The following is a 60,948-nucleotide window of genomic DNA, read 5'->3' as shown; positions in this document are numbered from 1 at the left end:
ATCTATGCTCTAATTCCCATCCATAAAAATAACTAGTGTTTTAAATTCATCATATTTTATTGAAATCTGTACATTTGTTAGTTTAAAACATCAAGTACCGGTACCTTATCCCGGCCTCTTTAATATTAGTAAATAAACATATTTATACAATTGTTAGTTTTTGTTAGTATTATACCTACAATAATAATCAAGTATAACAAATGCACAGGTTTTGAAAATATATATATATATATATATATATTTTTATATTAAATTTTATATTTTTCTTATTTGCACATGAACATAATAAGTTATACACACTTGTATGCATAATAGTTATATACACTAAACAGAAGATATATAATATATTTGATAGACACAGCTGTTTGATACATTGCAGAAAATGATTTTAAAACATAGGCTGTTTGAATATGAAATATATATATACATTATATGTGGAGTCTATTTATTTTCTGTTTTTTGTTTTTATGAAAGTAAAGGAGTCCAGGGGTTCCAGCAGTTTTCTGCCCTACTGAGTAATTTATTTTTATAGAATATATTTTTTTCTATTAATAAGTTTTCTTTTAAATAATTTTTAGTGCTATTATAGTGGTTGTTCCATAGATAGTTTGCTTCTATAAATGTTGAATTTTGTTAACAGAAGTATTAAATTTCTTATATCATTTTTATATGTTTTTGTTAGAATACCAAATAAAACCAAATCAATATTTAAAGTTAGTTCTATTTCTGTCTTCTCAAATATCCAGGAGTTAAGGTCTTCCCACAGTTTTAATATATATGGACACGTCCAGAATATATGTTATATTGTTTCAACCCCGCCGCACCCAGAACTACAAATATTGGTATCTTTAATTTCTATTTTAAGGAGAAGTACATTCGTGCCTAAGATTCGATGTATTATTCTGTATTTAAACTACTGCAATTTTGAATTTTTTTGTTATATAAAAGGGCAATACATGCATATTTTTCCAATTGAAATTTGCATTGAGAATTAATGACCATTTTTGTTCACATTTTTGTTTAGAATTTGACTTTTTATCGTTCAAAATATTATACATATCTTTTGAACCTTTCTGAGATTTAAAAAAAACTTTTAACACTGAGGGCAAACTGGTCCGTTTTCTCTCTTTAAGTCATTTGGACATACTTGATATTCTTTTAAATACTTTTTTTATTGCCGAAATAAGACCTTGATATGTGAGAAAATTAGTTTTAATATTGTATACATTATTAAAGTGATCAAAAGTCATAAATTTCCACCTTCCTGTAACAAGTCATTGATCAGCCAAACCCCTTTTTTAGCCCAATCTTTATACAAAATTGAATGGTTATCAATCTTTATTCCATCATTCTTCCATAAAGGGCATGTATTAATTTGAGAGTTATTTTGTACATTTTTAAGATCCTGCCAAGCATCATATACTTCTTTCCAAAATGATTTTTTTTAACTTTTTATAAGGACCAAGAAACTGCATTTCCAAAAAATTCAAATTTTCTGAAAAGAGGAAAAGTTTCACTAGTTTTGAATTATTTCTATTAATTCTTCTTATCCAGGTTAACTTAAGACCTTTTATGTAGTTTTCAATATTTATCATTTTTAGTCCTCCTAAACAGTGTGGTTTGGTTAAGGTGTCTCTATTGACTTTATCTGGTTTGTTATCCCAGATAAAGGAAAATATTTTATCAGTAAAATTTTTAAGCTTTGTGCTATTTGGACTAAGTATGGACAGGAATAGATGGTTTAATTTTGATATTATAAGTGTTTTTATCACTGTTATTTTCCCAATTGGTGAGAGTATTTGATTAGTCCAAGTTTTTACAATGTTTTTGATTTCTTTCAACCTGGGGTTATAATTTAAATTTTCAATTTCAAGTCACTAATATCCACTGAGAAATTTATCCCAAGAAGTGTAAATCTGCTGGAACCCCACTCCAATCCCCACTTAACACACATAGTTTCTTGGCTAAACTTTTTCTTCCCAATCCAAACAACCTTGGTCTTGTCTAAGTTTATATTAAGACCTGATAAATCTGCATATTTATCTAGAGTACGAAGAGATGCATCCAAAGATTCAGGTGATCCATCAAGTATAAGAGAGGTATCATCTGCATATTGTGAGATGAGATACTCTGAGTCATCTATAGTAATTCCTTTAACTTTGTCATTATTTCGTATAAGTATACCAAGTCTTCTGCACATAGTTAAGATATATAAGGTGACAGGGGATCCCCTTGTCGGCAGCCTCTTTAAATCTCCAAAAAAAATCTAAGAGATGGTAATTTTGAGTTACTGCAGATTGAATTTTGGTATAAAAAGTAGTGATCAAATTTTTAATAGAGGTCCAAAATTAAAAAAGTCTAATACACTTTCAATAAAACTCCAAGAAATTGAATCAAACGCCTTTTCAAGATCAATAAGGAGGAGAATACCAGGTATATCATTTTCTTCTGTATACAATTAAATATATCATAAATTAGTCTAGTATTTTCACCAATATATCTTCCCGGAATGAACCCTGTTTGATCATTACTTAAAAGTGATAAAATAGACTTCAAACGTTCTGCGATACAGCTAGACCAAAGTTTATATATTGTGTTTAAAAGACTTATTGGTCGCCAGTTTTTCATATATTGTCTTGGTTTATCCCCCTTTAGTCTACAAGTTATTATCCCTCTTTTTTGGGATACTGACATTTCACCCATATTATACCCATAGTTGATTGATCTTAGAACAAATTTACCTAAATCTATCCAAAATTTTAAAAAAAACTCACTGATGTACCCATCGGATCCTGGGCTTTTATTACTTTTCATTCTTTAAATAGCAGCTGTTAATTCTGAATAGAAAATTTTCCCTCAAAGGAATCCCTTATTTCATTTGCTAACATGGGAACGTCTAAAAATGGAATTTCCTTATTTAGATTCACACTATCTATTGTATCTTTTTTTTACTATAAATCCTTATAGAAGTTTTTAGCTTCCAATAAAATATGTTCTTGTTTGTTTATTAAACAGCCTTCATTATTGACTAGTCTTGGAATTGTTTTATTAACAAAGTTCTTAGTTTCTAAGTTGAGAAAATATTTTGAGGATCTTTCTCCTTCTTCTACCCATTGCATTTTTGAGCGTACATAATGACCACGCATTTTCTCTTGTCTTAAAATTTGTAATTCAGATTTCTTTTGTTGGTTGAGATCTTCAAGAGCTTCTGTGGTTTGTATATTTTCTTCTAATTTTTGAATTTCATTTACTAAAGAATTTTCCAATTTTTTTTAATTTTTTTTTATATGATGCAAAGGAAATTGTTTTACCCCTAATTTCTGTCATTAATGTTTTTAAGAACAACTGATCATTAATTGTGAATTGAATATCTGAGCAATCAATCTGGTCTAGTGAATCGCTATTGTATACTAAAGTTGCATATTGATCTTTTACTTGTTTTATTTTTTCTTTAACAGATTTAACATATTCTATATCATACAATAAACTGTTATTAAATTTAGTGTTTTGTTGTAGTTCTCCAAATATTTAGAACAAGTTAACAAAAAGTCCATGCTGACTTATCATTTTTATATAAAAGAATGCCTGTAACATATTCAAAAAATTTCTGTTTTTTGACATCCCATGGCAACGTTTCCTCATATTACAATATATACTGTGTGTATTTAAAAATTGACATATGTTGAAAGACGTGAATAATGGTAACTCAAACAAATACGAAGTGTTTAGTCTTTAAGAAAACTTGTAAGATTTTTTCTGCTATTTTTGCTAAAAGGCTGCAATTTAGGTATCGGTGCAATTTGTGTACTGTGACGCCAAACACCGCTAAAAGAACATTTCCATCCAGAGCAAACAGTCTGTTTGTCGTGAATTTTAGTGAAACTGAACTAACCAAAATGAAAAATTACAAAAATTGATGTTAGTAAAATCCTTTTTCTACGTAGTTTCCTTGAGATAAATTATTAAAGGTTTAATATCTAAAAGGACCAGTAAGTATATACAGATTAATTTATATTATAAAATATTCTACAGGGTAATAATGTTTAAGTTTTATTAATATGTAACACAAGTTTTTCCAAAACGTTGAATGTTTAATATTTTTACTCTTATTCCTGAGTCAGCTTGCATTTTGATTACAAGTACATAATTGAGAAACTATATTCCTTATTTAATAATCAAATGAAATGTGTAATTTTACTTTTTTTAAGTGTTGTATTGTAAACAACTTTTTGTAACTTTTTGTGCATTTTTGTGTATAAATATATGTCTAATAAAATGAAAGGATTTTGTGTTGCAGGCGTCCACACCATTTTGGTAGTAATTGAAGGAAGCGAAGTAGGACTAATTGGCGAGAATGGAACAGAAATAGAGTGTTCATACCCATTGGGAAACTATTCACAATTTTCTGTTTCTTTTTGGGCTTTCAACAAAAGTAGCCAAATTTTTGAACAAATAGCAACATATATACCAAACGACACCCCACTGATAAACACAAAAGGAGAGTATTTAAAAGGTAGAGTGACACTGACACCTATAACAAAATTATCAACAAAAGCAGTTATGACATTTAACCAAATCATGTGCATAGATGATACATCCTATCAATGTCAAGCGAGATACATTGATTCAAATGGTGATCAAAATCCAATTTCGAATAATACAAGCATTTCGGTGGAAGGTATTTATTTTAAAGTTATAGTATTAAGATACAAGACTAGTATAGAACTTCAAATAGTTATATTTAACGCCTTAGTATTTATAAGAAAAACAGAACAATAGTCCATAAAACCAAGCCTGTCGAAAAAAGTAGCGTGTTGTCGAAAGTAGAAATCAAAGTGTATTTTGACTTTGCATAACTGCAAAAAATATTTCGTTCCCTTTTATATATATAGACGAGTTGTATATACATTATGTACACAGCCATGTATCACCATCATTGATGGCTATCCGATGGATACATCTGTTGTAGAGTTGTCACTGACTCAGACGTACTTATAAATATAATTATTTTCTGTGACTGTATATTACATTAATTTGTAGGATCCTTTACTATAGATAATTTAGCTGATCTGTAACAAAAACATCTTCATGCCTTATATATCATGTACTGTAGTACGCCGCTAGATTAAAACTGACGTGGAAAGGTAACACACGGCCAGCGAAAGCTCGTTTAATTGAGAGCCCAGGTGGTCGTGTGGTCTAGCGGGACGGCTGCAGTGCAGGCGATTTGGTGTCACGATTTCACAGTAGCATGGGTTCGAATCCCGGCGAGGGAAGAACCAAAAATTTGCGAAAGCAAATTTACAGATCTAACATTGTTGGGTTGATGTTTAGACGAGTTGTATATATATATATATATATAGATCCCAGGTGGTCGTGTGGTCTAGCGGGACGGCTGCAGTGCAGGCGATTTGGTGTCACGATATCACAGTAGCATGGGTTCGAATCCCGACGAGGGAAGAACCAAAAATTTGCGAAAGCAAATTTACAGATCTAAAATTGTTGGGTTGATGTGTAGACGAGTTGTATATATATATATATATACAACTCGTCTACACATCAACCCAACAATTTTAGATCTGTAAATTTGCTTTCGCAAATTTTTGGTTCTTCCCTCGTCGGGATTCGAACCCATGCTACTGTGATATCGTGACACCAAATCGCCTGCACTGCAGCCGTCCCGCTAGACCACACGACCACCTGGGCTCTAAAAAAAAGAGCTTTCGGTGGGCATGTGTTACCTTTCCACGTCAGTTTTAATCTAGCGGCGTACTACAGTACATGATATATAAGGCATGAAGATGTTATTGTTACAGATCAGCTAAATTATCTATAGTAAAGGATCCTACAAATTAATGTAATATACAGTCACAGAAAATAATTATATTCATAAGTACGTCTGAGTCAGTGACAACTCTACAACAGATGTATCCATCGGATCGCCATCAATGATGGTGATATATGGCTGTGTACATAATGTATATACAACTCGTCTAAACATCAACCCAACAATGTTTGATCTGTATATATATATATATATCACCGAAAATATAGATTTTAAAATTAATAAATTACATACAAATTGGACAAGTCGGCAATTCATGTCAGGTAGGCGGTAACGGTAGTCTTTCCCCGATTCCTCTGCTCCTATCTTAAACTTGGATAAGTACGATGATTTATTTCGAAGTCAGATGATTTTCTCTTAATTTAGCACAAATTGCTTTGTGATGCAGCTTCTCGAGGTAAAGTTCGTTTTATTTTACACAATTAGTTCTTTGAAAATCTAGTCATATATTTAATAACCCCATTTGTTTAACCTTTATTCCATGGTTCTAAACTTTTCAAATCAGCACATATGGTTGACCTCAGACACTTGTAAATTTGAGACATGTCCAAAATCACAGCACAAAGACTTGTTTGTTTATTTCAGTTCTTCAATTTAAGGCACATTAGGGATTATGACCCATATATTGAAACCATAGTTCGGATACTTCCAATAAGTTATGTATGTTCTTCTTGAATGTTTGAATAAATCTGTTTATTTTGGTCCATTTCGTAAAGATAATAAGTTTTTTGTTAGCACTTACGGGTAATGACCCTTATACAGCTACTTGCACTTGTAGTATATGTATTTTAATCCTTCTGATGAGATAAGCTTTTTTCAACTGATTTTTATAGTTCCTTCTTATGTTGTACTGTTACACTACTGTCCAAGATTAGGGTGAGGGTTAGGATCCTGTTCACATGTTTGACCCAGCCACATTCTCTGTGTATGTGCCTGTCCCAAGTCAGGAGCCTGTAATTCAGTCGCTTTCGTTTGTTTATATGTTACATATTTGTTTTTCGTTCATTTATTGTACATCAATTAGGCCGTTAGTTTTCTCGTTTGAATTATTTTACATTGTCTTATCGGGGCCTTTCATAGCTGAGTAAGCCGTATGGACTTTGTTCATTGTTGAAGGCCGTACGGTGATCTATATTTGTGAATTCCTGTGTCATTTTGGTCTCTTGTGGAGAATTTTCTCATTTGCAATCATACCACATCTTCTTTGTGGTATATTCATCAATTCTGAAAATAGCTCCACAGGCCACATTATGGATGAACTTTCAGTTACAACATACAGACTCTGTTAATTCATTTAATAAACTTTGCTGATGTCTTAAAGTAGATGTTTATAGAGAAATTATGCAAAAATATAGATTTGAAAGAAACCCCTCAGAAATACGTGATAATTGTTTAAAGGCTCTTTGTTCTATTTTTTTTTAAATGCTGGCATTAACAGTGTTTTTGGTTCCCTTTCTTCCATTTTTCTGTCAATTACAATACTAATGTCATTTAAAGTAGCTTCAATAATGATTATTTGAACTATTGTAGTTTTTGTAATACCATATGCCCCAAGCAATTACATACATTACATGGATATTAGTATAATAATTATTAATCATATTGATCCTAAAAAAACTGTGATAATATCAGCAAAAACTGAACGTATGTCTGGCATTAGTTCAAGTTCCTAATACAAACCTAATGATCAATTAATACTGAGATATAACCAACAAAATATCTCTTTTACATATGTAAATGAATACATAAATGCTTACTTGCAGCAACTTTTAGAAGACATAAAATCATATCAACTGAAACCAATACCTACTTTTTGCAGCTTAAAAATGTTTCACCTAGAATTTGTTTAATCGAAGATGTATCGTAATTAAAATTATACTGATTTTTATTATCGATTGAGTTAAAATTGTATAATACGTACTTTCCATAGTGCCACCTTCAAAACCGGATGGCGTTGTAGTAGTTAATTTACCAGGAGATTCAGCAGTGTTCACAACTAAACAGATGGATTATAGATCACCATCGCCATCTACGTATACTGACGTAACATCAACAGAAAACGAAACTGTATCTGCCTCAGCTACCACGGAAGAAAACGCTTCAACTGCATTTAATCATTCTACGATACAAACATCTGGCCATAATACTACAACAGCTACCCCTCTTCCTGATAGTGTTTCTTCCAACAAAAGCTACAAAACTACTACATATTCTACCAAACAACCAACTATAGATACAGTTTTAGCTGAAGGTGATACCATAACAGTTGTCTGTACAGGAGATGTTGGAAAACCTCCAGCAAAACTTGTCTTTCAAAAGTATGTTGATGGACACAGAAGACCTCTTAACTATACAGCCAATAAAACATCAATTGTAAAAGATTCTGAGAATTGTTCTGATTATCGGACAAGTAATCTCACATTCAAAGTTACAGCCCAAGACAACAAAGCAATAATAAAATGTTGTGTTTATTCAACAATGGCAGGTTCTGATATGTTATACGTAGAAACGGCACCAATAAAAGTGTACTGTAAGTATATATTTTTACTATTAATCATATATATATGCATATCATAGTTATAGGTTTCCCTTATAGATGTATACTTTGTTTCATTAATACCGACGATTTTTCTAAAGATCACTTTCATCAAACGTTATCTACATAACTTTATTTTACCTCTGCTTTCAAAAAAAAAAAAAAAAAACTGTCATGAAAGCTAAAAGAAGTTTTACGAAATTAAGAACTACTTGAAAGGAAAATCAATCAGGGCTTGAAATGCACAAACCTTATATCGCCGTGTATATTACATCCATTTTCGTTCGTTATATTGAGAAGTTGAAGCTTGCTACATATACTTATTTATTTTGTAAACGAATTTCTCCAGTAAAAATGAGATGGAAGATAATAAAGGGAAATTCCAATGTTTAATCAAAGACTTTTAAATATCTTTAATGTGTGCATGTCTAGCAGATGATTTGATGTTAAAAAGACAGGTCAGTTTCTGTAAATGATATAAGAATGAAAAGACAGCTAAATAAACAAAATTAGAGAAAAAAAGACGTAATGGAAAATAGGAATACGTAAAACACTGCATAGATTACTAAACACTAACAAAAACCAACCAAAACCAGGGGTATTACTAAGTGCTTCTAACAATGAGCAGGGTTTGCTCTATTTTAACAATTCTTTATTTATTAATCTTATTACAATGTCAGTAAAAGATTTCATTTTTTACGAAAAGTACTTTTAAGAGGTTATGTTACTATTTGACTTCGAAACCCAAAGAGTGTCAAATACCTATACACATAACACCTACTTTACAATCAAGCAATTGAAAAATTATTTTGTAAGTTATTAGATCTTTTGTATCTGATTGCCCTAAAATTAATTTATACACAATCACATGTACTGAGGGTTTTATTATTATATTCCTGAATAGGTTCAGGAATATTTAAAAAAAAAATATTTATGTTATGTTACATTGTGCGTGCTGATGGTTCTCTCATAGGTATAGTAATGGGATTCTCATATTTTTTTTTGATTGGTCAACAATATGTGATTCGAAGACTCATTATAATTTTTTCAAGTTATTTTTGTTCTTTTTTTCGCATTGTTCGTATTTCATTGACAATTCAGTTCTGATGTTTTACCAGACACCTAATTACTTTAAGTAGCAGATCAAGTTCTGTTTTTCTTTTAGATAATTGTTGAGGCGTCTAACATTGTTATTCGACCATGATAAATTGAAGTCGTAGCTAGGTGGTCAGTTGATTTTATCAGGCGTTAGTGTTAGCAAACGGGAAGGGAGGAAACCACTGAATTTGTTTAACCCCGCCTAATTTTTGCGCCTGTTCCTATTCAGGAGCCTCTGACCTTTGTCTGTCTTAAATTGCTTTTTAATTTTAGTTCATGTATATGTTCAGGAGTTTAATATGACGTCCGTTTCCACTAAATAGGTACATATTTTTAATCAGGGGTCAACTGAAGTTCACCTCCGGGTTTGGGTATAGTATAAGTATAGGTATAGTATATTATAGTATAAGTATAAGTATAGGTAAAGTGAAGTTAAGGTATAGTATAGTAAAGTAATAGTAATAGTAATAGTATAGTATAGTATAGTATAGTATAGTATAGTATAGTATAGTATAGTATAGTATAGTATAGTATAGTATAGTATAGTATAGTATAGTATAGTATAGCATAGTATAGTATAGTATAGTATAGTAATAGCAATAGTATAGTATAGTATAGTATTGTAATAGTAATAGTATAGTAAAATAAAGTATAGTATAGTATAGTATAGTATAGTATAGTATAGTATAGTATAGTATAGTATAGTATAGTATAGTATAGTATAGTATAGTATAGTTTGAATTAGACTTTGAGCGGTCCTGATACAAGTATTACGTGTCGTTTTCATGTTTTGCTGGACCATTTAAACAATTGCTTAATTTGATGTGTTTCAACAAATTTAACGAATTGGCAGGCAGCTGAATGTTTTGCAAGCATGTATGCACGCCTATATAGTCACTATTATTTTTTCAGATCAAGTGAGCATGCCAACTATAATACTAAATCGGAATAAAACAGATTATGTGGTAGGAGAAGATTCTCGTATTGATTTATTTTGTAAAAGCGATGGAAATCCTAAACCAAATTTCCACTGGTATAAAGAAAACATTTACGAGACAATAAGTGAATCTGAAAATTTTACTATTACGGATATGAATAAAACGGACAGTGGAATATACACCTGTAATGTTAGCAACACTTTCAATGGCGTTACGTACACAAATGCTGTAAATGTTCGAATTAATGTAATGGATAAAGGTAAATTACGTTTATTAAAATTGTTACATGTATATGAAGCTTATGCTTGTATTTTTCTTATTTACATGATATGAAGCATTTTGAATTCGGTACTGATATTTCTGATACAGTTATAAACAGCTCAACAGAGGTATACATATACCGTGTATGAAAATCAATTTTCAAAAGCTAGCACAGGTTGCAAAATTAATGTCTGAGCAAAATTAGTCAATATATAAGGACATCTTGTTTTAATAATCTTCAGCTTCCTGGTCTTTTAAAATCCTGTATTACCTTTATGGTTCTTATTTCAGTCAGTTTTAAATTTCATGTACTGGTATCAATTATTAGATAGCCCACACAACACACACCCTTCATGAACATTATAGTACTTTATGAAGAATCAACAACTTCCTTATAGTTACTTTTTTGTACAATTCTTGTCTATTTGATTATGTTACATTACAAAGGATTATAATTGCACGCTTATGAAGATATGACCAAAAAAATATGTTATATTTCAATTTAACATGAATATTTGCTGTTGTTTTTTAACTGCTTATCCGAATATAGGGAGCACGTAATTACCATTTTGCTAAAAACATACTTTGCAAGTCTGTAACCCATTATCAATGTTCATGTTCATTTATTTATGACTGCAACTTATCGTCATAGATGCGCATAAAAAAGAAAATAAATAAAGTTTCGCACAATCCCTTTTTTAATTATCTTTCTGCATGCAATGGCTCCATCACTTTATCATTCTTCATTTGTGTACAAAAAAGGCAAAGTGTATTGCGATTGTTTATTTGTATATTATGCAAGACTAATTTCACTGAAAAAATATCAGAGAAGAAACATATTTGACTCACTCATAAAATGTATCTTCAAATAATGCATTGACTGTTTGCCGTTTATTCACAAAGCTGACATTTCAACTACCCAGTCTAGTTTCACGGACAGTTCGTCTGGTGCTGACGGTAAAGAGAAAGAGAAAAAAGAAAACTTTGGTATGTATCGCTTGTGTTAGTTATTTTAATATTTTACGCGACAAGTATTTTGATATAAATTATTTAACAAAATTCCAATGCATTTCATATCGAAACTATTATAAGCAACTTTTTAATATTATATGTAAGATTGAATATTTAACTTTTGAATAATATGATAAATTAAAAGGGAATCAATGTAGTAAGTTATTTCAAAAACTGGATGTGTATACTACGGTAAAATCGTTTTTCTCCATTAGTGTGAATTATAAGCATAATAAGAATCTCTCAAACTAGATTTTCAAAAACTGTCAAATCAAAAGTCAATACAGAAGATATAATTGTAATATGGTTGATTTGTTTGTTGTATTAACCTTAAGGAATAAACAATGATAAAAGATATATAATATGTGCCAAATATTTTGGCATTCTTCATAAAAAACTTCCATTAGAAATTATGTTAGGCGGAATAAATATAAAATTACCTTCGTCGTCATTTGCAGGAGTCAACTCTACAAGGTATCGCCTTGAATATAAGTTAAACACACATGACTTGACCAAAACGTAAAATAACAAAATTATCGAAGTCCGAGAAAAATTCAAAACGAAAAGTGCAAAGTCAAATGACAAAATCAAAGCTCAAACACCTCAAACTATCATATTCCGGAATTGGTACAGGCATCTCTCATATTACTGCAAAACATACCTCTATTGAATTGTTGATACTATTAACCAAAATTAAACATCACAATTGAAAAATACCACCAGTAAATCTATATATTACCTTCATCAAAACACTTGAGCCTGATCATTGAGTATGATACATTGTAGTCTCAATAAGGTGAAAATACACAAAGTTATGCACTCAAAAGCAGGACTATAATACATTAATTTGATAAAACAGATATCATGTGATTGATTCATAAAACTTTGTTCAACTTCTCTTAATACATAGACAGCCAAATGCTATTTTGAAAAAGGGGTCCATGTACATTGTACTCGTTTTCAAGTTATTGGTTTAAATCATCAAGAAAAAACAACGTTATTTTACTTTTGCAACATCATTACCTCCCTTGATAATGTATTATTTGCCCTCAAAGTTCATACAACTTTGAACAATACACAAGTTTTCTATTACCATTCTTGGTAAAGATTTACCTTTATTGTGTCTTTAATGTCTACTCCTAAAATTACAATCAATATAAGGATGTTTTGTTGTAACATTAAAATAATATTTTTGTTTTCTTTTGTAGATACAGTTATTGTTGTTGTAATTGTTATCGTTTCGGTGGTTGTTATCTTTATCGTTATCCTGATTGTTATATTAGCATGTAAAAAGTAAGAATACAAACTTGTAAAAAAAGAGAAAAATAAAACGCCAAAGAGATCAGTATAAAACAATTAAAATTATATCTATAATAGTTATAATTTTGTTTAGAATCTTCTATAATTAAGAATTGAGGTATAACCGTCTTCTCGGTACATAGATATAGGAAGATGTGGTATGAGTGCCAATGAGCAAACTCTCCATCCAAGTCACAATTTGTTAAAGTATACAATTATAGCTCAAGGTACGGTCTTCAACACGGAGCCATGGCTCACACTGAAAAGCAAGCTATAAAGGGCCACAAAAATTAATAGTGTAAAACAATTCAAACGGGAAAACCAACGGTCTAATCTATATAAGAACAGTCTTGATAATAAAACCAAATGATTATAGGCTATTACCAATGTTATTTCAACTGATCGGGCGGGGCTAACAAATAATTAGCATAAGGACAGTCTATTTCAAGATGTGCGTGATATGGATGATGGCCATTATAATTGGAACTGATTTCTAATCACCTATCGTTGTCACCAAACAGATATACAAATGAACTGAGTGTATGATATAGGACGAATAACTAAACATTCTATTGATGATTTTATTCTGAAATACCTGTCTATAGATGGACTGGTCTTAAATAAGCCAACCAGTTAAACCCCGCCCAGTCAAGTGAAATTAATCAAGTTATACATACACGACATACGTAACATAGGAGATTATACAAATTTAATGATAAAATTGAATCGATATATCTTCCGACTAATAATATTAGTCATCCATAGCAGTGTGATTCAAATAAAATAAGGAAATTTATAAACGCATTAGTAAAGTAGAGCTCCATACATATGATATATTATAATTATAACGCTGATCCATTAATAAATTAGATTTTTCTGTTTCGATTCACGTTTCATTATATATTGCTGTCAATTAATTTCACTTCATTTGAATTTTGGTGGATACAAAGTGTAGTTGTCTCCCTGAAAAATAGTAAAATCACAAACGTACTGAACGTCCATAATCAAATGGCAAAATCAAAAGGTTAAACATATCAAAAGAAAAACAACTGACATATTCCTAACTTTGTACAGGCATTTTCTTATTTAGATAAAGATTATGCAAACCTTGTTTAATAGCTAGCCAAACATCTCACCTGTATGACAGTTGCATTAAATATACATAACACATCTTATTTTGATATTCAAATATTGTTCATTTTGACTAATTCAAGGTGTGAAGAACGTTTAAAGAAAATGTTATTTTCCTTGACACGCCATCATTGAAAAAAATATTGAAACGGAAGTTGCAAGTGGTCATAGATCATTAAAACGCAAACCTTATGAGTATATAAAATGCATTTAATCATGATTTGTTGACTTAAATAAAAATATGTTTCAAATAGACAACACTCATATTTTTGAATATTGCACATAATTTACCTTTAGTATTGATCTCTTTCAGAAGGAGGAGTAAATCCTCTTCATTTAAAAATGAGTCTAAAACTATTGTTGATTCTAAACAAAAACCGATTACAGAATTCAGAACTGGGGACTATGATTGCATTGATTTGGACAATGATGCTATGAAAAAAACAAAAAGTCATGGACACGAGGTTGACGATATTAAGGAGCACAATTACGAATATTTGAAGAAACAGAAGGAAAAAGAACAAAAGAATGAATCGTACGTTTGTATAAAGGCAACATTTTAATCTGATATTGAAAGATTGAAGACTGCTAGACTAAAACATGTCGCTTATACGTTTAGACATATATATATATATATCTCTCGTGATCAATTTTATTTGGCAATCACCAATGGCAGTCAGCAGGGTTTAAGAACATCAGTTGTTCGTCCTGTTAGTCAAATGCGTTTTGTTTAAATATACTTTTTCACTTTTTTGGTCTTTTGGAAAATGTTGTTTGTGCTGTATTTAAACCATTCTACAACGAAATTTGTTTTAATTTAGTTTAGTTTAATTAGTTTTTAATTTAGACTCGTTTATATTTTTTCGTGTGGGATTGTATCATATTTTCCCTCCGGTTTATATGATCCGTTCATTCTATATTGACTTTTAAAAATCAAGAGTCTATCTGAAATTGAGGTTAAATTATATGGCCTTCCAAATACCGTTTCGATCCCTAACATCACTGAAGAGACATATATTGTCGAAATCTAAATCTGGTGTACAAAAAAAATATTGACTCCTTGTGTTTGTGGCATAACATCTTGGGCACAAGTTTATCGTTTTCTGTTTAGTATTAAATTTATATTAATCCATTTTGTTACATCTCGTGATCAATTTTATTTGGCAATCGCCAATGGCAGTCAGCAGGGTTTAAGAACATCAGTTGTTCGACCTGTTAGTGATATGCGTTTTGTTTAAATATACTTTTTCACTTTTTTGGTCTTTTGGAAAATGTTGTTTGTGCTGTATTTAGACCCTACTACAACGAAATTTGTTTTACATGCACACGTATGAAAATTGCAGTTTTAATCCAACGCAATCATAGGTTTGAACGTAGTTTTCAATTTAGACTCGTTTAAATCTATATATATACAAGTCTAAATTGAAAACTACGTTCAAACCTATGAATGCATTGGATAAAAACCGCAATTTTTATACGTGTGCATGTAAAACAAATTTCGTTGTAGAAGGGTCTAAATACAGCATAAACAACATTTCCCAAAAGACCAAAAAAAGTGAAAAAGTATATTTAAACAAAACGCATATATATATATCGTATTTGCCAGGATATACCCTGGGTCAATTCTTGTTTTCGCCACTTCTTTCGCCAAAACAACATATTTTTCGCCACTTTATTATTTTTTCGCCAAGTAACATACATAAATTTTTCGTTAAAAATTTTCCATTTTTTCTACCGACCCCACCCTTCCTTTAATAAGATGTGTTTCCCCCCATTGTTGTCTATGATTATTCTCTCAAACTTACCGTAGAGTCTCTACATTGTAATAAATAAACACTGAACATTTACTTTGAAAAAGAAGAACTTTTTTTTAACTTAAAAGAGGGAAAATTCATTATATTTGAACAACTTTTCTAAAAGAGAGGTCCACTTACTTTTAATAATAAAGAAGATACAAGTCCCGGAATAAAACAAAATTCGTGGACATGTTTTGACCTTATAATACCAAAAAGATGTTCAGTTCTTTGAGAGAGTTTTCAAAAGAAAAAATATGTGCCCTTTTGTACTAAGAAGTGGTTTTACAACAAAACAAAAGCTTTCATCACTTGAAATTAATCTCTCATTTAAGGTAAAAAATCATAAAGAAGATATAAGTTCCGTCATTACATTGAAGGGTTACTCTCATTCGAGGGGAGGTTCCCATCATTTTGCATAGATTTCTTCATAACGACAGTTTTCTTTTCTAGACCATCGTAAATGAAAAGTTGAGACGTAAAACTATGCTCGAAACACGTCGTGTCAGTCAAACGACTTTTAAGTACTCTCTCAAATCAATCATCTATATCAAAGTCAAAGGATAAAGTTCGGAGATTTTTCATGCTTTTAAACATTTTTCGTCAAAACAACAGTTTTCTTTTCTGGACTCATTTATTGATTATTGATTTTCTGTCAAAATTGTAACGAATCAAGGTGAATTCCGAGTATTGTCTGATCAGGTAAAGTCCGAGAAACCCGAAAAAGTAAAACAACAAGATGGATGAAAATAAATATTTGTATATATTTCTTTCGCCAAATTCTTTCGCAAATGACAAATTTTTATAGCCACAATCATTATTTTTTCGCAAATTGCAAACAAGGACGGGATGCGGTTTCAGAAAAACGTGCTTATCCGAGATAACACGTGACACACATAATACATATCGAGAGCCTTCGGAGGGATCGCCATCGTTGACACGTTGAACCACGTTGCAATACAAGAGCGTCTTTGTTAGAATAATATTTAATTCAAAATAGGGCGAACAGTTTTTGATGATATTTTTAATCTTTATCTTACTTTAAGGACACTAGTGTTAGAATAATCATATACCTCGCAATAATTACCAATTAACAGTCAATTAGTAGACTAATCTATTGTTTATGATATTATTTAGAAACGCATCAACTCAACCTGCTGTATATGCTCAAGTGAACGAAGCAACAAAGTCGAGCAACAAGCAAAATACAGACACCCTAGAATTGGCTGATAAAAAGGAAGACAACACGTATGCAGACACACAGGAAGGAATTTACGATAAAGCAGGAGACAGACGTAAAAAAGAAGACGAGAATGATGAGCATTTTGATACATCTGACAATTCAAGGTAAGTTTAACAGAACTATTTTAGCTCTTTGTTATATCTATCAATAGTTTCACAGAAATAATATAAAGTACACCAAAAAATATGATGCAATAAAAAGAACAAGGATATGAAAGTTTGTTTAAAGGGGCATAACGTGTCAAGGACATGCCCTCTCATTAGACTTTAATTACCATATTCGATTCATAACATACTGGTATAACGTGTATCCAAATCATAAAAAGTCTTAAATGAAAAATCTACAATGCATAGGTTCGAAAATAAATATCACCATTTCATATGTTTATAAGTCTAGACGCCACTAGACTTACGAAGACTGTCGACAGCAATATAACTCGATATAAACATCCGATATAGATATAGATACAGAGTGAACACGTACAATTGGATTTTTCTAGGTCTTTTTGATGTCATATTGTATATTCAAACATTTATTAAGCTATAAAACCGCTAATTCATTGCAAATTGCTTTCTACGTTACATTCTGTTATTTCAAGCACACATTTCTAATTTGTCTTAAGTTAAAATAAAGTGGATATTATTTCATGTCAAAACTGTACTCTATCCTGACTTACAACATACCTTTAATTGCATGTAAGAGTGAAGTGATTCCCGGAAGTTTGATAGAACAAATACAGGAAATTCTGATCTGAACATTACGCCAAATGTGCCCTTATTAAAATTTCAAATACTTCTTTATTATTCAAATAAATCTTTCAACAACCATTCTATAGTGATACAAAGTCCCGAAGCTTTCATTTGATAGCAAAACAACTCAAATATACTCGCCATTGACAAAGCTACAGCTATATGTAGGAACTATTTTTGTTTTGTTTATATATATATAATTCTTTCCGACCGGGCCTGAATTAGAAGTCTAATACCTTAATAATCATTTTTACCTGTATACGAATGGGTTTTGCAACAAAATAATTCAAGTAATTGCTACGGAAATTTAGTTTCCAGAATGTATAAAATCAGATCACATGGGTTCAAATATGTTTTCCCTCTGCGTTTGTATGGTATGTTTTAACTTGGTTCTGATGAATCTTTTTTTTCCAATTACAGCAAACAAAACTTCAATGATGATACTAAACTTGAAAAGGATGAGAATGGTAAAGTCGCCACTGTGGCTCCGACTATTCATTCGTTAGGTGGCTCTGAAGACGATGAACAGTTAAATCCAAACATCAAAGCATGATAAGAGAAGGGGGCGAACATTTAATAGTTGAAGATCATACGGATACATCGTAGGGGGAGACATATAATAGAACAGCATTATAAACTACATTATGATTCCTTTAACGATAACAATTGCAAACATGTTAAAGGTTCGGTGTAATAGTATATACAAATTGTATTACACAAATGTCATTATGAATGATAGAAATGTTTGAATTCAAGTAGTATAACATAATTCAGAACCTCTGCAGTTAGATTTCTTCTCATTCTTATGTGACAACCTTATTCCTCTTTGTAAACCAAGCCGTGTTCTAATAAGCACACATATTAAATGTTTACATTCTCGTTATTTCATTTTTATCCTTTAATATTAACATTGTAACAGGTTCAGTTTTGTTTTATATATTATTTATCGAAAAACAAATATCTATCCTGCTATCAGTTTTTAAACAAAATAAAATAAACATACTCCAAGAGAGACATTTCTTAATTGGCTTATGTCCGTCACTTCATTTATTTATAATATGAGGCAGGCATTACCTGTTAATGGGGACGAAATTATTTTTTTGTAAATTAAATATTTGTTTAAAAAAAAAAAACGGAAATACCGTAACGTTTCCAATTTTGGTTCTGTTGTTAGGGATTTTACTTGTGACGTTATTTAAATTATGACGTCATATGCAATGTAAACAAAGAAACGCTATCATCAGGTAACGTTTTTTCATATCAAGGAATTATTAAAAATGAAATTGGTATTGCGCGTTCCTTCCTATTTTATACTAGACTGATAAATATATATTTATATAGACCGGAAAAAGGAAGTACATTGTACATTTCTGCTCAGGTCCGGCATTTCAAAACACGACAAAAAAAAATTGAACGATTTTGAGTTCATTAGTACAATGAAAAATTCGGGAAATTTTCCCGTATTTTTTTTTTCTTGAATTTTCTACTGTTATTGGGGACTCCGTCCCCATATAAACTTATCTCATATTGCAACCGACCAAGAGGATTTTACAAAGTCTCATATTGACTCAAATTACTTAATCAATGAACGATAATTGGTTATATCATAGTTAAAACTGAAAGCGAGGCATTTTTTTCTTCTAAAATTGTATTTTCTGAGCAATGTGTTGAGAAATGTTAAATGCAATATTCTAATATGACGTGCTTCTTTCGCTTTGTAAACAACACTGTGATAAAATTCTCCATATATCTATACTTAGCGCAGACTCAGAGATATACATAATAATGGCTGTTACAATATACTTCTCACGTAAATCTACATGTATTGGAACCTATTTGCAGACCCTTTGCCGATTTTATTGTTTTAAAAAGTGCAATTAAAAAAAGACAAAATAACTGTTATTCTTATTCGGATGCATAATAAAAAGCAGTAATGCACAAAAGCTCGGAGAAATCAACAAAATAGAAATAAAATAAAATTCCGCGAAAGTTTATTATTTTTGTTGGCGCATTTAAGTCATTTCAAAACATGACGTCATACAAATAAAAACCGGTAAAGTTGAAAGTTTTCTGTTACGTGAACCATCGAAATTCGTATGATATTGTATTAAATCTGATTTTTGAGGAAGGTTTTGTTTTGTTTTCTATTCTTTTGCATTATTTGCATATTTACTAATTTCAGCAAGACAAGGCTCCTTAGTTACAAAATGTCAACTTTGGATTTGACGGAGGCTTACGAGAAAAGCATGTAAATTAAAAATGGCAAATGTTGGGTTTGAGAATTTAAAGAGTTAAAAAGATTTTTTCTAGCAGTTATTCACAAAATAACCTACGCAAGCTACATATTTATAAAGATAGTTTAGCTTTATCTAACAGGGAGTTAAAAAGAACAGCCACACACACAGCATACCCACCCTCGCTTCAGTTTTTTAATGACCGTATTTGTCCTATTAGAATTTCATGGAAGCCATAGATTGTTGGAAATTTACACATGGCCTGGGCAGTGATATTCGTTAGTTTTATTCCTCGCTAACGCTCAGGATAAAATTAGAATATCACGGCCCAGGCTATGTGTAAAGGAGTAGGTCCGGTTAGGGCCGATTTCGGCCTCAATTTTGAAGTTCATCTAACGAAAGATTTTAGACACTTTTTAAACACTTAAGTGTCTATTTCAATTGATTCAATTCGTTAATGTGAAAGATTTTAACTGATTAAGTCATTAAAAACGCTCCGATTCAAGCTTAAATATGAAAAATCTATCAAATATGCCAAAAATCGTCACTTTTCAGATGGGTTTTGTCAAAAATGAAAGTGGCCGCATCCGTGTTCATCCTCAACCTTTATATATATTATGTATTATCATCAAATACAACTTACATTTCAATATTATGAATGAACACGAATGCGGCCACTTTCATTTAAGACGGAAACCGTCTAAAATTAAACTAAAATGCTAAAATTGTGAAGATTTCAGTAATTTAGCATGACTTAGTGATGCTAGTACCCGATATATGTGCATTGTATTGTCAAAAACAACCCATATTTATGTAGCAGAAGCATTCTACTTTTCAATAAATATCTTAACGATTACATTTTCACAATTTTCTAAAACTGCTATATTTTGGGGCCAGAAAGGGGTCTTACAAAACCTACTCCTTTCCAACAATCTATGGCTTCCATGAATTATTTCTTAATTAATGTATGCAGCTTGTGCATTTGTAATATGTCTTGTATATTTTATAATAAACATTTTTGTTTTTATATATTTGACAATATATCATACATTAAAAAAAACTAACTTATTTCCTTTGTCCTTCTGTTGTAATATTTTGCATGCGTCAGAGTCTGTGTTTTCTATAATGAACTTGAATTTTAAGTCTAAAAATCTTATTGCGGGTGTTTGAAAAAACATAACACAAAAGGTTCTGCTTCTGCTTCCATGATATAGACTTGGGATCGGTACCGACGTGGCCATTTATAACTTGGTGCCACCAATTCCAAAAAAAATATATTTGAACTTTGTACTGACCTTGATCACCTTTCATGGTTCAAAGTTAATGTTAAAAGTAAGAAAATGCTTTATGATTGGCAATAAGACAACTATCCACAAAATGACGTAGACGGAAGGAATTGTCAATCATTGTCGGCCCTACATTTATTTTGTTTAATTTAACTAAATGTTTACCATATCAAGGTTTGTGTTCATAAATGCAATGCACAGTTATAAGAAGAACAAATCAGAGTCATGACAGAAATAAACATTAAATAAAGATAACTCTGATGTAACGATAACATACAGAATTCATTTATTTTGTCTAAAAGTATCAATTTCTATTCGCATTAAACAGATTACAATATAAGTAAGCAATATCCACTTTAGATTATGTCAGTGTAATTACATCAGTTAGGTGTCAAATAGACTAAGTTAGATAACTGAGATTTAACAAGAAGATACCATACAGATATTCTATAAAAAAAGTCAATAATAACATAATGATCAAAAGTTAGTGAACCTTCAAAATTAAAGTAATGTTCTTTTCTATTCTGTATCATATCATACATAGTTACATGTTTTACGTGTTTAAGCTGGCACAACAGCATTTCATTGTTAATTATACTATATAATATAGGCTTTGAATGAATCTAGTTTTGACAAATATGTTTCAATTTCACGAAACTACCCTTTCCGTGTGATGGCAGTGTTTCGTGTAATAAGTTGATGATTAAAAATCAGCTTAACGTTTTAATTACGTTGTGTTGTTGAGGGAATATTAAGCTTCTCAATGATCTAAACTAATGTTTGTCAAACTGCTATGTAACCAGTGTATTTTTTCTGATAAAATGGTTTGTTCAAACTCTTTTATTTTTTTTATTTTTGTCAAAGGATCAACGTTAATACTTTGTCAAAATTTTATTAAAAGTGTTGGGTACTTCCTTAATAGTTTCTTTTAACACCTTTTATTGAAACACACTATACCTTAAGTTTTACCTCTTTGAATTTGACATTTATTTTGCAATAGTCATGCATCTAATCATCTTGATAAGATCATGGACACGAGAGTGTTACAAGTAACGAAAGTTGTCGGTCCAATCCCCGATATTTTCAGATTAATTACCTATCCGAAAGATACCTGAGGGACAGTCAAACTCACAAATCGAAAATAAATTAACAACGCCATGTCTAAAAATGAAAAAAGACAAACGGACAAACAATAGTATGCATGACACAACATTGAAAACTTACAAGTATCAGATAAAATAATTGATTTAAATATGAAGGGATTTGCTAAGATTTCCAATGACAAAACTGTATCTTGATATAAATGAAAATAGAAGAAAGCAACTATCAATGGCTTTTGGTGTACGTCTGCACGGCTTCCAAAACCCAAACCTTTGGATAATCACAAAATATCGGAAATGCACCCATATTTATTTCGATGAGTTTAAAATTGAAAATGGAAATGAGAAATGTATCAAAGAGACAACAACCCGACCATAGAGAAGACAACAGCAGAAGGTCACCAACGGGTCTCCAAAGCAGCGAGAAATTCCCGCACCCGGAGGCGTCCTTCAGCTGGCCCCTACACAAATAAACATACTTGTTGAACTTTTTAAACACTGGTTTAACAGATTAACATAAGAACTATTAAACACATGAAGGTTATGATTTAAAAAAATCAAAACAAATGATAGTCATCAATCCTCTTTCTGTTAATGAATAATAACATTGGTTTTAAATACAGAAAATTAAATTTAAATTTAAATTCAAATAAAGAAAAATTCACATCGGAATTCCCGGATGATTCAAATGTGAGCGAAGGAAGTCACGATACAGGAAATAATTTATCAGTTTTAAATTCCGCACCTTCAATTAGCTCAATATTTTGTTTAAACAGAATTGCACCAACAAATATATTAGGAAAATTATTATAAAATAAGGAATGTATCTCCCTCATGCAAAGCTCTGATTCCTTTCACGGATGTGGCTATACTTTTTGGACCTTTTGGATTATAGCTCTTCATCTTTTATATAAGCTTTGGATTTAAAATATTTTGGCCACAAGCATCACTGAAGAGACATGTATTGTCGAAATGCGCATCTGGTGCAAGAAAATTGGTACCGTTAATTTAATTAGCATGTAAATATGCATTTATCTGGACAAAAGGGGGTTCAGGAAATTTAATAAACACAGCCGTAGCTGTTCAGAATAGACTGAATTTAAAATAGTTCAAAACTAAATATGAAAAAGAAGATGTGGTATGATTGCAAATGAGACAACTATCCACAAAAAACAAAACACGAAACAGACATCAACAACTATAGGTAACCGTACGGCCTTCAACAATAAGCAAAGCCCATACCGCATAGTCAGATATGAAAGGCCATGATAAGACAATGCAAAACAATTCAAACGAGAAAACTTACGGCCTTATTCATGTAAAAAAAATGAACGAAAAACAAATATGTTACAAATAAACAAACGACAACCACTGAATTACAGGCTCCTGACTTGGAACAAACACATGCATAAATAATGGCGAGGTTAAACATGTCAGCAGGATCACAACCCTCCTTCTAACCTGGGACAGTGGTATAACAGTACAACATAAGAACGAACTATAAAAATCAGTTGAAAAATTACGGGCTTTTGCCTTTATTTTGATGGTCCTTTTGATTCTGTAAATAGTTTTGATTTTTCTACCCTTTACACTACACTTCCACACTATCTTATTAAACAAAAGTTTTCCTATTTAATGAAATGGTCGTTTGGTAAAGCTGAATGTAGATATATTTGCTGCAACTCATTTAAAGCCTTCTTCTCTAATGAGAAAGGTAAATATTCTAGATATACTTACTGGAGGTGTGATGAGATGATTGAAGCTGTTAATTTTCTCCTTGATAATATTTACGTACGTTTCGGCAGCAAAGTTTATCGACAGGTATCCCCATGGGCACTAATTGTGCCCCTTTAATAACAGACTTGTTTTTGTACTGTTTCGAGTCACAGTTTATGACTAAACTCAGTAAAAGTCCGTCGAAATTGCATTTAATTGATAAATTCAACAACACTTACCGTTATCTTGATGATATTTTTTCGTTAAATAATCAGGATTTTTTTCAATGCTGCTGAAATTTACCCCAAGGAACTTACTTTAAATAAATCAAATGTATTCGATAATAACTGTCCTTTCCAGGATTTAGATATTTCGGTTTTAAACGGGAAACTACACACTAAAATTTACGACAAAAGAGACGATTTTTCGTTCCCTATTGTTAATTTTCCATTTTTATATGGTGATGTTCCTTTGGCACCATCTTACGGTGTTTATATTTTACAACTTGATCGCTATGCCCGTGTCTGCTGTGACGTTTTTGATTTTAACAAACACAACCTATGTATTGCTGGTAATTTATTAAACCAGGGATATCGTTACCATAAATTACTTAAAACCTTTACTAAATTTTTCCATATATATAAAGATTTGGTTTTGAAGTTTGGTTGTACCTGTAAAAAACTTATTTCAAACGGGATAGCACATCCTCATTTTTACGGAAATGTTGTTAACCTAGCCCGGAAATTTAGAAATGATCCATGTAAACTTGTTGCTCCTTTAAATAAACTTATTGTAAAAGGTTACCTATTCAACACTGTAATACTATCATTGAATATTGTTTTTATTGGTATAAATATTAATTTTGTTTTCAGTAGATTAAAAGCTAACTAAATATTACTACTATGTTATATACATATACATTTTCATGGATCTACAATCTGTCGATACCTGTAACTTAGCATTGCACAAGGCCATGTTCTTCTCAGGCTGTTTATGACGTCTTTACACTAAATCCGTTGTATGCTGGATGTGTACGGATTGATTGTTTAGTCTTAGAGGCATGATTTTTTTATTATATGTAAGTGGCTTTGAACTAGCTGTCAGATAAAAGCGAGTACTCTCATATCTGTTCATTGTGTCTTTTTGTGTCGGGATGTATAAGTACCCGGCCACGTCCACTTGTATTTTTGTCTATTAAAAATGGAAAAATAACATTAGGGATCGAAAAATGGTTTCTTTTGTCGTAAATTTTAGTGTGGAATTTCCCGTTTAAAACCGAATTCGCTTTCCCAATCATTCCAACCTGGTGACTAATCTTTATTGAGTAATTATTATGATCGAAGGAACAAGTATTTGGAAAACATACATTAATAGCATTAGCTACATCACTAGTATCTTGTCTGATTAAACATTATTCTCGATGAATATCAAATATAGCCACACACAATAAGACCTCCTTTTACACTGATAAGGAAAATGATTCGATCTTTATTTTAATCGATCTTACAAAGACCAGTTTACGTTTACATTGCACAAGCAAGATCGATCCAGATCGATCTTATTTAATCAAGTGCGCTTACACTACAACATAAAAAAAACCGGTCTGACCTTTATTTTCATATTCAAATATAAATTTCACCTGAAAAAGATCGATCTTAGCGTTTACACCAAAAACAAAAAGATCGATTCAAATAAGATCGATCTTTTTGAAACCACCCCTAGAGGTAGACTTTTTAAGTTCGATTGAAGACCGATCTTACCCGTTTACACTAAACCAACGATCGATCTTAGTAAAGATCGATTTTTTTTGTCAGTGTATACGGGGTCTAACATGACAACATTATAAAGTCTCGATTCACTGATTGTGTGTTTATTGATCATGTTGATACAAATTAAGTTATTAGTATCAGTTCATTGTTAAACAGTCAAATAGTGTGTCAGCCAAAACATGGTCTGGTTTTCAAACATATCTAAATGGTTTTAAAATTAGTGTTTATAATGTGGCCAAAAAATAATAACAAGGTCAATAGTTATCAAAGGTAACAGGATTATAATTTAGTACGCCAGACGCAACGTCAAGTTTTAGTTTCCCCTTTGATATTCCAAACATCTGTTATATTTGAATTTCAAAACAATTAGTATGACACAGTGAAGGTCAACCAGTTTGGAACACTAAAACAATCATCCACAACAACTTTAAATGCATCAGAATAAAAATTAATTGATAACACGTGTGTGAGACGGAAGAAGTGGACAGATGGAAATTCCCTCAATGGTACTACACATTTATAAATTTTGAATGACATTGTCAATTGTTTCAAGTGTGTACCTACTTAGTAGTATGTAGTTAGATCACCAGTACACTGAAAAGTACATTCAAAAACAAAAACAAAAGCTGACGTCTCATATCTAGATGCATATGTTTTGTGGAGGTGGATCAATAGTGTTGATGACTTTTGAAGTAAACTTTTCATTTCTGTTGATTTTTATTTGAATAATGATGAGGCACAGATGAACAAGTTCACTTCTTCTTACATTCAAACTACTTTGTTCAGTAAATAGATATATGAAGATGTGGTGTGAGTGCCAATGAGACAACTTTCCATCTTAACCAATTTATAAAAGTAAACCATTATAGTAAAAACTGGATTATCGTATTAGATATGATGATATATATACCTATAAGATTTAAATCAATAATTGACAAAAAAAATTGAAGTCAGGTCAATTTGCGTGTTCTCAACAGTAAAGGGAGTCATTCAAAAATATATTTTGTTAGTAGATTAACACTAAGCTTATTTATCATGTTTATGGAAAGCTAGATTGTCCTGAATGTGCATGAAATATTTGACAATGGAGTTTTAGAAAATTAAACAAGCAATCAGCTTATTTAGTATATGACATTTAATATACATGTGACAAAATAACCCCAGGTGGTCCCTATTGGTACTGCTGTCTTTTATATATATATATGTCGTGTACAAGTTGCGATTTTGTACAGGTTATAACATGTACAAAAATATTGTACATGTTATAACTTGTATGATGCAAAAATACAAGTTATAACATGTACAAAAGTACCTCATTCATGTTATAACCTGTACAAAATATTGCTGAAAAATGGTTTTAACTTGTACAAAATTTAAAATAAATCTTAAAGAAGTAAAATATACATTTAAATTCACCAATGCATAAAGAACAACGATAAATAGGCCAGAACGTGTCTTGTTCTGTAAAGGACAATGATCACAAAGTTTCAGAAATATATGTTTCAGGAATAATGTTGGTAAAATGTGTTTTCATGTAATTGTATGTTTTATGAAGTCCATCATTGTTTAAATAAGTGTGAAACTATTTACTAAAAGCTTGCATTCCTCAATTACATTAGATATATACTAGTTTCTAAATTCTTCCAAAATATTTAAGAACGATTTTAATAATTTTGGGAAAAAACTCCTCCCTCTCGTTTTTATAACATGCAAAGACTAAAACAATGTCTTATATGCTTACTCTGTAAAAGCAAAATAAAAACTGAAATAGTTTTCATTGGACCACACTTTATTGTCAATATCTTTGGATCTACTCTTCCACATGTTTGGCCTTCAGCATGACTTATGTAAATTTATAAGTCACTTTTTGTTTATAAACTATAAGATCATTGCATGAGGCGAATGTCATTCTGATGTTTTAAATATATATCCTCTACTTTGAAAGCATTTATTTGTAGCCTTTGTATGTTGTCTGCTCCATTAGCGGGTTGTTGTCGTTAGACACATACCCGATTTCAATTCCCAATTTTATTTGTAGATACATCTATCGTGGATATCCTTTTATGTCTTTTAGTGTCAACTAGAATGAAAGTATTTTACTATTGCCTTCAAAGTGGACACTCACAATTATAATTCATCAAATAAAGATATGTCCATATAGTCATAAGAGGATCACAAGACATGTCCTAAGATATATATCGTAGGATAGGTCTTATTAATGCTTCGTAATACCAAACCCTGGACATTAATAACTGTATCAAAAAAGGACAAAACACACTAACATGAAGGAATAATAAAAAAGTTATGAAAATGTTATTGAGGTCAATATCATCTGTTGTGATAAAAGAAAAATACCCTTATTTTTCAATTTTGTACAAGTTAAAACCATTTTTAAGCAATATTTTGTACAGGTTATAACATGTATGAGGTACTTTTGTACATGTTATAACTTGTATTTTTGCATCATACAAGTTATAACATGTACAATATTTTTGTACACGTTATAACCTGTACAAAATCGCAACTTGTACACGACATATACATGATTTTCATATTATTAAACTTAAGTTAAAAAGAAAAAGGAAACAGGAAAAGCTATTTATTTTTGCATATTTATTCATCAATTGAAATTTATTGATTAGTTGAATATATACATTGAAGTTGGTAGAAATCATATCAGATACAAAAAAATCTGTTTATCTGCTTTCATTTATCGAATTATGTTACGTGTATTGTAGTGTATCATTCAAGGAAAAAGTATGTCAGATATTTGATTAATACATCTTGTCTTGTTAACGCAACAAATGAGTTTTGTAATTTAAAAAAGATCATTGATGAAAGATGAAAGTATTAAATATGTCTTCACTGTGTACGCAAAAAGCAAGATATAAGACAGTATACAAAATAGCAATTGTGCGTTTATTTAAAATTGAGAATGGAAATGGGGAATGTATCAAAGAGACAACAACCCGACCATAGAAAAAACAACAGCAGAAGGTCACCAACAGGTCTTCAATGTAACGAGAAATTCCCGCACCCGGCGGAGTCCTTCAGCTGGCCCCTAAACAAATACATACTAGTTCAGTGATAATGAACGCCACACTAATTTCCAAATTGTACACAAGAAACTAAAATTAAAATTAAAAACCAATTGTTCAGAGAACAATTGAAGGTCTTTCCATCAAAACAATGTATTTTGATATGAAAAGTTGTGAAACTAAGTTTAAAATGTCATTTCAATCGTCAAATGATAGCTCCTAGTAAGCTGATTCCAAAAATATATTGTTTCCATACATTTTTTGTAAATAAGGGAGATAATTTGTTACTTCCGGTTTGAAAAATGTTACTTCCGATTATATTTGAATATTTACTTGACACTGATTCCAAAAATATCTGGTTCTATATACTTTTATATTAATAAAGTACAAAAAAATAGCTATTTCCGGTTTACAAAAGGTCACTTCCGGTTGTTTTTTTACAAGGTTAAATGGTTTGATACCTTTTTCTAAAAGTTGTATATCTTTATCATGCATACATATAGAATAAAAGCAAAGGTCAAAATCTAGAACGTCAAATTAAGCTATGACCTTGAGATCAATTTCAAGGTCATAAACCAAGGACCTCAAATCAAAAGACCATAGGTCTTTATTATATTCAGTTAATGAGTTATATCACCAAACGCGTATTTTTAAATACAAGAGGGGAGAAAACTCCCTTTTACATTCAACGTACGCTTGCAATCAAAATTTACATCTTACGACATGTCGCAACTAACAATTTAGTAAAAATAATTTATTGATATCTTATACAGTCTTTGGATATAAGTGAAAATAAGCCAAATTCAAATATTAGAATATGACCTTGACCTTTGACCTTGACCTAATTTTCATTTTTTGGGACCAAGGACCTCAAATCAAAAGATCCTAGGTCTCTATCACTTATGATTTATAAGATAGAAATTCATATCACTTATATCAGATGCATAAGGGGAAATAACTCTCATATGGAGCGGTCATATCGCTTCGGTCAAAATAGGACAAATCATGCGAAGGATATAACGAGCAATTTTGTAAAATAAATTTGTCATAATCTTTTACGGTTGCGAAGGAGATGCGCTAACAAGGAAAACAGTGTTTGGGGAGATAACTCCTACAAAGAAAAGTATTCGTTTACGCAGGGTAAATTTCAAAAGCGCATAAACTGTTCGATATCATATACCAAATATCTAAGCGACATATTGCGAAACAAATGTTTATCGCAAGAACAAAATTAGGCGGAAGAAAAAAAAAATAATCAGAAGAAAAACAATAGGTCTTTCCACAGAAAAGTGGAAAGACCTAATAATACAAGACTAACAAAGACCCGATATCCTGACTTGGGACAGGTGCAAAAATGCGGCGGGGTTAAACATGTTTATGAGATCTCAACCCTCCCCCTATACCTCTAGCCAATGTAGAAAAGTAACATAACATTTGAAAATAGTATCAATGTAACTTGATACATTAGAGAACCACCGAAGAGTAATGAAGAGCATTTAAGTCTGAACATTTCAAAGTCAGTGAATTCTAATTCAAATTTAAAGTATGCAGGCTTGACTAATATAGTTGTCAAACATTCATGAAACCGTTACTTATAATCATATTAACAGACTATGCATAAATGCAAGCTTTAATCACAAAATGGCTTTGTTCAATTGCTGCTTAAGTTGGTATTTATGTACTGCTGTTCTCCGGTTGAAGGTTGTTCATAGTTATGTTCATCTAAAACGTTGCCAACTGATTCATACAACGACAGGTCTTGTTGCTGTATCGCGTTAACATAATCTAATGATCTGTCATTGACATTTCTCATAAGAAGACATCTAAATGTTAGAAAACAAAAAGAGTAGGTTACTATAATGATATAAACTAATCAACTTTGCTTGTTACATAAAATTAATTTGACATTGATTTCTGGCTCTCTAACTTTGATAAACGTTTCTGACATTGTTAAGTGAAATATAATTGTTAACATGTTTGAATGAAAAGCCTTGCAAGATGTAACATACTGTGGATTCATTTATTTTCGTGGGTATCAATTTTCGTTGATTGAGGAAAACGCATTTGCGTGGATATTTAAAATTTTGTCGTTTTGGCAGCAAATGCAAACACAGTCAATAGAAAATTTGTAATTGTTGAACAGTTGAATAAGTGGTTCAAATATTCCCATGAGACCGACAAAATATTGTATCCAACGAATAATACTGAATTCACAGTAGTTTAAATTATTGAAACTATCATTTCTGAAAGCGTATTTGAAAAAAAGGCAACCTCAGAAATTGAAATATAAAGTTTAAGGTTTAAAAAAATCAGGTATATCTAAACGTCATGTATAGATGTTTCTGTATTTTCAATTTCATCGAAGAAACTAATTTCGTTATTAATTCAGTATACGGAACGAACGGAAAGCAAATACTACTATATAGTTTATGTCTAGAATTTAACACAACAATTTAATTGCATAACAGAATGCTTCAAGTTGCCAGACAACTTTTTGAGTAAAGCCTTCGCTCATATTTATAAATATACTTATTAAAGCCACCAGGATTAGAAGGTTGAACACGCGACGCACGTATACATAAATAAAAGTTCTCACAATGAGCAAATTCTAGCACTCCTTATGAGGATTGCTCTAAGTGCAAATATGTAAGAGAATATTGTAAAAGATAGCATATTGATGTCTAAATGCAGACTATCATTGTCTATTAGACACTGGAATAATGTTAGTCGATTGTTTATGATTTTTTTGAAATTGACTACCAACAATTGGCTTCTTCAAACCTAAGAAATTGATACTCTCTTAATCTATCATGTTAAGAACAAGTTAAATGTTTTTTTTCTATTAAAAGTGTCATAGATGATTTTTACGAGAATGAAACGAGCGTCTAGCATAAAAAAATCGTAAAAAGTATATAATATTTTTTATCCGCTAAAGTTCATTTAGGATGTTATAACAAGTCCGATTTCTGTTGAAAATCAGATCATAATTTAACGAACACACCAAAATACAGAAAAGTCTTAATCCTGCCTTTACAACCAGTCATTAGAATGCATTTTACAGATATATTTAATTTGTATACTTAAACGCCGAGCAACACTTGTAGTTTTATTAGATTGTTATCAAGTTATTAAGTTAATACTTACTGTTTTTTGTTCTGTATAATACCAAATAGTACCACACAAAGAACCAATATTATTGATCCACAAACTGTCCCAACCACGATGACGGCTTAAATACATACAATAAAACTTCTTTGTTAGATATCCTTTTGATGATATTCATCTTTCTAATTTGTCAATGTCTATGAAATATTTTGTAAACAATTTAATAATGATGTTGGTAACGGTAAAAGGAATTGCGACAATAATTCTACTATTGATACAAAAAACTAAATACTAACAGTTAACCAAACCAGTCATGAAAACGCAGACAAAACATATAAACTAAATAACAAGTCATTTCTAAGCTATACACTGATGTCGGCTAATACCTTTATCCGTTGTCAAGATATCAAGATTTGTAGTAAACTGTTGATTCATTATCATTCGTTGGATATCGATTTTCGTGGTTTTCGTGGGTTGAGGTGAACCACAAATTTAGATGTTCAACGAACTACAGATTTTTTATTTTAAAAGTAGTATGCTGATTTTGGCAAAACCACGAGTCACGTGTTTCTGCAATCCACGAAAGTTAATACCCATGAAAATAAATAAATCCACAATATCAAATATTATGTTATAGGTGGAGGACAACATGATAATCATTGTACACCTTGAGGATAAATAATATGAACTTTATGGAAAGGCAAATGTCATACAAATGGTATGGCATGTTCTTGGTTAATAGGTATAGGAAGATGTGGTAAAAGTGCCAATGAGACAACTCTCCATCCAAATAACATCTTAAAAGTAAACAATTATAGGTCAAGGTACGGACTTCAACACGTAGCCTTGGCTCAGGCCGAACAACAAGCTATAAAGGGCCCCAAAAATACAGGTGTAAAACCATTCAAACGGGAAAACAACGGTCTAATCAATATAAAAAACGGTTTTTTAAATAGTATCTACACAAGTCATTATAAACTAGCGTGATCGGTATATTAACTTTACCGCAAGCGAACAACTTCTTGAAACGCACGTGAAGTCATTAAGAGTTATTAAAAAACATCTATATTTCGATATTAAAGAATCAGCAAAAATGCCATTTGTTTTGATAAAGTAAATTTGACATTTACGTGACAAATTAAACGATAGATTCATTTACGTGAGTTTCTTTACAATAGAACATGGTAACGTAAATTTGACGTATATCCTCGTGTTATAAAATTCAACAAGTGAGCAAAATGTGTCTTTGATGTTAGAAAGGTTTTTGTCCATAATCTAGCACTAATTTGATTTTGTGTTAAATAATTGTTTGAATTGGTTGTGTTAGACACAAGCATTATCCATGCTATTTTGAAACTCACACAGACAGATAAAACATTGTACAGTAGCTGTACTATTTTATTGACTAAAGGGTTAAAAATGCGTTATTTAGCGAACCTTTCTTTTGTAATAACTGTATGCAACATGAACAGGATGCAGCGGTGTTAATCACCATCACACGTTTGTTTGAAAATCATTCAAATGAAAACAACAAAGACATTTGATTTATCAGTAAAACTACTGGACAATAACTTGCGTACACGTTTCTGTATTTTTCGTGCTTTTTTATTTAATCAATTTTAGATAGAAAACAGGCGAACAAACAGAAGATCGTCTTTTAAAACTATATCGATATATGAAGTTTTAAATCGGTTTCAATTACAGATCAGCGGTATCCAAAGAAGACTGAATTAAATTAGTATATGCACAAAACAATCCGATTTTTATTATAACAAAAGCATCAATAAAGAATGCAATATCTCATATCCATTGCTACTCTTAATGATGCAATAAAGAATTTGGGATATTACAAATGCTGTTGTTCTGATGTTGACACTATTGCTAATTTACCTAATATTCGGGCATATTCATAAATATTGTCAAAATTACATATGTGTAGCAAAAACAATATAAACAAAGATATACTTTCCATTGATACATTTTGTAACTTACCTCTGTTTCCAACGATATTCACTGGAATTGTATGACTTTCTTTTATTATACAAACATGTATCTGAACACGTTTTTTGTTAATGACGTCATTGAATGTATTGCTGACGTCACATGTATATAAACCACTATTAGTTGTAGCGACATCCGTAAAACTTAAAGTTTTGTTGGTGCTTATTGCCTCCAGCTGGTTGTCTTTATACCAGAGATAGGTTGGTTGTGGATTACCATTGGTGGTACACGTCAGGTCAATACGAGTATCCGACCCTTCTAAATAGTGTGTTTTATTTGGATATCGTGCTATAGTTGGAATTTTTACTGAATCTGTGTGATGAAGAAATTAAGATACATACATAAGATAATTTATTCAACGTTTTCAATATCAAAAAGTCCTTCAATCATATCACATCTTCTTTTTATATCTTCATCATCTCACATTCTCCATTTCCATTCTCAATTTTATTACAAGAAAAAAGTCACATTCCCTATTTTCATTCTCAATTTTATTACAAGGAAAAAGGAAATATGTAAAAAATATTTATATTATACTGGTATATGGGTCGATGCCACTGCTGGCGGAGATTTATTTCCCCGAGGGTATCCCCAGCCAAGTAGTTTGCACTTCTGTGTTACTTGAGTTATCATCGATATGTTCATAATTATGAATTATCTTTAAATAAAACTTTGAATTTTTGAAGAAAAAAAATAAGGCTTTTTCACCTCAGGAATAGATTTCCTTAGCTGTCTTTGGTTAAAATTTTAGGAATTTTGGGTCATCGTTCTTTATTTGGCCTTTTAAACATATTTTTGATTCGAGCGTTACTGATGAGTCTTATGAAGACGAAACGCGCGTCTGGCGTAAATATTAAATTTTAATCCTGGTATCTATGATGACTTTATTAATTACGTTTGCGTATAACACAGCGAGGTTGCGACAGTTCAACAAGAATTACCCTGAAAGTGGTATAAATTAAACAAATCATAATGCATACACATTGGTAAAACATGTTGAAAAAGGTTGCACGATGTATGCTTCATGATAATCGGAGAAAACGCATTGACTTTTAATTGTAATCGTAATTAATTTTAGGTTATATTGTGCAGATAAAAACTGCATGTTTAGCATCCTTAAGTATCAGGAAATAGAAGGCCATCTATGCATTTAAGTTATATATACTTTTGGCTGCGTAATAACGAATAAGGGGGTGCTTCGACATAAACTGCTGTAATGGTTTTAAACGTAACTTAACAGGTTGTTTATGATTGAACTTGAAAATTTTAACATCGACATCACTGAGTCCATCAGAAGATCTGATGTAAATAAACTCATCAAACAGGACTAAAATGACTGTAAGGCAGTTCATCGCAACATAAAATTTCGACTCTAATCAGAATACAATGGCTTTGTTTGTAGGAAGAGAGGGTTGATTGTTTTAAACATTAAGGATCAAAATATGTCAGACTTATTTAAATCCTAATTAATATAATCTTTAGCTCTATTTTTATAGATATATTTTACTTCCGCAGTGGAATAGATTTTTGGTGTACTTTCATCTTTTTTAATTAAATAACGTAATAAAGAGAATTACGGCCTAGTTAGGATAAATTTTAGGATTATATAATGGTTGGAGTGATTTCATAGGGATGTTCTTGTTACATCATCTAACTTAATATAAAGGCAACATTAATATTCATAATGCATTGCCTTTAATTGTAATCAACAGGCAACGACGACTAAGATGACACCGATTTATACGATTTAGAGTTGAATATGTCGCATAGAGATGTTTTGTTGTAGAGTTCATCTCTTGTTTCAGATATGGTTCCTCAATATCACGTGTAGGTTACACTGTAAATGCATCTAGTTTCTCAAACCACGCCTCTTTTGGGATATGATTTATTTACGTTTTGGTTCCTAGCTATAATCTCTATATTTCATCGCATAGAGACATAACGTAGGACATTACCAGTATAAAAAATAAAATAACAAAAATAATGAATTCCGAAGAAAATTAAAAATGAAAAGTCTCTAGTCAAATGGCAAAAGCAAGCAATAAAAAAATATCAAACGAATAGACAGCAACTAAAATATATTGTTGAAGTAAAACTTGAATTCTGAAGTAAGCACAACACGAGTAGTTCATAATTTAAGTTTAGGTCTATTTCTAACAAATTCAGGGCCTATACATTTTAAAAATATGCCGCACAGCCCTATGTTTCGACCTCCGAATAAAAAAATAGTACATATCTGCTTTCCACACTGGAACAAATATCTTCCTACGAACGTCAGAGTAAAAGTGTCACAGTTTGAGCCACAAAGGGAGTTTCCTATGGAAAATTGCATTGTCTGTATTTACAGAAATGCAACCTGTAAAGTGTAATTTATTTTTTACTTGTTTGTTTGATCATTCTTTTTTATAATAATGCTTATCTTTTACTCCATATGCTTTTTAAATTGCTCTTTCTTTCTTTTACTATAAGCAAAAGGAAATAAGATGTCTGCATTTTCATATGATTTTTCCCTATTTTATGAAATAACTGTTTAGTTTCTGTGTCGTTTGGTTGTTGCGTACATATGTCTCGTGAAAAAAGACATCGTTTTTTTTTATGTCCATATAACTAGTTGCTTTGTTCCAGGTATGTCGGAAATTCGTTCTAAGGACAGAATAAAGTTTTCGTTAATCTGACCATATAACTAATTGGTATCATGGTCTGTCAATGCAATCACATACAACCAGGAATAGGGACTGCTTTTTCCTTACGTATATTGTGTTTGAGCTTTTTTGCCATCCTGTAAGGAACCTTTAGTTATGAATTTTGATAAGTAACTAAAATGACCTATGTCAAAAAAGCAGTACTATGTAGAAAAATCTATTAGAAGATACACTTGTTTGCTCGATTGCGAACTGTATATCCGTTAGACTGGTTCCCGATGCAATATTTAGTATGTTACACATATACCAAAATGAGAAAGTATGGCTAAAAGATAATATCTGGAACGTAGTACCGGGAACCAGGATATATATCCGTGGTGTTGAATCTGACCTCTTTTGTATATCAAAACGGATTTAACAAAAAGTTTACTTACAATTCACCTCTAATGGCTCTGACTCAATATACTTGTTCCTCTCTGTTGCAGGTGATGCAACACATCGCATTACTGCCTGGTTGTCCTCAGCAGTGACCATGTAGGTGATATAACTTGTACGATAGAAGGAGCAATTTTCCGGAAATTTCTGTGTTGTCGTTTGTATGGCTGTATAATTTACAAGTAAATAATTGTCATGTCCAAACTTTTGAAAAATAAAGTTTGAAGGAGGTATTCCAACATCTCCAGTGCAAACATACGTTACATTGTCACCTTCTGTGATAAATAGTGGTGAGTTTATCGATATATTCATTAACGAAATTCCATCAGGTGCTGAAGGTGGCACTGCAAAAAGTACAAAAAAGATACAAGAGTGTCCAAAACACAAGAAACATCCCTTCAGTATAACGGGTTAGTGATACTTTGTCTAGAAGTTATTGAATAACAACTCTATAAGGTGTTCAGATGAGCCCTGTGACAATGCATAATTCATTCTTTAACAAAGAAATAAGGTATGTGATACAACTGACAATCGAAAATACTTTCAATTCAAAACAAAGCAACAGTTTGGCAAATATAAAAGACCAACAATAACAAAGCAGTTTTTTTTTTCCAATTAGGTATATAAACTCCGTTGTTTACAGTGATTAGTTCATTTCACACTTGATATATTGTTTATTAAATAGTGAATGATACGAGATAACTATCACTGGCTTAGTTTGCTTGTCCTGATTTGGCACATTTTTTTCTGAGTTTTCGGTGTTCAATGCACTTCAATGTCGTATTCGATTTGGCCTTCTAAATGATTTTTTTTATTAAATATGTGTTTTGCGATGCCCTTCATATGTTCGGGATTTCTATGAGTTATTACGACAACGGAGTCTACATCACTACAGGTTCCGTAAACTAAATACGTATTTCACCTTTCCTCGTGTTGGCACAATTGATTTTTTTTAATTTCTTTTTAACTTTGTATTATATTAGACTTGAATCATTTCCGAGCGCCACTAATTAGTATTGTCTAAGAAAGCAATACTTGGTTGACTTAATGTCTCAAACATTGAAGAAACCATTTTGGAAAATTTGCATATCAGTGTTAGCTTTTGACAGTTAAAATAATGTAAGCATGGCATGATTATTTTTCTAACAAAAGTACAACTTTATTCTCCGAGAAACAAAGTTTGTACAATTTTATATTCCATTAGATAAAATAAAAAATAAGTTTGTGAAAAATGCAGACATAAAACTTGCATATGTTGTTAATATCAAGGAAATGTCGTAAAAACCTTTAAGTTTTTTTTCAATGTACTGCGCAAAATTACAGAATCACTTGTTTGAAGCAATTAATTTGATAAAAGGAGGTCTTAAATTAATCACATCAACAAAACATAGATACTCTTCTTTTTAAGATTGATTTTGGGAAAAATTAATTTGTTTTACAGGAGAAATGAAAAAAACTAAAAAACAAAAAGTATCTAAAACCTTATTAATACTCTTTTATATATATATATAAATCATTGTATAAAATATGGTTATCTATAATATGCATCATACTATGATAATTTGTTGTTATAGTCATTGTGGTTAAGATTAGGAACATGTTATAACGTACACGGAAATAGGTAATCGAAAGTGGTGAAATACATAATAAGATCCTGGCATTTGAGAAAGGCGACAAACATGCGTATGTACTCGTGCTTGAAATGTGTGATACAGGATCTTTTTGTGATTCTTGTTTTAGAGACGACATATATTCACGAAGGTATGCCTTTACCTTTTTGTACATATTTTGAGTGTACATCAATTGAGACCAGACCTTGAATTCAGATATACATTTTAAATGTGTGAATTGATATTTGCACTAGACAATGACTGAAGGAACATTCATAGCACTCAAAACTGTTGATTTCTTTTTTATATTCCAACTTTTTAACCTTTACATGATTGAAAGTAGTTATACAAAATAGTTTAACGAAACAGAAAGGGTGAAGGGGGACAAACTCATACAAAATGTTGAACCGTAGTTATTTGGACAAGAAATGCAGTCATTCATAAATATAAGTACTTAATATGAATTTTTATCATTCATTTTCAATGAAATAAATTATATATAAATATACTAAATCAATAAATGATTTGGAAAATACGTTAAAGGTTTAAAAAGTCATGAGAATTCCGAATGCAATAACATGAATAAGGTTCTATCCTGGCACTTTGGTTCTAAACCTAGGTTCCATCTAGGTTGTTTGGTTCCAAACCTTGGTTCTATCCGGGTTCTTTAGTTCGAAACCATGGTAACTGGTTCAACATCCGATTTGTTTGGTTATAGCAACCCGATTTCTTGGTTCCATCTTGGTTCTATTCTAAAATATTCTAATTTTCCCGTTGACCAGATGACACAGAAATCAACAACTAAATGTCACCATACGGCCTTCAACAATGAGCAAATATATATAGGAAAGTAAGATGTGGTATGAGTCCCAAAGAGACAACTCTACATCCAAATAGCAATTTGTAAAAGTAAATTATTATAGGTCAATGTACGGCCTTCAACAAGGAGCTTTGGCACACACCGAACAACAAGATATAAAGGGCCCCAAAATTACTAGTGTAAAACCATTCAAACAGGAAAAACAACGGTCTAATCTGTATAAAAAAGAGAAAACGAGAAACACGTATTAATTACATAAACAAACGACAACAAAAGAGGGACGAAAGATACCAAAGGGACAGTCAAACTCATAAATCTAAAACAAACTGACAACGCCATGGCTAAAAATGAAAAAGACAAACAGAAAAACAATATTACTCATGACACCACATAGAAAACTAAAGAATAAACAACACAAACCCCACCAAAAACTAGGGGTGATCTCAGGTGCTCCGGAAGGGTAAGCAGATCCTGCTCCACATGCGGCACCCGTCGTGTTGCTTATGTGATTACAAATCCGGTAAATAGTCTAATTCGGTAGGTCAAATTCATGAAAGGAAAGGGGATTGTAGTTACGACGTGAGGAACATATCCGATATCATTTGTGAAACGGTTATTCCATAACGATCAACCAACTCGTGATGGCGTCCGTAAAATTTACGAAGGGATGATTTCAACTTCACCAGTTTAATAGCGTCCTTGTGAGCAGTAACCCTCTATCAAGAAAATCATGATAGGAATTGCAAGCACGGGAATATCGTATTAATTGGGAGATATATACCCCGTATGCAGGTGCTGCTGGAATGTTGCTACTTAGAAATGGAAAGTTCACAATTTGAACAACTGTTCACCAGATTCCTGATTTAGGACAGATGGGTCATTTTTTTTTACATAGGCGGTAATGGTAACGTTTTTTTTTCTGTAGCTCAGTCCATATCGTAAACTTCGATAAGTATGATCGTTTCGAAGCTGTGACATTTTCACCTATGTGGTCAAATCGTCGGGGTACGAAGTCATGTTACTTTTTTAGCATACACCGAACATCCTTTTGTGATGCGGCTCCTTGTGATAAAATATCCCCTTTTTAACACAATAAGTTCTTTGAAAATTTGATACTTTGAACACATTTAATAGCTCCAAAGCTTTTACACATCTATTCTATGTTCCTCTTCTTTCTAAATCACCACAAATGGTTAAGCTCAGTCATTTGTAAAAAAATAGACACGTGTCCAATATCACTACACAGAGTTTTTTTCTTTACACGTGACTTTTGAGTTCCTCATTTCGAGACGCATTAGGGATGATGTCCCAGATGCAAAACTTTGCAGCGGGATTAAACGTTTTAATAATATCAAACCTTCTCACTTTTTCTGAAACAATAGTATAACATCACAACATAGAAAAACTCGATAAAACGAAATTCTAACGAAAAAAAAGACGGACAAATTTATGTATTAAAAATGAACGGAAAACAAATATGTAACACATACAAACGACAACCACTGAATTATTGGCTCCTGACCTGCAACAGGCACATGCATACTGAATAGGGCGGGGTTGAACATGTAAGCGGGGTTTCCACAAGCTCCCTAACCTGGGACAAATCAAATTTGAAATTTGGTAGCGTTACTTTTACCACTAATGAGTTATCATGTTCCTTTAAACACATACAAAATGCTGATTTTTTTTTGTTTTTGTTCTCTTTGATAAGTTTGACTGAATCAAATGATATAAACCTTGTTCATAATGCTTATAACACAGATCTATTTAGTTCGATATTTGGTGGTGTTTTAAAATTAGTTATTAGATATAAGAAGGTATGATATGAGTACCAATGATACAAATATCAACAGTGCCGGAAGATGGCAAAAATGCTAAATCTGATGTTTCTGTCCCTTTACCTTTAGTTTGCCTCCACCAAATGTATTGAAACTTATACACAATTCTTATATTCACAAAACAGTCAAAATTACGTGAAGCCTGGATCTAAATGTGGAAGTTTGATTTACTTGGTTTTTTTCACAAGCAGGGGCATATGTGGCTCATAGACATACTGTACATTTATTTCGGTCAGTTTATTTACTTCCTTTGAATTCTAATAGAATTAACATGCATATTTGTTTTCAGGATTGCGGTGCAGTTTGGTAACAGACAGTGACCAGTATAACAAAGTGTTTCAATAGATTGAGCTCTATGTCTAAGTAAAATTTAAAAGTTCTTTGGACTGAGTTCAGTTTATTGATATGCGCATACCTTATGTGTGATTTTTTAAGATGTAAAAGCAGACTTTCCATATCTGCATGTCCATGAAATGAAATCCAAGGTAAAATGATTGCAACATTTTGAATTATCTAGCACAATTGGCAACACATGGTGCTACTGAAGCAGTAAATGATCTCTTTAATTGTTCACGGCAATTACAGGATTAAGTTTTTATTTGATCAAAACATCCTTCAATTTAAAAAATTGAAAATGGAAATGTGGAATGTGTAAAAGAGCCTCGCCCGTCGATGGACTTCAGATTGCCCCTAAACAAAATGTGTACTAGTTCAAACTTCAAAACATAAAACTGAACTTGCAATTAGGAACATACAAAACTAACAAAAACCAGACTCCTGACTTTGTCAAGGTAATCATACCAAGAGGCACACCCAATATGCATAGGTCAAGAATAAAAAAATCATAGACTAGTCAAGAGTTCCATGAAAAAAAATCCCAACACAAAACAGATTTTGAGGAAAGGGTCATCGTGGCACACAAAACTAACAAATATATCTATATATCTAATTATGATGTGGTATGAATGCATTCAGAAAATTCGCCATATAATTCAAGCAAAATATACAACTTGTACATGAAGGGCAAAGGTTAAGCTCATATGAAGTTATTCGTGCAACAACTCACCATCTTATGACAATAATTCGTCATGCCAAATATTTAGAAGCATGAAGGTCAATTTAAAATTATTTTTAGTTCAGGGTAATATACCAAGGAACACACTGTATCATGATGACACATCCAAAAGTATATAGGTCAAGAGTCAATAATTCATAGTCTGGTAAAAAATTCCATGTCAAGAATACACAAAGCAGTCCTGCACGAATGTTCATCATGGTACACGTAACAATGTATTATGTTATGATGCACTCCACATGCAAAATACAGAAAACATGGGCCAGGGACAGAAAAAGAAGAATACTAGTATATATATTTGTTTAGGGGCCAGCTGAAGGACGCCTTCGGGTGCGGGAACTTCTCGCTGAATTGAAGACCTGTTGGTGACCTTTTGTTGTTGTCTTCTCTATGGTCGGGTTGTTGTCTCTTTCACACATTTCCATTCTAAATTGCATACATAACAAACTCAATTAAACGGTACTTGTATTGCAGGTCACTGCAAATGCCTTTAGCATAGAACAAAAAAGTTTTATCAGGATTCTTTGCAACGATTATCTTACCACTGTTAATTCAAAATCGGGTCGTGTAGTTTTGTCAATAAATAATAATTAAAACGGTAAGATTAGACATTAAACCACTTAAAACTAGGAATTACCATTAATTTCTAACCTAACGATGTGATAGTACTATGGTAAACTGATAGAAATACATGATGCAGTCATGAAATTAAATATTTGCAATAGTACGAACAGAACAATACAAGACAGAGTTAGAAACAAATGAAGGTAATTATACATACGAGTTTTTAATCACAATGCACAAATAAGGAACCGTAGTTTTCATTCAATTTATTCATCTTAATTGTACCCTCGCATTAAACAATGGAAATTAACACTGTATATTTATATAAACGATCAATCTTATAAATAAAAAAAAAAATAAATAAATAAAACAGTTTAATGTTTCAATTATTCTTAATTGATAACCAAAAATCATTCTAAAAGATAAAGGGATTTCATTATGTTTAAGAATCGTTTAGAATAAATAAGAAAGTCTAATTGAACGGATATCAAATAAAAAAAAGAGTCTAAATGCTAGTAGTATAATAAGACAAAATTATATTTCATAAACAAAGTCCTTTTTACATTACTTTTGCTCTTAAAGGGGCACTAGCTGTCAGTTTCGTGTTGACCAATCTGAATCAAGTTCTTATATTTGATATATAATATACTGAAACGTATATCCATATTACAATAAATCTGATTTAAACAAGCAAGAAAGAATATACTCGATATTATATATTATAATTTTCTGTGTATTTTAGTGTAGACGCCATCTTATTAGTTATGGAGATGATCTCCAAACATTGACGATGGTCACATAACCCGATATAAACATTTATATTTCTAGAATACGACCTCGTGCAAAGGCGTAGGTCCGATAAGGGCCGATTTTGGCCTCAATTTCAGTTTCATCTGACAAAAGATTTTAGACACTTGTTACACACATAAGTGTCTTTTTCAGTTGATTCAATTAATTTATATATATAAGGTTTTAACTGATAAAATCATTAAAAACGCTCCGATTCAAACTTAGATATGAAAAATCTATCAAATATGACGAAAAATGTTACTTTCAGATGGTTTTTGTGAAAAATGAAAGTGGCCGCATCCGTGTTCATCCTCAATCTTTATATATTTGTATTACCATCAAATACAACTATCATTCGAATATTAAGAATGAACACAAATGCGTCCACTTTCATTTTAGACGTATTGTATTGTCAAAAACAACCCATTCTTATGCAGCAGAATCATTTTACTTTCCATGAAACAACTAAACGTTTTTGTAAAACTGCAATATTTGTAAGCCCAAAAGGGGTCTTACTAGACCTACTCCTTTAAAAAGTATGTTTGATTTCATGTAATAGGCTATAGTATAAGTTTATAAACGTTTTAATCTGTATAAGAATGACTTTTTGTTGATAGAATCAATCAACGAAATGGTTTGCATTTGTTCCACTTTCAATGTTTCTATTCTTTCTTAATACTGACTGTTAACAACTTATGCATTCGTAACCGATCTCTTACTAATAGATTAATTTGGAGGTCACATAAATACGGATTTATTGAGGTCGAATTAATAACTTTCAAGTAACAAATACTAAGATAGAGTAAGCGGTAAAATCGAATGAGATCTTGACAAAACAGGCTTAAGCGAAGATAAGACGACTCAGAAATACAACGCACAAAACAATCCACATTCCACAGTGTTCAATATAGATAACTATAAACATATAAATAAAGTGCATGTATTTTGTTATTTTCTTGAGTGATTGCAATGTGTTTGTTTGCAGAACCCTCTCTAAGTTTTGCAGTTTATCAATTCAGATAACAATGCATTACAGGCTTTGGTTAAAACAGGTTTAAACAATAATATATAACTTGTTTGTATATGGTTTAATTTTTAAATTGTTATTTGGATGGAGAGTTGTCTCATTGGCACTCACACCACATCTTCCTCTATCTATATAGTAATTATTTCCACGAGTTGGTGTAGGAATTCGTTCAAACTGATTTACAATGTATTTCCTTTCATATTACACTCGTACAAATGCCTACTATATTTCAATGCTTGTATATGTAATTCAAAATCAATATATTTCTATTAGACGTAGTGCACATTTTCGAAAAAAGTAGCACCATTGCTAGGTTTACCTTAGGGAATTGTTGCAGTATTTGAAATATGTTGAACAAATGACATATCATCGGAAAGAAACGCAGTAAAAGGTCCAATTGAAGGAACTCATGTTAGTAGATACCCAGAATTCTGAACCAAATGCTGGTCCAACATAGTACCCATGACAATCTGGTAGGCAGTACTTGTAATATATGGGTAAAAAGTTGTTGGTCATTATGTAGATAGCTGTTGGCATTGACGGTGGCCCAATTACTAAAAACATGTTGTTCCAAGAATTAATGCTACGCCAGGAAAGATGCCAACAAAAAGCCAATGTTAGGCCACCGAGAATGTATATGCTATCTGGGATAATACGCATTTGAACAATAAGCCTTGTAATTTTGATGATTAACAACTGTTTTTTTGGCGCCTGTGTTGCAACGTCATCAGAACAATAAATTACGTTGTAAAAAGACCGATAAAGACAATGCGCGCTAGACTTCAAAATGTTTTAATAATGTTATATGATTTCAGGTATTCATATTTGAATCTTAATCCGTTTACACGGGAAATTAAGAATAGATTTAAATACGCGAGATGAGGTTACACTATCTAGAGGATTCGAACCCTCATATTTACACAATGCTCTTCAACTTTGTACTTGTTTGGCTTTATAAGTATTTTGATATAAGCGTCACTGATGAATCTTATGTAGGCGCGCGTTTGGCGTACTAAATTATAATCCTGGTACCTTTGATAACTATTTACCTTTTGCAGAAATTCTTGTTAATGAAATGGTGTTTGAAGATGTTTCTCGTCCCACACCTTCAGAATCTATGAATCTCACATAACACCTATATATTGTGTAGTCTATGCACAAAATATGTTTAAATACCATGACTGCCTTTGTCGATGATTGGGTTATATTGCTCAGAGTCACTCTCCCGATTAAATACTGTCCTCGTGGAGTTATTAATGACTTTATATCTGGTAAGTATGATGTAATAGGTTCAAAACCGATGCCGCTGTCCTTTAAAGTAGCAAAAGAGATAATATCGATCCTCAGAACATTTTCCATAGTATATGAACAAGCAACTGATGTTAAATTATTGCCTAGCAGTGTTGTTACATTCTGTGTTAATTTAACAGTTAATGCATCTACACCTACAAGAGAAACAAACCCACTATATACAACATCTACTGATTTGGCTTTTGTCTCAAAATGACAAGTGTGTTAAGCCTATTCAGAAGAAAAAAGTCAAATTAAACTAGATACAGATGACATGTCCTGCTTAAGTTTTAAAAATGTTTTAGAAAGGGAATTTGGACAAGGTTCATTCAAAGCCAAACTTGGCCTTTTATTTCAAAATTACCAAAAAATTTCGAACGGGTCGTAATATGGTCCACAAAGGATCTAGTACAAAAGACTTACTACCGGTCTCTCAATTTGAAAATTTTACCTACCACCGACGGGACACGGGATGATGATGATGATGATGATGATGATGATGAAGATGATGATGATGATGATGATGATGATGATGATGATGATGATGATGATGATGATGATGATGATGATGATGATGATGATGATGATGATGATGATGATGATGATGATGATGATGATGATGATGATGATGATGATGATTGATGATGATGATGATGATGATGATGATGATGATGATGATGATGATGATGATGATGATGATGATGATGATGATGATGATGATGATGATGATGATGATGATGATGATGATGATGATGATGATATTTTAAGATATCAATGAAATAGAAACGTCAAATAAGAGCTACAAACAAGAATACTGTAACAAAAATGTCAGCCGAGCCAATAAAATTCAATAAACTTGAAATGCATTTGGACGTTTGATTCATAACGAACTCAAAGAATACCAACCAGATACAATGACTTATGTCTGTTTTGTTTACACATTGCTGTACATATAACGGAATTGGATGAGACTCTTGTAAAAGAGAAAGGTTTAGCCCTATAAAACTAGGTTCAATCTACCATTTTCGACATTTGAAAATACCGTACCAAGTCTGGAATAAGAGAGTTGTTGTCCATTCGTTTGATGTGTTTTGTCATTTGATTTTGCTGTGTGATAAGGGACTTTCCGATTGAAAATTCCTCGGAGTTCAGTATGTTAACATAAACATGATAAAGAACTAGATAAGTATGAAAAAATACTCACATATGGTTTTGTACGAATTGAAAACAAGTAAAATTAGTGTGAATAGAAAATCTCGTAACATTTCTAATTAGGATAACAAGGAAGTTTATAAATCTGTGTAACAATTTCAAACTATGCAATTAATTTCCTGTTCATTCAACTGAAATCATTTTTGCGAAATAGTCTCGAACAGAATGAAAGTATTCAGCCATAGAAGTTTGGAGCTGGCATGTCAGTTAACTGCTAGTGGTCTTTTGTTATTTAGGTATTATTGTCATTTTGTTTATTTTCTTTGATTACATCTTCTGAAATCAGACTCGGACTTCTCTTGAATTTATATTGTAATGTGCGTATTGTTATGCGTTTACTTTTCTACATTGGCTAGAGGTATAAAGGGAGGGTTGAGATCTCACAAACATGTTTAACCCCACCGCATTTTTGCGCCTCTCCCAAATCAGGAGCCTCTGGCCTTTTTTAGTCTTGTATTATTTTAATTTTAGTTTCGTGTGTACAATTTGGAAATTAGTATGGCGTTTATTATCACTGAACCAGTATATATTTGTTTAGGGGCCAGCTGAAGGACGCCTCCGGGTGCGGGAATTTCTCGCTACATTAAAGACCTGTTAATGACCTTCTGATGGTTTTTTTCTATGGTCTGGTTGTTGTCTCTTTGACACATACCCCATTTCCATTCTCAATTTTATAAAGAAAAATGTAATAATCAGAAGACAACATGCCACAAAGAAATAATTAAAAACTATTGAGAAAAGCTACATGAACATCTACAAATTGTGATAGACATGATCTCGGGTGTTCTGATTACTGCTGGATTTGTTATACCCCTTGTATCACTCGTTGCCAGTAACAAATGCTGAAAAATCGCAATAAGAGATAAGGGTAAAAATTACGACATGAGGGACACTTCAAACCGAACAAGTATTTGGTCATGTAGTAAAATTCTTATATACATGATAAATGGTTAGAAAGGATGGAACTGGTATTCGCAAATATTTAATGAAAGTTTTTGTTTATCGTCACTGATAAAGGATTAAGGCGAACGATTTTTGATACGGGTTCTGTTAAACGGAATATATGTATATAAAATTCCTAGAAAATCAACTTATCGATGTTAGAGTAGATTTTATTCGTAACGTCCACCACGACCAGTGCTGGAACCTGTACTTTTTGTTATTTCTAACTTCTACGACAACACCGCCTAGAATTGCGCAGAGACCTTAGTCTCTCCCCTAACTCTGGCTTATAAACATAAGCTTTCGTTTTGGGAGGTGTTACCTTCTCGTAGGCTTAAACAAGATCTCTAATACAAAACACGAAGTATTCTTTTAAGTGTACAAAAATGATCTTCTACTCATATTCAGTATAATTTACAGGATGTTAATCTAATTTAGAAGCATACAATCGCTGTAAATAAATATTTGTATTTGTCTGCCTATGTGTAGTGACAATTGCAAATTATACCTTGTGCATCGGATTACTTATGATTAAGAAATACATGTATATATATAATTCGTCTAAACATCAGCCCAACAATCTTAGATCTGTAAATTTCCTGTAGGCAATATTGTTTTTTATTATATTTTGCCTTGCTTTTTGTAAAGATACATGTATGTACGTACTGGTCATTGTGTTTTTTAAATAGCTATTTGTCGCAAAAAAAGCCCAAGTTTGCATAGATTCCTCATGAAAATGCTCTTTATTTTATGAATAAAAAGAAATAACTGAGACAAAACTATTAAAAAAAACGTGAAAACATAGGTTTACTCGATATTAAAGTTTTACTATCAGAGTTATCTCTCTTGCTATGGCTTATATGACAAATTCAAAGAACAAAACCAAATAATAAGTATATAACTAACAGTTTAAAAATACAACAAATCACTCATTCTTCTTTATTTGAACTGTTTAAAGGGTGTACTGGTATTTTTTCGACATGACAGTATACAATGTATCAGCCTTAAATCAAAATAGATTCATATGATTCATTTTCCTACTGGTGAATAACATCTCTCATTCATAATATTTATAGACACTTACATATAAGGGCATACACTATACATACAATTATGAGCATGACCTTTATAAAAATTGTTATATGATTAAACAGTTGGAAAACACTACTGTATATGGATATGCATAATCTAGCATACTTTTGTTCGAGCACATGCATTGTTCATTTACGTAAGCCGCAAATTGTACTTACTTGGGTTTTCGACTTATCCACCGAATGAGTAACACTGCATGTGCTACCACGTATAATTAAATTTTGGTTTCGTAAAATTTAAGAATTGAGAGACCGATCTAGAATGTGTCAAATATTTGTCGGAGTCATACAATTTACCGGCTTTCCACAACATAAATGATATGATTGTACATTCTGTTATGATATAAAAATCATTTTAATCGAGGAAACAATATATATTTATTAATTTGTGTTTAACAAACGTACACGTGTAAGTCCCGATCGGTACAATTTATAGCTGCTTAACGATATGCGTTTTTCTCATTGTCGAAGGCTTTACGGATACCTATAATTGCTGTCAAACACTTTATTTTATTTTATTGTTTGCGGATAGTTGTTTCAAAGCAACCATACCACATCTCATTATTTATATATACAAATCCCTTTTATAAAGATGGTATCCATCGTCTTTAAAACGAACAAAATATGTATTAAAAAAAATGTTTTATCAAACCAACATTTTTATAACAAATGAAGTGTTTTTTGTACAAAAAAAAAATGCATTTTATAACTTTTACTGTAGTCAAACTTTACAATGTTAGACATTTCAAAATTAATCTTTAGATGATTGTTAATATCTTTGTCGATCGTTACACGCTAAAGAATTAGTACTTTGTGCGCAGCCTCCATTCAAACGGATAATCGATACTTAACGTCTTCTGATTCCTGCCATAAGTCGACTAATTTGTTGCTAAGATAGCAGCAACCATTCCTGACGAATGGTATTGTTTATTTCATGCCGTGTTTGAACCGGGGTGTCCTTTCCTGCACTTTACGCCCAATAGTCTCCCATATATGATCGATATGGTTCAAATTCGGGCTACGATAGGGCCAAGGAAGATTAACCGAAGTCCATTGGAACAATGGATCTTCCTTCACGATGCTAATTTCCAACTTTGGCGAGCTCCACACTATATTGGATACGGGCAACTATATGTCTGTTTGTAGGCAAAGGTCCCCAAAATGGTCTTATCGCACGACAATCATTAGCCATTAGCCGATCCCGAACAGTTCTTGTTAAAAGGCTACCGTATGATCATCACTCTCTTTTTATGATTGTATTGTTTGCAATGGGTTTCCTTCTGACCAATCTTCACTTGGCTTGCTGCTTTTCCCTAAAAGATGTTAAACGGGGTCTTCTTGATCTCGGAAGGTCTTTAACATCGTTTGTTGCCTGTATTTTTATTCTCAAAACGACTTAAAGTGGAATGGTGATGACCAGCAATATGTACAATTGTCACAGCGACATACCTGCTTCCCTCATGCTGATTATCTGCCATTTTGCTGTAGTTATGAGTTGTGGATGACCAATTGCAAGGTGTCAATCACAGAACTTTATAAACTTGGTTATTTAAATTGTTGAAAACAATGAGGATAAAAACATCTGTTTTGTTGTTTGCGAGAACAGTAGCTGCATGTGCAGATAAGGACTTATCGAGACGATATGTTATAGATAATGCATATTTTAAGGTTTTTCTTGTCGTAGAACAATCCTGACACCATGAGTGTATATGCATTATCTGACTTATATACCGCAAAAAGAATATTAATTTTATAAAGATTTGTAAAATTTAGTATCCTTTTTTACCGACAACACTAAAGTAGGATATTCCTTTCTAATGCGTTCAGGTTTTAATACGCCCTGCGGCTCATTTAGAATGTGAAATAAAACTCACTTACTAATTTAGATATAAACCTTTTAAAAATTATTATCCATACACAATAAAAAAATTACTTTAACTGCATGAAGTAAGACACACATGTATAGTAACCAACCGATGACGGTGTATGACAAATACAAGACACATTGTAAGTACTTTATTGTACCACTTAGCTTATGGAAAAGGGGAGGGGGTATTCTATTTGTAATGTTTTTTATCGCGGAAAAGTGGTTAGTTTTTTAACAATTTTACTTGAATCGACTGAAAAATTCAGAAAGATTGTCTTTTGAATAGCAATACATTTTATTAAAAGATAATCAGGATATAATTATATACCCTCCGCGACCGACCCTTTCATGAGTTACGTTAATGTTATTCAATAGAATATAAGATTATCTTATTAGTTGATCATTTGATAGAGTGAAAGGTATAAATAAATTTAAAAAAGTAAAGAACTGACACGAAGACGAATATAAATACATGTAGGTCACAGTATGATTTCCTATTCAGTGTGTATCGATCTGAACATGCATGAAATATTTACCACTGGACGTTAAGCAAGAAACCAAAAAACAATCAACCTATTCAGTTTGACTCAATATGATTTTCAAAATCTTACACACGAATATGTTTAATCTGGATTTATTTTATGATTGTCTATATTAAAATTTATCTGACATATATGATAATGTTTCTTTATTGTAGCGATAAATTAACAAAACTTCACGTTATTTGTCTCTAGAATTAAAACGCGGGACTACAATGACGGTTTCTTTTACACCTATCATCGATTGAACTTTAAAAAATAAATTTCCAAATCGGCAACAAAAAACTATGAGACGAATAAAGTTTTGAAGTAAATCATAGATTGCATGTCTATCAAGGAAAATAATGACCTCCCACAGGTCATTATTTTATGCCTTGGAGCATATATCATTGAAACATGGTATCGTCCGGGTTGATTCTGAAAAAGAATGACCTGTCGTTCTGAAAAAAAATAACTCCATATGGGTATATAATTATTGATTAAACTCAGGTGATATTTAAATAATGTTCAACTAGTTCTATTTCAACAAATGATACCACAAACAAATAATGAGTGTTTTTTTATTTAAATTTCAATTTGGTGTTGCTATACTTTTTTCTATGTGTATATACAGTCAGGGGCGTTACTTAAACAAGTTATTTTTTTTAATTACTTATATAAGTAATTTTTTATTTTAAAAATAATAAAATTACTTAATAGAGTTATTTTAATTTTCAATAGAAACATAGACTAAATGTAGTTTTCATGATTTTAAACAACATTTTATATCATAAAATAAAGAATTTATCGGATTTAAAAGGAGTATAGAGATAAAGAGTTACTTTGAAAATAATGGCAAAAATATTACTTGAATAAGTTATTTTAAACATTTTTGATAAAAATAGCAATTACACTTAACTAATGCACATATGTAATTGATTTAGGTTACAAATTATAAATAACTTCAGGTCTTAATTAATTCACAAGTATCTATCTATTTATATCAGTCTACCTTCAAAATTTTAGAGGAAAATGATAATTTAATAGTCCCAAGAGACCAATCTTTGACCCAGAAGCGTCGGTATGAAAGATAAGTGCGTCGGAAAGTTAATTAGTGTTTCTGAAGAATTAGTTTTTATATATCAAGGGAAAAATAACCAGATAACTGTGAAAATTATGTAAAGCTAGTAAAATCTGTATTCTTGGACACCTATAAACATAATATTCAGAAAAATAACTTATATAAGTTATATTTAAATTAGCCTCGTTTTCAACATTACTTGTATAGGTAATTTTAATTGTTACTTGTTTAAGTAATGCCCCTGACTGATATACAGGTATTTTATATAGCGTATTAAACTTTAAAGTTTGGTAGCTTTGATAACTAATTATATACTCCTTGGAAATTTCAATGATTTATGTTAAAAAAACGAGCATGTACAATGTATAACAATAAAAAAATGTGTTCAACTACTGCTCAAATGTTTATACAAATTGTGAATCCAGTGAACAATATGAGTTGAGTTTTTAGCATTCAAATTGAAGATTATGTCATATTCTTTATATTAATCTCATTCAAGAAACAAACACATTTAATATAAGAGTCCAAAACAAAATATTAATTGACAGTTTTCCCTTTTATTCGACGTGTTTTAATAGTGTATCATTTAAATAGTAAATTTGTAGAAACCCACAATGCATTGAGTCGATTGGTCATGTGTTGTCCTATTTTAGAAATTACATATACATTTTGACGTCATACAATCAAGAAATTCCGACCGGTTAAACGATGATCTAGATCTAGGAACTTGCAATGGAAACTTATCAAGAAAAGATGAAGATTGTGATTTATCAATCTTTAATTCTCTATATCATTGTGATGTTAAACGGTGAGTTGACATATTTTACAGTACGAATATTAAGGCTCAAATACTCAGTCTAATGTGTGAGGGTTTTTGTGAACTTTTGTTCGTGTCTTTGTTGTTTGTCTTTTAGAAAAGGTAATATACGTTTATTGATTCCCCCGTATGGTTTATCTCTCTGGTCGGTAATGAGTGCAGCTTTAAACAGGAAAAAGAACATTTTACATCTCTAGTATGACATGGATACTTATTAATACTATAAATAAAAATGATACTGTATGAAAAATAAAATTAAACAACCTCTATGAGTACAATGAGTATATACAGTATTATTATCACCAACTTGTTTATAACGAGCAGAAGAATATTTCAAAATAATGTGTGAAAATATTTCAAGTTAAGTATTTAATCAGTTTTCTTCCTGGTTGAAAACATCGTTAAATTTAGATTAAACATGGACTACCGGAAATACTGCATCAAATACACAAAATGACTTGTAATTGAATTCAATTTGCGTAATTTCAAATCAGAGATTATAAATGGACAGATCTTTCCCAAATGATCAATTTCATAGATAAATATTTGGTGTATTTCAATGAAAAAATATCTTTGCATAGCTTTATTAACTAGCTGAAACATGAAAAATATGCATTAGCTAATTATATCTACTTTAGACATCGTGAAAATTTACAAATTTACAAATTTGTTTGATGTTTTTGAGAATTTTATTTTGCAATTTTATAAATGACTTTCTCTTTTATATTTTTCTTTCGAGTACGGTTTATGTCTTATTGTTCTTTATCATTCTCAACTTAGAATTAATTCTAAATAATAAGCTATTCAACAAGTTTGTTGTATATGTTTGATTTTATTAATGACAATTGTAAACGTATAAATGGGTTAATCACATGTGTAAAATTCTTATGTGTAATTCTATTCTGTAATCAGCAGTTAAATCAATAACACAACCCATAAATTATCAATATTACGTGCATGTATATATTTATAAGGAAATCACGATCTTTGATCTTGATATGTATTTTTCCGTGGAGTGCAAAATGAGGTTATAAATCTTTGAGATTGGTTCATCATGCTCATGAGTCTATGCTGTCGTATTGTTTTAATTCTCATTAACAAGTGTTGGGCAATATATAACATATACAAATTAGTATGGCGTTCATTATCACTGAACTAGTATATATTTGTTAAGGGGCCAGCTGAAGGACGCCTCCGGGTGCGGGAATTTCTCGCTACATTGAAGACCTGTTGGTGACCTTCTGCTGTTGTTGTTTTATTTGGTCGGGTTGTTGTCTCTTTGACACATTCCCCATTTCCATTCTCAATTTTATATATGTGATTTTAATATTCTGAATCTCAAATGAAAGTACAAGGTAGTAAGTAAGAAAGTAAGCTATTCTTGTTTGTTCCTAATTTTGTTGAAATTTGAATGAATATAATAAAAACAAATGATGAAAAAAACGTTTATGATCTCATTATACAAAAAAGGAGCTAAGTGATTTAAAATGATTAAAATCCTACCTGTTTGAAAACAAGCATACTTTTACTAAAATCGGAAATTGTATGCGTCTTTTCAAACATTATATTACGAACGAACTATATCAGTGTATATAGAATGCGAATCCAGTAAGTTTATTTGCACTGTCGTTTGCGAGTATGTCTATTGTAGAATAAAGGATCATGGGTAAACTGTATTTGTTTACGTTTTGAAAATAACAAAATAACTGATTTCAAACTTTTTTTCAAAAGTTTTAACATATTTTCATTTAAATATGTCTTTTTTATTGTACTATACCAGTATTAAAGTTCAAATATGTGTTATAAAAGCAACACAATATAGAATAATAATTATTAAAAGCGATCCATTTTAACTATAGATGCGATGAATTATTACTGAGTGTGAAATCATTTCTGAAGTAGGATTTTTGAAGATGCAATGAATTTTCATTGTAGATGTTTGTTATTAAAAAGTAAAATCACATAAATACTGAACTCAGAGGAAAATCAATACGGAAAGTCCATAATCACATGGCAAAATCAAATAACAAAGCGCATCAAAAACGAATAGACAAGAACTATATAGTAGTTATAGGTAGAATTTATGAGAATCCAAAAATAGTTAATTCCACTACGCGATTGAATGATTTTGACGTTTGTGGTTCAACGTATATAGTAATTCATAATAGAAATATAGCATAATGACATATAATAGACAAAATATTACTGACGGGATCTTTTAAAGTGCAGAGTCACGTAATAAGAACAAAAGAAATACAAAGAGTCGCATATACAAAACAAAAAAATGAATGGACTTGCAACAAATGAGAAAAAAATAGTTAATTACTTTAATATTTATATCAGTTTATGACTTTTTATATGTCTATATACGTGTATACGTTTCCCCACAGAATTGACATGTGTGAACTGTATTGCTATGTTTCCCTGCTTAATGATTCGCTAGGCCTTTTGAAGTTGCAAACTCCTGTTTGCATAAATCACACTCAGTCTGATTCTTGTTGTTGTTTACATTTTGGCAACCCGTGTACATGTTGATGCAAATCATGTTTGTACAAATATGTCTTCTCGCATTTCCCACATTTATATAGTTTGTTGCCTCCTGGGCTTGTTGACATGGCCATCACAGTGCTGTTTTTTGTAGAAAATGTTTTACTTCAAAACGTGCAAGAGTGATAAAGCTAGAATTATTTTTTTTTTAAATAAAAAAAATATTTAATTGTTGACCCCTTTTGGCCTCAATGTGGACCGATTCGATAACTTGGCCCGAAATACCATTGATAGAAATGAATAAAATTCATACAGTAAAAATGCACCGCGTATACAATACTAATGAATCGCTCTACAGTGAAAATGAAAGTAAAGTATCATTATTCGACAGTAAACATGACTCGCATTCAGAAAGCATCATATTGGAATCTGGCTCAATATGAAAAACAAAACCTTTTTTTCGTTATACAACATTAACAATTGTGTTAAAATGAATACTTTTCAGCAACTATATATACCTTCTAGTTTTTAATCACCTACACGACCGTTTCGTGAAACGTTCTTTATATCCACCTATTTTGGTATATATTTCACACCTGTATGCCTCTAGGCACGATAAAACCCCGTCTGAATCTCTTACATTGTCTTACTTGTATGATGGATTTGTAAAATTTTACATTTGACCTTTTTTTTCATCATTGTCTTTTTAAAAAAAAATCATAAACGTTTCGCCTGTTTATTTATCTTTCTACATCAGAAATTTATGGCATATACATTGAAAATGATATATTTTGGATCCGCGCTTAACATACACTGCTATATAATATACGTATAAGTTGAAAAGTAAGTGTATTGTCCCCCGATCTACATCCATTGCCCTGAGGTGACGATAACACATGCATATATGTGATTTAAATAGTAAATCTGAATATACAATATCAAATAAATGCACAAGATAAGTTCGATCATACAATATGCGAAAAAATGTCAAAAAGACAACGGAAACCTGGGACAGAATGGCAATATCGAGGTACTGATTACTGAGCTGATGATACCTTCGTTGATCATTTAAAAGAGATAAGAGTTTGTAATTTACTCTTTTAGTTCTCTATGAAAATTATATTTCCTTATATGCAAATAAAGAAAGTCTGCTTAACTGTGTCGTTTTTATATCACATATGCAATTAATGGGAGACTTATTTCCTATTTCAGGAGTAAATACATTATCAGTTAAAATTAACGAAAACGTTAGAGGGCTACTTGGCGAGAATGGTACACAAATAGAATGTTTATACACACTGGAAAACGTTCTTAAGATCGATTCAGTTGGTTTCCTGGCTTCTTACCACAACGACACAACGTTTGGCAATATAATAACATATTTACCAGATACAAAGTCTTTGATAACTCCAAAAGGCCAGTATTTGATCGGAAGAGTGACTCTAAGTAATATAACCACATCATCGACAAAGGCAGTCATGTTATTCAACAAGCTGTTGTGTATAGACAACATGTTATATAAGTGTAATGTGCGATACATTGATTCCGATGGAGTGGGAGTTGACAAAACGTCAAACATAATAAGCATTTCAGTTCAAGGTATTTCACATGTAATGTTCTACTTAAGCGATATAATGGTTTCTTCACATAATGAGATACATTGATACATCGGTCAGAAGGCAGACAACTTCATAGACTAACCCTTGCTAATATTTAAAAAACCCAGAAATTTACAAGAAACTATGCTAATTAAGAAAGATAGAGCTTCGAATGAGCTATATGATAGTCTACCTAATGCATATTTTATAATCCTGCTGGACACGTTATTACCGGTGACCTTAACATTGTGAATAACACTTCTCTACGAAATGTGTTATCGAAAAGTCCGAAATATCGTGAGCCTAAATCCATCAATTGGAAATACAACTTTAAAATTTTGATGGATTCAGTCGAGGATTATGCCAGGCAATGGGCTAAGCGCAAGAAGGAAGACATAGACACTCTATCCGAATAGATTAAGGCAGTGAGTTCGTTAATACAAATCAGATTTAAGAAACTGAATGGGTCCATCAATGCCCATGCTACGTCAATCTTCAAAGACCCAAATGTTGCTAAACACCTATCCGAACTCCATGATAAATATGTTGTTGTCCCCGCAGACAAAGCCCCAAATAACATCGTTTTTGTCTGTAAAAGTCATTACATTAATTGCTTGATAAACAAATTAGGTATAGACAAATCACTTGGAAACTCAACATATACCCTCACGACACTAACCAAAGAGGAAATCCTGGATAATCATAGGTCTGTTCTTTGTTCCTTTGGTATTTCAACTAAAGATGAAGAACTGGATCTTCCATCACTGTTTTGGATACCTAAACTACATAAGTGTCCTTACAAACAATGGTATATTGCTGGGTCTTCCAAGTGCTACACGAAACCCCTTTCTATTGTATCAGCAATAAAAGACGGGCTTCAAAGTTAATGTGAAACTGCCTTTTCTAGAGGTGGCGTGAATCAGATGTGGATACTTAAAAATTCCAAAGATCTTTTAGAGTACATACAATCTAACTCTCTTTCATCTTGTAACAGTATTAAAAAATTGGACTTTTCTACTCTTTACACAAGTATTCCACATTCCAAACTAAAAGACAAATTAAAAGAGTTGGCATTACTTTGCTTCATAAAAAATAATGGCCAACGTAGATACAAGTATCTTGTCTTAGGGAGGGATAAATCCTACTTTGTAAAGAATCACTCTGATTCAAACAAAAATTCTCAGAAACCGATATCATCAAGATGCTTGTTTTCTTGATTGACAACATATCAATTACGTTCGGAGGACGTGTTTTTCAACAGACTGTCGGCATCCCAATGGGAACAAACTGTGCCCCTCTACTTGCTGACTTGTTTCTTTATTATTATGAGGCTGAATTCATGCAGGAACTTCTTAGGAAGAAAGATAAGAAGTTAGCCATATCCTGTATCTCTACTTTCCGCTATATAGATGACGTTCTTTTACTAAACAATTCAAAATTTGGTGACTATGTGGAACGCATCTATCCCATCGAATTGGAGATAAAGGATACTACAGAAACAGTTAAGTCGGCTTCATATCTTGACTTACATCCAGAAATTAACAATGAGGGTCGGTTGAAGACAAAACTTTACGACAAAAGAGATGATTTCAGCTTTCCAATTGTGAACTTTCCATTTCTAAGTAGCAATATTCCAGCAGCACCTGCATACGGGGTATATATCTCCCAATTGCTTCGATATTCCCGTGCTTGGATTTCCTATCATGATTTTCTTGATAGAGGGTTACTGCTCATAAGGAAGATATTAAGCCAAGAGTTCCAAATGGTGAAGTTGAAATCATCCCTTCGTAAATTTTACGGACGCCATCACAAATTGGTTGACCGTTATGGAAAAACCGTTTCACAGGTGATATCGGATATGTTCCTTGCGTCGTAGCTGCAATCCCCTTCCCTTTCATGGGTTGGACCTACCGAGTTTAGACTATTTTCCGGATTTGTAATCGCATAGGCAACACGGCGGGTGCCGCATGTGCAGTGGGATCTGCTTGCCCTTCCGGAGCACCTGAGATCACCCCTAGTTTTTGGTGGGGTTCGTGTTGTTTATTCTTTAGTTTTCTATGTTGTGTCATGTGTACTATATTTTTTCTGTTTGTCTTTTTCATTTTTAGCCATGGCATTGTCAGTTTGTTTTAGATTTATGAGTTTGACTGTCCCTTTGGTATCTTTCGTCCCTCTTTTAAACCAAGGTTCACTAGAAGGTATATATACTAGTATACTGTTCCATTGCTTATACATGTTGCGGTAGGTATACCAACGTATAAAATGTATACGTCCATTAAATTGCTTTGCTGCCAAAAGAGGGGAGAAAGATTCAAGAGGAACAGTCAAACTCATAAATAGATCACATACCAATAAAAGAGGGACAAAAGATACCAAAGGGACGTTAAGGATACAGAAGTAAACAATATTTGTCAGAATGCCTTTCTTCCGTCGTTTTAGTAAACGTATTCATTATAGAGTGAATAGTAAGAAATTATTTACTGTTTTACTCTCTGACACTGACTTAGAATGACCCATCTGGGAATGATGCATTAATTTAGTTTACTTGACTGGGTGGAAACTAACCAGATGGCTTATTATAGACAGGTGATTTGGGATAAAGTCATTTATGACATGCCCACTTATGGTCATTGATCCGGTTGAAATATGTGAACACTATATCTGTATATGTGTATTCAAAAAGTAAAAAATGATTCACAGTCGTGATTTTTAACAGAGTTTTAAAGTCATGGTATAAATTGTCACATTTCTATGGACATGAAAGTACAACTGTACCGATAACAGTTGTAATATATGCTTATGTCGTTCATATAATGTAACTTTTTAATTAATTTACTTTTGTTTTGTTGAATGTTTTCATATGCATTACTTTTGTGAGGGAATATACGACTTTTTGTATTTCTTTGGTTCTTATTACGTGACTCTGTACTTTAAAAGATCCTGTCAGTATGATATTGTTCTATGTTATGTTATTATGATATATCTATATTATCAGTGATTATGAATTACAAAATGCGTTGAACCCCAAACGTCAAAATCATTCAATCGATATTAACCATATGAGAATTATTAAAAATTCTAAAGAACTTCTA

General features: G+C 31.6%; 1 protein-coding gene across 1 annotated transcript; it reads left to right on the top strand.

Moving 5' to 3' along the window:
• Positions 1–4,327: 4,327 nt before the first annotated feature.
• Positions 4,328–18,710, top strand: LOC143044191 (uncharacterized). Its single transcript, XM_076216085.1, has 8 exons — positions 4,328–4,678; positions 7,776–8,375; positions 10,392–10,676; positions 11,582–11,665; positions 12,898–12,982; positions 14,433–14,654; positions 17,050–17,259; positions 18,325–18,710. The coding sequence occupies exons 1-8, from the start codon at positions 4,561–4,563 to the stop codon at positions 18,455–18,457; spliced, it is 1,737 nt and encodes a 578-aa protein (XP_076072200.1). The 5' UTR covers positions 4,328–4,560; the 3' UTR covers positions 18,458–18,710.
• The last annotated feature ends 42,238 nt before the right edge of the window (positions 18,711–60,948 follow it).

This window comes from Mytilus galloprovincialis, chromosome 9 (assembly GCF_965363235.1).
Source record: "Mytilus galloprovincialis chromosome 9, xbMytGall1.hap1.1, whole genome shotgun sequence".
Taxonomy (NCBI): domain Eukaryota; kingdom Metazoa; phylum Mollusca; class Bivalvia; order Mytilida; family Mytilidae; genus Mytilus; species Mytilus galloprovincialis.
Note: the sequence above shows the minus strand (reverse complement) of the source record. Positions and strands in the feature narration are given on the sequence as shown.

Bases quoted from the DNA above. Each gene is read 5' to 3' on its own strand.
- LOC143044191 (XM_076216085.1), top strand. From the start codon at position 4,561: ATGACATTTAACCAAATCATGTGCATAGATGATACATCCTATCAATGT. The intron at 4,679-7,775 runs GTATTTATTTTA...TACTTTCCATAG, and splicing joins TACAAGCATTTCGGTGGAAG to TGCCACCTTCAAAACCGGAT. The intron at 12,983-14,432 runs GTAAGAATACAA...GATCTCTTTCAG, and splicing joins GTTATATTAGCATGTAAAAA to AAGGAGGAGTAAATCCTCTT.